Source organism: Microplitis demolitor, chromosome 9, assembly GCF_026212275.2.
Source record: "Microplitis demolitor isolate Queensland-Clemson2020A chromosome 9, iyMicDemo2.1a, whole genome shotgun sequence".
Taxonomy (NCBI): domain Eukaryota; kingdom Metazoa; phylum Arthropoda; class Insecta; order Hymenoptera; family Braconidae; genus Microplitis; species Microplitis demolitor.
Genome location: NC_068553.1, coordinates 19079880 through 19151968, shown reverse-complemented (window position 1 = coordinate 19151968; position 72089 = coordinate 19079880). Strand labels below are relative to the sequence as shown.

Genomic DNA, 72089 nt, shown 5'->3' with positions numbered 1-72089 from the left:
CATTTCTATATGTTGTGTAAATAAATGGATGTATAGATATATGAAGAGCAGAAATGAATTGGAGTGAAAAGAATGCTACTGCATGTAATCGTTTAAAAACTCGTGTTACGAGCTTGTGGAAATTGGATTTCGCGAAAACCAATTGGATTTCTCGCCTATTACCCTCACGGACAGTATAATAGCATTCGATTTTACTATAAATTGTCTGTAGACTATTGAAATAAATGATCTGTTGCATTATATTATTATTAACTTTTCTTTATTGGATCTGTCGGGTTCATAGGATTAAATGAAACAAGTGCGTTCACTGTAATTCCACTATCTTCCAACTGTAACTTTATAAATCCAACCCTGTTCATTTTGCCCTTTTCTTTAATTTACAATCATTTTTTATCCTCATAAATTGAGCGATTGCGGTCGCCAGTTCCACGGTTCGATTCCACCTCTCGGTACTAATCACAAAAAAATTAATTTTTTTTTTTAATCATCAAAAATCATTGGGACATTTATCGTTAAAAATATAAATAATATTTTTACCAATCGTAGGCAAAATGATAAATTCAAATATCATTAATAATAAATATGATACTATAAATTTTCGTGACAATACCCGAGTATATATATCAACTCAAGATAAGTTTTCATGTTAATCGATTACACTTGTATTTATTATCGGCATATATTTTAAAAATATATATTCAATAAAGCGAACGTTCAATGGGTTGATATTTATTTTATGATAAATTGATTGCTAGTTAACCCCGGAATAACAATGGGCCATTATAAATAGTTATTGTTACGATATAAATTTATATATTTACAAAATCACAAAAAAAAAAACATGAAAAAATAAAAAAATAAAAACTTACCCCTTATTGCCGCCTTAAGGCGGAAGAATTAAGTGTGGGGCCCTTTTTTAGGGCCCCGTTATTTAAACTCTCCTCTTTGACAAAATAAATAAGCGCTGGTTCAGCTGAAATATATAACGGTATTTATATATAAATATGTAAATAAATAAATAAATAAATATTTGGAGTAAAGTGGCTGAGTTTTGAGTTTAAAAGTTTATAGTGAAGAGTGTTAATATAAATTAATGAGAATGATGATGAGCAATTAAGTCAGATATTGATAGATGGAAATGTTAATTGGCGAGTGCGTCAATTATATTTATCATTCACTAATTATAGACGACGAGGTCTCGTGATATACGTCAATATAAATTTTTTTATTCCTCCAATGCCGTCAAAACTTTATTATATACATACTAAATTATTTATAAGTATTTATATTTTTTTATTTTATTTTCCTGAATACACTAGACGTCTGGAATTTTTTACGTGTCAAGGATCATTGAGACATTTTCCGCCAGTACACTGACACCGGGGAAACAAAAAAAGTAAAAAATGGATCGAGTATATATATATGTAAAAAAAAAAAATATATATATATATATATACATATATAAAAACTTGAGAAAAAGTAAAAGTTTAAGAAATAAGACGCCTACGTTTTATACTTAAGACTTTGTATTGCGATTTATTAACTGTTAGAAGACACAAATTTACTTTATGATTTTTTTTTTTTTTTTTTAAGTACAATTGAAAAGTTTATTTGCTTCGTGTTAATTTAAAATTGATAACTAAAATTTATGGACTATTTTTATAAATTAATTTTTGTAATTAATTAGTGAAGGGGAAGATGGACCACGGACATAAAGAATTTCAAAAATTTTGAAAATTTTTTAATTAGCGAGGGAGTCATGAAAATTAATTATTATTATTATTTTTAATGGGTAAAATTAGCAGAATACACTTGTGATGATACGTTGACTCATACATGAGTAACGAGTATTATTTTTGAATCTGTTTTGGTCGCTCACTTATAATTATTAAGTACTTGAACTTTTTAATTAGTAAATTTTTAAATTAAAACCAATGCAAAGTGGAAATATCAAGTCAATTTATTTACAAATGGGAAAAACATTTTCATTGGACATTAAAATTTATCAAGTGAATTTTCACGGTTTAATTTTTTACTCGGGTATAAAAAGAGTATTTTTAAATTTTATCATTGACTTGAACGAGGTGATGGTTTATTTTTGATGTCATTGAAAAAAGTTATTGAAATATAGTAAACATCATTGCGATATAATAAATTTAAAATATTTATTTTCACCTCCATTTTACATTTTAATTTTTTTCTTCCCATTTTCATCGCCGACCAAATCACTAATTTAAAAAAATCAATTTTCTGGTCTTAAAAAAAAAAAAGTTTACATTTTTTCCATGTGAATTTTCTATTTCAGCCGCCGAAACAACAGTTTTCCCATAAATATCTCAATAAAAAAGTAAATCTAAATAAAAATTTAATTAACCCGTTACGTCACTGATATATTTGATTGACCGGTCGTCACGTCATCTATCGGTAACAACCGCATGAGTCGTGTCGAGGGTCGAAGGTGTCACACACTGGCTGTGAGCGATTCGTATGCATACCAGAACACAGTAGTAGCGAATTCACCAGCGGAAAGGGCTTTCACAGTAGAGCTTTTCGCTTCGGGTGAAATATATATATAAATATATATACATATACCTATAGATAAATTCCTATTCCCTCGAGATGGTAATAACGTTCGTATAGAATCATTAAACTAGTATCAAACATTACTATACCCATCTATATTTACACATGTATATATATATATTAATAGTAGTTGATGCGTTAATTACATTGGGAATAGTAATGGGCATATGTTTAAGCATTGAACCGAAACTTTAGTCGTATGTATAGTATTTACTGGTTGAAGCAACATCAGCAAAGAGACACATAGACATCAGAACGCTAGAGAAGAGTAATAGTAATAGAATCAGTACGGAAGACAGACCACAAGTAATTGGACACCAGTGGCCATATTAGAACACACATGTCTACCGTGCTGACACAAGTTAATACCAGACTGGTATTCTAAGAGTTGAATAAAGATAGACTGTATTAATATGTTGGCAGCACTGGTTACTGTACTACATGTACGCCGCCATTTTGTCTTCGATTTAAATTTCTTTTAATTTATCATATTTTTATTGCGATTCTTAATTTGAATTATTATTTTAGGTTTTTTTTTTTTTTTTTTTTTTTTTTGGAAAGATCTAATTGACGCACTGCACAAAGTAGTAGAGAATTGAGAAACACAAATTTTTTTTTAGACGGATTATCTAACACTTATAATTAGACACGATTGCACTCGATAATTAAGAAGTAATTACACTTGCACATACATTAACGTTTAATGTGTAGAATGTCCAAGTCCAGAAATTAAATTTTTTATCACTTTTTTTTTGTCCAGGTCAGGATTTTTTTTTGTATTGTTATTTTTGTGGGAATTAGTGTCGGTCTGTGTGAATTTTGTGAGGATGTGTGCTGTTTTTTTAATGATAATTATTGTGAATAATTGATTTTAAAAACAAAACGCACCGCGATAAGTCCGGGCCGGATGGCCGTCCGTCTTCGAGTGAATGTCTTTGGTTATTTCTGGCAATCGCCTCTTTGCGTCTCGTTACCTTCTTTGCGGACGTAAGCTCGCTCATTTTATCTTTCTCCTACTCTTGCTGGTTTATAAGATTACAGATCTTTTTTAGTCTTTTCTATGAATTTTTAAATTTAAAAATTAGAAAGTTGCTGAGAAAATTTTTTTCGAAAACTATTCTTTTTCTTTTATTTTCTTTTATTTTTTTTTTTTTTTTTCTATGGGACAAAAATATATTTGAAATTTTTTTTTTGTCCTTGGGTATAATTTTTAGAAACCCGCCTACGCGTGACAGTCATATGATTTATAAATGTCTTGTAATAGATAAAAAAAGAATTTTGTGTAAAATTATGCTTAAGAATTTTTCAAAATTTCGTAAAATACAGAAATTTAATTTTTTTTTATTTTGAAGAATTAAAAATTTTTATTATTTAAATTTACGATTTTTGTATTGAATATTTTCAAAAAAAATGAATATTTTTTTTTTTTATGATAAAAGTTTCTAACACGTAATCGAAGTATTAAAGTAGTGAAGTTGTAGTTTGTATAAAAGGGTGAGGGTTGAAAATAGCGTTATTTTCTGATGACGAGCATACAGAAAAGATTAAACGGAGCCAAGAAATGCGTGGATTTATTCTTTGAACAATGTCATTGTCCGTTTATCGCAACAGCAAGCACTGAGAAGAAACAAAGCAATATATTTAACACGATAAAAGTACTAGAGATAAAACGATATAGCGAGCGATCTGCCGATTTCACGCTTGCATTCATAAATATTTATCTCACACCCTTCTCAGCTATTCTATTTTTATTATTATTATTATTATTATTTTTCCTTTCCTTACTTTACTTTTACTTAAACTTCATACCATACGTGATACAACTGTCTGATCGACAAAATCCTTTTCTACTTACACTCGATGACATTTAGAAAAACAAAATAAACTTATTTTTGTTTTTCATATCTGATATTATAGATATGAAAAACAATCTTATTTATTATTTATATCGAACATGCGGGTAATCGTAGGCCGGATGTACAGCACTGACAAGTTATTTTAACTCTCGTTCGGAGTTTATTTATAGATAACATAGACTGAATATCCGTTGGACTTATTTTGTCAAATGAATCTCGGGCTTTAAAAAATTTTCCCGCCTTTTTTTCATATTTGTCGCTATTATTTTTTTACAAAAATTATAATCGATTGGAATCGATATAACTTGGAAATTATTGAGCGCACAAAAAAATTCAAAAAATACTTTTTTGTAGCAAATTTAATTCTCTATAAATTTGTTTTTTTACATTTTTGTCGTATCTTCATAAAATAACTCAGAAATTCAATTTTAAAGATCGCGTATCCAAAAATGATTCCCCAATATTTTTTTAGTCTTCAAATTAAAATTTTGGCTAAACTATCAAAAATATGACAAATATATATCAATACTTTTTTATAGGAAATTAAATTTTCTACAAAAAAGTATTCTTTGACTTTATCCATAAATGCAATAGTTGAATCACAATTTTAATTTTAAGTAAAAGTATAAAAAATTAAATTATTTGAATAAAAATTTTTGAAATTTATTTAAAAAAAAAAAGTTATTTATTTTAGTAAAATGTTTCCTTGGGTGTTGGAGTGTAATAAAAGTACATTAAAGTTATTTCGTTTGTACAGGGACCAGAGACAAATAATAATAGTAGAGCTAGTATTCACAAAGACTCAGAAAATGAGATGCCAGTGGATTTTGTCCCAAGTTCACCATTGGAACAGCTCGGGATAGACCCCAGGATGCAACCAAAACCGTAAGCATAATATATATACATATATACACACATGTTATATATAAATATACGCATGGCGACACAAGTTAACACCCATTGTAAACAATCTAAACAATACTGTCGCGTAAGAACAAGAATTTTTAAAAATATAAATAATTTATTCACCGAAATTAATTTAATTTATTAAAATATATAATCTAATTCTAGAACAAAAAATGATTATTTTAGTCCAAGGTGTTGAGGTGACGTAAATTAAAAGTCGACTTTGTAAAACAGGAAATTATAAATTTCAATTGAGAAATAAATTTTTTTATAGAAAGTATTATCATATCAACATAAATATGACATATGATGAATTTTATATATTAATCTAGATGTCAAAGTGATTTATAACCGAATTTTATTAGACGATTTTTTTTTTTATTATGAAAAAAAAAAAAAAAAAAAAAAAAATTAATATTATTTTTTGACTTTTTTACTTCTGTCATTTTTAATAGAAATAAAAATGGAATTTGTAAATATTTTGAATAATTAATGGCACTTATTAAATTTTTCTATTATTAGATAAAAAAAAAAAATGTTATTTGAAATTAGTTTAGTATGCGAGGAAAATAAAAATTATTTTTTCTCTTTCAAACTGAGTTACACTTTACGCATATATTTATATCACGTCCTCATAACTAGATTAGCTATATATGTACATATATATGTATGTATCGTAGGGATTTATTGAAAAAACGTGAGGATGATTCTATAGCAATCAAATATGCTGTGAAATGTTGAATCAAATACAGAAATTTCTACACAAACTTTTTTATATATTTATATGTATATGATTGATGTACTATATTTATTTTCATCGTCTTTCATACATCAATTTTTAATGCCAAGAGAATATTATCAAGAGACCTGAATCTTGAATTATGTATAATTATTTAGATAATTCAAAAATTATATTTTTCAAATTTTTTTTTGATAAATTTGATAATTGATATAAACAGTGAAATGACATTGAGGATGAGACGACTATTTGGAATTCCTTCAAACAAAATAACTGAGTGGATAAATTGGTTAATAAAAATAATGGACAAAGCTAAACAATATCAACAAATTTTGCAACAAGGTCTTCAAGCAGTAAAGACAATAATTGATGCAGTACAGTACTTGAAGAAACAAAAAGAATTAGATCATGCATTTGTTCAAGGAAATCAAATTTTGTTTCCAGTATGTAGAATTTGAATTGAAGGCTGCTTGGTAGAGTTTTTTTGTTAATGAACAATTAATTTTTTTTAAAAGGGTAAAAAACCTTTCGCAGAATTGGCAATGGAAAAAGATAAAAAAAAGAGAGGTAAATTAAAATAAAATTTGAATTCTAACGTTATTGATTCAAAAAGCCCATCTCTATTGTCAAAGTCACGTAATAGATACCTTGAATGGTCTTGATATTGTCTGAACCTTTATCCCACTTGAATGAACCTTTGAGCAGCTTCAACATTACTCGAACAAGGGGATGAAGGATCGTGTTAATGACACTAGAGAAATTGGGAAGAGAAAATTCGAGAGAGAGACAAAAATTATTATTTATTTTTTTTTCTTTAATATATATATATATATATATTTTTTTTTCTAGTTTCATGTTATCAGAAATTAATAAAAATTTTTTCTTGGGTTAAATTAAAGAACAAATTTATTTTATAAAAACTTTTCCACTAGTCTTTGGCTGCAGACACGCTGCAAATACGATATTGTGACTCAGAATTATTTGTTATTCAGAGCATATGCCGTCTTGTCGCGAATCATTTTTTTTTACCCCAAGTTATTTGTGTCATAAAACATTTTCTGAACCCCAACTTGCTACTTATTTCAGTTATTTTTTTTTTATTAAATATATGAGATATGAATTTTTTTTGAATTTATCAAAATGGAATTTTTTTGAAAGGGAACATGGTCATGTGGGTACTCATTTGATAAGATTTTTTACTGGAAATATTAATAGGCTAGAGTCAAAAAAAAAAAAATTTGATTATTTTTTAAAAAATTGAAAAACAATAATTTGAAATTTCAGAGAGACCGAAGGGAAAGTATGAGATCAATAAACCATTAAAGGTACGAAAGCCATATAAAATGAAAAGTGATAACAAAATATCAATGAGGCCTTTACAAAGAGGAGAGTCAGTGTTAAATGAGAGCCAAAAGAAGATAATCGATAGACCACAATGGCGTCACTTAACAAATGATACGACAGAAGAAAAAGATTCAAGTCAAGTGAAAGATGTTATGGAAACATCAAAGAAAATTTCTTGCCCGATTGGAGTAACTTGGACGCCGAAAGAATTCAAAAAGAAGGAAAAAACAGAGATAGAGGACTGGGAGAACTGGGAGGAGGAGGGTGGCGAAGAAAAGTTTCCAGAAGTCCAAGTAATTTTTTTATAATAATTTTATTTTCTTATAAATTTTATTTTATTCTTTGGAATTGAACTTTTATCTCAACGAAAAATTTTCTGCGCTTGTCTGTCGATAAAATAATTTAACTCAATTAAAAGTAACAAGTGCTTCTTGTCGTTATTCAGTGAATTTAAAAAAGATAAAAATCTAATGGAAGACGAATTATTCAAATTTTTTAAACTATTGAGCAAATTAATTTGTCCCATTAATTATTATTGACTCTCGCTATTAATATTGATTGACATATTTTTATAGACTTGCTCATTGCCGATTAAAAGCAAAGAAGAATTTGAGGAATTATTAAAAAGACTCAAAAATGAGACTGCTATTTATCATTCGCTTTGTGGACGTTGGAAAAAAATTAACGAACAGGTTTGTTAATTATTTTTCGAGGAAAAGTGGGGTAAATAATTTTGATTCTGGAGTTTTTTTAAAAGTTAAATTTAAAAAATTATTTTCCCGCGATTTTGGAGGAAACAAAAAAATCAGCTTACAAAAATTTTTTAATAAATTTAAAAAAAAATATTTCCCGCCTTTTTACGAGACTTGTAAAAAAATAAAATTTAAATTTTTTTAGATGGTCAAGCAAATAGTTGACCGAACGGTTTTCCCCTCAGACGAGCTGTACGAAGACACAGAAGTATTTCACTACAGATCTTTTAACGTAAATTCAATGCTAACTGACGGCTTGAGTCTCGATTCGAGTGATAATGAGCCCTCATTACAAGATCAGACACACCGAGAGCTATTGATTCACGACAATAAGAGCAAATTATACTTCAACTTACAGTAAAATCACTCGATAAAGGAACTCGAGCATTCGCAATGTAGGACAGAGCTGTAATAGGAAGTAATAATAATTATCATAATTACCAGATAAATTATGCATGATAAATTTTTTTATTTTTCTACGTCTTTTTCTAGTTTATTTTTAGGGCGCACTTTTTTTAATGTCAGACCCGATAGCATTGAGATCGAAGCGACATCGAAGTCGTTTGATCCACGTGGGAATAAACTTTCCGTTGTACAGGAACTCGTACTTAAAGTTATGTTCTATACCCTCTAGCCTCTTAAATCCAAAAGAATGAGTCTATTTTATTTAGTTTTTACTTAAATTTTTTTATCAACATTATTTATTTATTTAACTTCTATCGGTAGTACTTGGCTTCAATAAACCGTTGGCATGAAACTCTAACTCTGAAAACCCTGGAAACGTAATTGTTGAGAACGCTTTTGATCGATCCACTTAATTTTATTCCTTCTAATTAACTCTTTCGAATAAGAAAGAAATAAATATATATATATATATACATATTGAGTAGATATATATAGTTTGCTTGCTCTAGGTCTCGCTTTATTCCGATTACTTTTTTTTTTTTTTAATAAAATTTTTCTCTTTAAATTATTCGAAAATTTTCGCGTCATATTTTCATGTTTTATATATTTGTCAAATTTTGAAGCGATACGAAATATCTAGGGCGAGCCAAAAAAAAAATTAATAAATTCTGGCTTAGGGGGATAAAGCTGAAGGTAGCGGCCACGCAAAAAAATTGCGAGCTGCTACTTATTACAGCCGCTAGCTTCAGCTTCATCTTAGAGGGGAGTTTCATTAATTTAAAAAAAAACTGAAAATATTAAAATTAATCTAGAGAAATTCATAGAGATCTGAATACAAATGAATAAATTTCCTGGGAATTTGACTTGAGCTGCTGATAAAAAGTTGTTTATTGTTTTTTATCTTTATATCGCACTATATATTGAGTAGATATATATAGTTTGCTCGCTCTAGGTCTCGCTTTATTCCGATTACTTTTTTTTTTTTTAATAAAATTTTTCTCTTTAAATTATTCGAAAATTTTCTCGTCATATTTTCATGTTTTATATATTTTTCAAATTTTCAAGCGATACAAAATTTCTAGGGCGAGCCAAAAAAAAAATAAATAAATTCTGGCTTAGGGGGATAAAGCTGAAGGTAGCGGCCACGCAAAAAAATTGCGAGCTGCTACTTATTACAGCCGCTAGCTTCAGCTTCATCTTAGGGGGGAGTTTCATTAATTTAAAAAAAAACTGAAAATATTAAAATTAATCTAGAGAAATTCATAGAGATCTGAATACAAATGAATAAATTCCCTGGGAATTTGACTTGAGCTGCTGATAAAAAGTTGTTTATTGTTTTTTATCTTTATATCGCACTATATATTAAGTAGCTTTTCTATTCTTCCGTTGTATCTTATTTTTTTGACTAAGAAAATATAAGTTGAGTCATTTGATATTTTTGTATGGAGATTTGTAGTCGTTTTGTGGTTTCCGATAGTTGCGATAAATTTTCTAGTCTTTCGTATTTATAAGCTTGTAGGTGTGTCTGTGTGTGTGTACTGGAAACTTTGTTCCCTTGTCCCATTTCAGTCAGCCAGAGCTTTTGTGTATGTCTAATGCTGCGCATCTGCTTTGTTTGAAGCTCATAAACATACGGGTAAAACTTTTCACGCTTTATAAACAAATTTTATATATATTTTATTTGTTTCCCCAATATTTTTCTTACATTCTGTTTTAAACAACTCTATTTTGTAAGCTATTGTTCTAAAAATTTTTTAGCTTTTTTCAAAATTACTTCGATACAAAAGAACACAATAGCGGAAAAATTTAAATAAAAATACATGACAGTTTTTTATTTTAAGTCAAAATATTGTTTCGAAAATTTAAAAAAAAAAAAAAACAATTAACTGTAATGTGTACAATGAAACTGAAATTTAAACCGTAAACGTTAACCAAATTTCGAAAATGTGTCAAAAAGATAAATATAATGGTAAACAAACTCTTTGAAAATTAAACCCAACTATTAAATTAAATTTATAAAATAATTAAGTTAATTACATACGACAGTTAGCTCGGGTTTCAAAAGCAAAGCAACAAAAACCCATTAAACTTTATGGTGAAAAAAATAAAAAAAAGGATATTTAAATTTAACAGGAAAATAAGTAAATAAATAAATAAATACATAAATAAACATCGATGAAGTACGTTATCAAAAAGTAAGTGAGGAGTGAAATACACGGAAATGGAAAAGCCAACACCCCCATGAAACGCATGCGTAGACGTGGAACCACGCGTTGGTTTATCTCCTCGTAATATATACCATGAAAATTTATCTATCTCCCTCGATCTATTCTCTCGCGTCTCTACTATTCCCTCTCATCGAACTTTATCTCTCTCTTTCTACTCAACTCTACTCTACTCTGCACCCTCAGCACGAAGCGCCACACACATTCTTCCTCTTCTTCCTCATCTTCTCTTCTCTTCGGTTCTCTTCTTACTCTCAAACTCTGTACACATCTACCGTATTCTCACCCTCGTTGCGCGTTATTCTCATCTTGCTTACACTCACGCGCAATACAAATCTCTCGTCAACTGACTAGAGCTGCCACCACTCTAACTGTACTACCTCGTCAAATTTTGGCTCCAGTACTCGCACGATTCTCCGGTCTCGCGGTACTTCTCTCTACTATACAAGAGAGTCATTGTCACATTTTCATTTACACACATTTTTATTTATCAACATTTTTACTCTTATCAGTATTTTTAAATATTCAAAAAGCAAAAAAAAAAATTTCCCGTTCTTCTCACAAATTTTCATTAATTTTCAAAAATATTTGGAAAAGTCGGAGTGAATTTTCTTTAAATAAATTTTTTTTTGTGTTCAAAATAAACTTTTTGATTTTTTATTTTTTTGTAATTAATTTTTTTGAATTTTTTTGAATGTGAGTGATAGTGCGATTTTTTAAAAGTAATTAAAAAAAAAAAATAATAACAATGATAATGTGAGATTTAATTATAAAAATATGATAAATGATGACTTTTGACGGACATGTTAATTTTTTATACCACGTGTCAACGAGTGTCTGGTTAATGCACGTTTCCTTGATGATTATTACATGACATTTGAAATTTATCGATAAAATTTATTCAGGTATTATTCAAATTTAAATTTCGCTATGATTAAAAAATTAATTATTCATTTCTTAATTGATTGATTTTTTTTTGGAATTTAATAATTTATTTTTATTTAAAATTTATTGTAATTTTTGATAGAAATTTCACTATTGTACGTTGCGAATAATCTGTAAAAAAAATCTTTATCACAATGGGTCTTTGTGAGCTTTCAAAAATGCTGGTTCAAAAATTTATTTATGGGACATAAAATGCCTTAGGATAAATCCTGTAATTCTGGACGGATTGAATAGAAATTTTATGTATAGGGCAGGATGGAAAATTTCTTTATACATTATATAATGATAATAATAATAATAATAATAATGATAATAATAATCTTAATAATGATGATAAAAATTTGGTAGAAAAAAAAATTGAGCTTCATATATAAAGACTTTGAATTCAATTTACGACTAAACTATTGCATTTATGAAAAAAGTTATTGAATACTTTTTTGTAGGAAATTTAATTTCCTATCAAATTGTATAGGAACATATTTGCCGTCATTTCAATACTTTAGTCAGAATATTAATTTGAAGAGATTACAAAATTTATGGACTCAATTTTTCACAATTATTAAACATGAGATCGTTCAAATTAAAATTCTGAGTTATTGATCGAAGAAACGAGAAAAATGAATAGAAACAAATTTATAGGAAATTGAATTTTCTAAAAAAAATGTCTCTTTAGATTTTTCCATAAACTCAATAATTTATAAGTTATATCAAATTTAATGTAATTCAAAATTTTTGATAACTAAAAATTTATTAAATTTATTTTTTCCCGCCATTAAACAGTAGATTGAAAAAAAATATATACCGAATAATATAATAAATTTGATAAGAATATTTAAATATTCATGAGTCGTAAAAAAAAAAAATTATTTGATTTAAAAAAATAGTTAACGATACGGGAGCGTAAAATAAAAAGTTAAAAAAGTTTGAAGGCTAATAGAAATAAATAATGAGCTTGTAAAGTAAAAATGACGTTAATAAATGTAAATTTTAACGAGATAAAAAGTAAATGATTACTTATTGGTAGACTGAAATGAATGGAATGTACGTGCGGTAGCAATTAAAAATTTTTGTTCACCTTTTCTCTTATGAATGCAAGTAGTGAGCAGAAATTATGGATGATAGCAATAATTGCTCGTTAGTTAATAAAAAATTTTAATTACACTAGATAAAAATTTGTTATCATATGAGACTATTTTAATTTTTTTTTAAAAATAATAATTAAATTAATTACAACAAATAAACAAGTGAAATTTGAATGGAATAATTTTAATTGGCTAATTACATTCTACATTCAATTCATACTCGATTTAATTCCGATTGTATTAATAGCCAATTACATTTAATGACGATATTGTTAATTAAATATATTTGTGCTTGTGATATAAAATAATGACGGAAAAAAATGTAAAATGAATGAGGGAATTTTTAGAATTTCGATGTGGGACAAGTTGATAATGATCATTAAAAATTAACTTTATTATTATTATTTTCATCGTTGTCTTCTTTAAGTAACCAAGTAGGCAATAATCTCTTTTATGTCCCGATATTGCAGAGGAACTGCAATAAAGTACAGCTGGCACTTTGCTATTGGCCGAGCTGATAGTGAATTTCACAATTTTCTTTTTTTTTTTTTTTTTTTACTTAATTCGTACTCCCATTACTGGCCATGCAGAAATTTCATTTCGAGCAACTGATAATACGGTTGAATCAACGGGTTCAAAGTAACAAAAGAGAATTAAAGATCATATGGAAGTATATATACATATATAAAAATTTCAATCAATCGTTAAAATAATTTGTTAATTTTTTGCTTATTTTAAAAATTCAACTTTCAATTAAAATAACTCAGGTAATATTGAGTTTATAAAAAAATCATATAATACTTTTTTGTAGCAAATTTAATTTTCTACAAATATGTTTTCATACATTTTTATCGTATCTTCATAAAATAACTCAGAAATTCAATTTTTCCGATTCCATTTCCAAAAATAATCAACCCCTTACTCCCTAAATATTTTTCAGCCTTCAAATTAAAATTCTGACTAAACTACCAAAAATATGACAAAAATATATCAATACTTTTTTGTAGCAAATTTAATTTTCTACAAATATGTTCTTATACATTTTTATCGTATCTTCATAAAATAACTCAGAAATTCAATTTTTCCGATTCCATTTCCAAAAATAATCAACCCCTTACTCCCTAAATATTTTTCAGCCTTCAAATTAAAATTCTGACTAAACTATCAAAAATATGACAAAAATATATCAATAATTTTTTGTAGCAAATTAAATTTTCTAAAAAAAGTATTCAATGATTTTTTTTCCAAGTTCAATAGTTTAGTCACAAATTTGATTTAAAGTCTTGTCAAAAATTTGTTATCAGATCGTAAATAATTCATTGAGTACAAATAAATAATAAACGATAACTTATTTAGTTGTAACAGAGTATCATTCATCATCATATATATATAGATGACGAAACCACAAGAGTGAGAAAGCAAGTAGTCATATCAGGGCGTAGAAAGTGCCAATATCAGAATAGCATTGCAAGTAGATACGGTCAATTCAAGACAGACTAAACTAAACAGGACCGAGTAGATAGATACAGACATGCTCAGACATCATTCTCCTTCACACTACACCCACCCACACACACACACACACACACACACACATATACAGATGTGTATCTGGCATTGATTATATGTAAACAGCTAATATGATTAATAGTATAGGGTAAAATCAAGCTTATTGGATGGGTCAGTTAATTGGATCCTCTACCGTAAAATAATTAACTCCAACAATATATTTTCTGATAGTTCAATTCCCAGATGTAATAAAAAAAAAAAATATCTAAATTCAATGATCCATATTATAACGAACAGTGAAATTATTAAAGCGATTATACAAGTTTCAATTGATTAAATAATCTGAATCAATCGTTATTTTATTTTATGTCCAACAGGATATTTTTTATTGTAAATATTTATTCGGGCGTTAAAATAAAGTTATAAATTTACACAACAATAAAGCTTACAATGTTCAATAACAAAACAAATTAAATGCGACGCTATAAAATATAACTTGTCAATTTATTATATATATATATATATATATATATATATATATATATATATATATATATTTTTTTTTTTTTTTTATAAAAATATTTCATTTGGACATCTTTCATTATATCACTGTCCATCGAGTTTTTATTGAGAATGAGACACGCCTCGTGTGAGTGGATGGCTTTCGTCTGTCGATAATCATTTTTTTTCACGACTATTGAGTGTCTGGCTTATCTTAAGTCCTTTATTATTTTTATTATATAGACACGATTAAATTTATTTTTATTATTAACCAGACATTTTGCTAACCATTAATTTTTATATCAGTCTCCAATTATTTTATTCGAAATGTTTATGTTCAAAAATTTATTTATTGGAAAATTAATAGTTTTCTTTATTTATATATATATGTGTATATATTCTATATATTTGCCTACAGCTTAAATCAAACAAAAATATTTCGAGTGGTTTAATAAATATACTGTTCAATCAATATCAATATTTTAGTGCTCGGTTGACAAAAAAATATATAAAAAAAAATAATAATTTTAAAATTCCCGCCTTTATTTAAAAAAAAAAATTGCTATTTATAATTCAAAAATAAACAATATCTTTTGAAAAATTGGGTTTACATAAAAAAGTCAAAGGGAAATTTTGTAGAGAATTCAATGGTCTACAAAAAAGGTCTGATTAAAAAAATCGATATCTTTGAAATTTATTAAGTTATAGTAATTTTAAACTAATTAATAAAACAAATATATGAAGAAGTATGTAAAATATATAAAAAAATTTAAAGTGAATTTGTAATTAAGGGTCAGATGAGAAATTTCGAATTTTTTTTTTAGTAAAATATGTTAAATATATATAAGGTAAATGTGTTTGATATATATTTGTTGAGTACATATTTCACTGCATCTTGACTTAACTTCCCGCAGTACCCACTCACTGCATTTGTGATTCCACATGCTGGATTATACATAAATGCATCAGACCACTTTAAAGTAAATATTTATTCTGTACAAGTTGATGTTTTTTGTTCGACATTTAAAATACCCGGTTATAAAATCCACTACAAGAAACAAAACACTCGACTATTTACATAAACAAACGTTTCGTTGTGTTCTATTATATTTAATATAATATATCGAGGCAGGGTTATTTTCGGTGGGTGCCAAGTAGACGGTTATATAATACGCCGAAATTACTATCGACCTAAGCCAAGTAAAATAGATTTGTTTTTGAATTTAATTACAAGTCTAATTGCTGCTCCACAATATACGAGTCTACCTGGTTATTATTTAATTATTATGTTTTAATTAAGAGAAGTATGTATAGAGCACGTCCAGTATTTTCAGAAGCGAATGAGAAAAATTATTAATTCTATAAAAAATTCAAGTATGTGCGATAATTAATAGAACTTGAGTTATTCACTACAGTTATTATGAAAATTAATTAATTATGTTAATAATTAATATAAAGTTTTTTTTTATACTTAACTTCGCTGGAAGAATGAAAAATTTTTTACAAACATCTCAGGTATAGAAATTTCAAGTCAAGAAAATAATCAAGTTTTTTCTCGGCTGAAAAGAGAACACAAGACCGAAATTTACCCGACGACGGCCGAAAAGTTGAAAATTTTCTATTCCATGTTGAATTGAATATATGAAAATTTATGATTATAAAGTTAACAGACAACTAATAATTTTCGGATTTTTTTTTTCATCAAATCTATTGTAAAAAAATAAAAAATAAAAAAATGCACGTATAGAAAATTTATCATACTGTAGGTGCATTTTTTTCAAATATTTTTTTTTTTACTTTATTATTTAAAAAAAACATCCATAAATTATTAGACAGTATCATGAAAATTTTGGTCTGTTTTCAGTGTCGGTAATTTTAAAAAAAAATTTAACGGCGTAATTTCGGCCAAATACTTTTACCCGGGAAAACAAATTTTTTTTTACTTGATTTAAATTTAATAAAAAAAAAATTTCCATAAAGGACTTGGAAAATTTCAAATTTATTGAAAAAAAAATTTTTCAATATATTTTATATATAGAAATTTATGTATGAATAAAATAAAATTTGCAATCCAATTTGAGGACAAAAATAATAATATTTTTGAATACTCCAATTAGCCCTGTTGTTGATTAATTAAACTAATTATAAAAAAAAAATTTATCCCCAAGTTGAATAAAAGAAAAATAAAAATATTTCAAAGTACAATAAAAATTGTCAGAATTGGTTCGATCTTAGTTTAGTTTTCTGGTCGCGAAATCGAGCCAGACGTCGCCAGCTGCCCGATTGTCATCAGCAGCACAGGAGACCAAAGTTTACGTAAACTTGGGTATCTCCTCGGGTCGAGAGGATTTAGCAGTCTTATCGTTCAAGCTTCAAGTTCATTAGGAGATATCCTTGTCTCGCGTTAAACATAAAATAACTTTAACAAAAGTTTATCTTTCTCACTCTCGCACTCTTATCTCTTTGACTCTCTCGGTTGTTCTCTTGTCAAGTACTCGAGGCGTCGACAAGAGTCGTCAGACAACGAAAAATACTCAAATTTCCATCTCTTTCATTTTATTATCATTTTTCTCACTCGACTTTAACTCCCATTATACTTTAAATGAACATAAAAATCCAATAATAATAAAGATATGTATCTTTACTCAATCATTATTATAAATATAAATTATTAAACTAATCTCGAGGCGGTTAATTTTTAAATCTTTTGCTGATAAGACAAAATTACCTATAGCAGATTGAAGTAACTGAGCAGTTAGTTATTTAAGAGTCAATTCTGCATAAATTAACATCACACATATATATATATATATATAACGTGTCATAGTGAGCTAATAGTTTGCTCCCAAGTGTACCAGTGGCTTCATTAGTAAACCGCTCTGATGCACTTTACCTCAGAGGCTCTTGCGAAATATTACATATCATATATTACACACCACATATAAGCTATAACTTTAAACCCTTCATTAGTTTATCGATTTTACAACGAAATTTATGTTCTAGTAGTCAGATATCACAGAACATTACTCTAGAGTAGGCAATATTAGAAATTTTGTTTTTTGACCTGTCCCGGCTGAAAATATTTGATCGAAAAGGCTAAATCTGGTCGAAATCATAGAATTTCATTGAAAAAGCCTGAAATTTGACCGAAAATGCAAAATTTAATAAGAATAGGCCGAAAAAGCAAAATCTGGTCGAAATCATAGAATTTCATTGAAAGAGCCCGAAATTTGGCTGAAAATGCAAAATTTAATAGAAATAGACTGAAAAAGCTAAATCTCGTCGAAATCATAGAGTTTCATTGAAAGAGCCCGAAATTTGGCCGAAAGTGCAAAATTTAATAGGAATAGGCCGAAAAAGCTAAATCTGGTCGAAATCATAGAATTTCATTGAAAGTGCCCGAAATTTGGCCGAAAATGCAAAATTTAATAGGAATAGGCCGAAAAAGCTAAATCTCATCGAAATCATAGAATTTCATTGAAAGAGCCCGAAATTTGGCCGAAAATGCAAAATTTACTAGGAATATGCCGAAAAAGCTAAATCTGGTCGAAATCATAGAATTTCATTGAAAGAGCCCGAAAGTTGACCGAAAATGCTAAATTTAATAGGAATAGACTGAAAAAGCTAAATCTGGTCGAAATCCTAGAATTTCATTCTGAGGGTCCGACATTTGACCGTAGTCAAAATTTGATACAAGGAATAAACCGATATTTGGCTGAAAACATGCCGAAATTTGATTATTTTTATTAGGCACGCCGAAAATTGGTCAATAAATTTTAGCTGCCCCATTTTCGGCCATTGCATTTTTTTTTCATAAAACTATAGATGATTTTCAAGTTTTCAGCCATCGTCGGTAAATTTTATCCATTTTTCCGCTTTGTTTACTACATGGACCTTTTTCGGCCACTTTTCAGCCGAGAAAAAATTTTATTGGATAACTTTATTATTTTTAATTTACTCAAGTAAGATTAGGTGGCTAGAAACTTTAAGAAAATATAAGCTACTGTTTTAAAAAGTTTACCAAAATAACTTCAGCGAATTTAATTTAAAAAAAAAAAATTAATTCATCAAAAACTGGCAGTATGATATTTTAAAATGAAATGTAAAAAAATGCAAAGTGAATGGGGAAAAAAAAAAAAAAATAAATAAATAATTTAGAAAAATCAAGATGATTAAAACCACGAAATCGTTGCCGTGGGAAATATATATGTAAATTTATGTACTCAGTATTACATATATATTTATATTTAGATTTTGATATTTACATGTATTTATATATTAATATATGTGTACATGTGTGGTGACTATTTTTTTTTCTTTTTTTTTATAAAATACAATATATGCTAATAATTAAACGTCAACTGGTGAACTCTATTACTTTTGCATAATAGTATTACGGGTTACGGTTTATCTTGGGTAATTTTTTAAAAATAATTTACAAGAGTGAGGTAGTTTAAGTGTTTATAAAGGAAACAAGATTTTTATTTTATATATATTTTTTTTTAGTTTCTTCTTCTTTTCTATTTAATCTTCTCCGATCCCTCTTTTCATCCAGATGCTTTCCGTGTACATTTAATCTACATAAAGTCAACTGATGTTTTTAAACAAGCGGTTTATTGTTACTAAGAAATAGGTTAGAAATTTAATCCTCAAACAGAGGGCGTTTAGGGTTTTTATTTTTTCCCCGATTCCCGAGTGCCAAAAAATGACAATTTAATTATTTTTTTTATGAAGGCTATCAAAAAAATAATTACTATATTTTAGGGAGCTTTCCTGTTAAAGTTTATGTGTATCGTCATTTTTTATCAATGCGGCGATTTACATGCAATTTATTACGGCATTTATTTTATGATAATCGTCAGTTTAGTATGAAAATTACGAAAATCAAGGCCGTATTTATGAAACTTGATACATTTAATTAAAGTTTTAATTATTTTTACTTTAAGTTATAGTCAATTATTTGCCAGTAATTTATTCTGACAAAATGAAGTAACGAAAAATTTTGTAGAAAAGTTGTCCCACTTTGCCCACCATCCCATTTATTTGGTACTTAAATTCAAATTGCTCGAATGTGTTACTGAGACACTGAAATAAACCTTTTCATAAATATGAATATATATATAACATTGGATCGCATTGTCGAATGACAACTGCAGCCCGCGAATTCAAATTTCCAGAATATTTATAAATCAACTCTTTCGCTGAATGATTTATTAAGTCAAAAATAAAAAGAGAGGAAGTTTAAAGTACTGACATTTACGCTTGACAATAAAATGACGATAAATAATGAAAATAAAAATAACTGTCATGCGTCTTGGAAACCTAGATCATCAATTAATAAAATGCGAAGCATAAAATATTAAATCTTAGATGGCAGTACTTACATTTAAATGTTAGATCCGGATCGAATGAATTCCCTTCAGAGCATATTGACTTGGGGTTTCAAACACAGGCTTCCATTTACATCTGTTAATATTTTATCCGGTTTTTCCTCAGCCATTTTTGCAATGCAAGCACTGAGCGCCGAACAAGTACCATTGTACATTTAAATTTCAAATCTGAAAAAAAAATATCTGGTCATCTTTTTTTCACCATAGTATAAGTTTTAAATTACTTGTGTTTAATTTTCGAATAACTATTTAAATACAGATTACTTTTCAGTAACAACGAATGGTACAAAAGAAAATTAATAAAAAAAAAAATGTCCGGTTATTTTATCGGATATTCCAACTACTCGTTCCTATGCTATTCATTCTTATGAATTTTTAATAGAAAAAGTGCAAATATTTTATTATAAGTCTCGTCAGAATGAGGTCAAGGCTTTAATGAATCTCCGATTCACTGTATTCACTAAAAAATCTTTTGTTATTATTTTTTTTTTCGCTGCAATATTTTAATGTTTCAATAAACAATGAAACCATATATTTTTAAAAAATCAATTTTTTTCAATTTATTGTCGTACATTAAAAAATTTCAAGTGAACTCTGTGATTACGAATTTTTTAAAAATCCACATTCACCCCAAATTTTTTTATCGCATATTTTTCGGTGTCATTTATTTGATAAAAAAAAAAATATAATATTTATCGTTAGATTTAACATGATAAATTTTGCGGCTCGCAGAAAAAAGTTTGGTAAAATATATGAAGTAATTGTGTATTGAATAGCGCAATTTTTTAACTTTATTTGAGGTTATTTCATATATGTCACATATTATTTTCTTTCTTTTTTTATATAAATTGATATTTTCTGTGATTTTTGGGCAATGGAACTTTCGGTCCATTTGATAAGTCGTTTATTAAAGTTGAGGATATTAAATGACACGAAAAAAATATATATAAATATGACATTAAATGACTCAGAATTTGAATCGAAATTTAATTTCATATTTATTGAATCTATAACTGATTTAAAATTACGAAACTTTTTATTAAATCTCAAGAACAAGATCCAAAAATTATAAATAAATTTATATGTATATATGTATATATTTAATATAAAAATCAGTACAAAAAAGTTTATGAAACTCATATTTCCACTTTCACACAAATGCTTAATATATTATGTATATATATTTTTTTGGGCTCTACAAATGTCGAAAAAGGGAAAAGGACATGAGAGAGTTAACAAACAGCTGTGACAGATATTTTTCTTCAACTTTATTATTTATTTTGGTAATTTTTTAACCTTTCTTATCAATATTTTTTATTTAACTTTTTATACACAACACTATATATTACATATCTTTTTAAAGGTACCCGAGATTTTGTTTTCTCAAATATCTCCTTTTCCAGTGACGTGGGGTAACAAGTATATATATAGTGAGACATAATCCCTTTGGTTCATTTCAGTTGATAAATATCATCATACCATTTATAGAAACGTGATGAGAAAACAAAAACATATTATTAACTGACTAATATTTGTCTTAATATATATAAACCATAACTTTATTTTATATCCAATTATTTCATTTAATTACAAGACTATGTCTTCATAGATCACGTATCAATTATTTATATATATATATATATATATTTTTTTTTTCATATATTTAATGCCCCCAATAGATAATAACAAGAATTGATCACAAAAAAAATTAATTAAAAGAAAAAGGGACAAGATGGTTTATCATATTTCGGCAATTTAAAGAGAAGACAACGGATTTTCTCAAATATTTGCCAAAAACAGTCACTTTATAATCAATAGTGCGGCATTTTGGTCTCTGAAGGGCAATTTTGTATAATAGTTTAAGTTTTCCAAATAATGGGGGAGCAATGTCTCAGAAGTTGGACGAAATTGGGTCCGTGGCAATTATCACGGTCCCAATTTCCACATATTTCCGCGACATGACTTTTTAATTACTGTTCAAAACTTCAATTACCATAATTGAAGAAATTCAACTTTTGTCAATAAAGTCAGCGGACGTCTAATAATTTTTGAAATTTTTTATCAGCGATAAATTATGAAAAAAAAAATTTTCAAAAAATTGCACTTATAGCTTGTTAAATTTTCTACATGTGCATATTTTTAGTTTTCTTTTTTTTTGTAGTCAATTTGTTAAAGAAAAATCCGAAAATTTACAAATGTCTGCCAATTTCAGGATCATATTTGAAAATTAAAATTTGACACCGAAAAGCTTAAAAAAATAGTTTGAGACTTAGGGGACTGTCCTACCCCATAACATAAATTATATAATGTCTTAATTATAGTGTCAACAATGGGATTTATTAGCCACAGAATAAAAAAAAAAAAAAATATTAATGTCTTTGTGAACCGTAAATTCAAGTTTAACTTTCGATTTAACGGTTGTCTTAAAACTTTTTTTATTCATCTCCCAAGTGAACTTTTTAGTTTTATTCAACTCGAGTGGTATAAACAAGCACTTAAATAAACGCATCTATGAAATGTATGTTCCCCACGCCCAAATGTTTTATATTTTTTATCAGGCTTACAACTTTTTTCACCTCCCCAGAGTATCCAAGGGTGGAAAAAAAATAAATTTCGATCTTAGATGCCTATTAAAATTTTTCCACCAAAGCGGGAAATTTTATCGTTCAGAAAATTCATACTCATTAAATTAAAAAATAAAATAATTTGGATCTAGTTCACGGCTATAATCACGGCTCACAGTAAATTAAGTTATTGAATAATTAAATTAATTAATTTAGAAGCATACTCGCTAACTATTGTTAGTTGTCAAGTTTTGTTACACTGATGAGTGATGAGAGAAAATTCAATCAAGTGTACGATAATGAGGTCACTGGAGTTTACGATGTAATTTATAAATACGACTTCCTTTCTCGTGTTCCAAGACTTTATCTTATGAATCTTATGAATACCAATTCAGTGATAAAATAAAATATGTTCATGTTTATTTCCAATGGAATAAAAATTTTATATTTCATTACTTTGAATTTTTATTTTTTTTTTAATTACCCATTAAATTTAATTATGCATAAGTGTGAAATTTTTTTGTCTTAACTGCGATAAAAAAATTTTTTATTCCAGAGAAATAAAGCAAAGAAACTGACAATTACTTTTAAGAATCGATTAGAAATTAAAAATATATATCGATCAGAGTTTTGATATTTTGCAGGTGATATAGATTGTGAGTAATAATAAAAATTTTTTTAAGACGAGTAAAAATAAATACTTTTGACGTATCAGTAAAATTTACAAGCTGTCTAACGTCAGTTTAAAAAAAAAAAAAACTATATTGAACTGTCAATACTTTTGATTTGTGTAAACTAGGTATCGTTAAACAAACAGTTAAATGTCAATTTACGATATAAATAAATTAAAGTGTGAGTTCTTGTCTCTGTAACAATAAAACTCGTAAATTTATATTATATCCCAAGTATAAATTTGATCCTTTCAATTTTTAAGTAACCGATTAATGATTTTAGTGATTGACAATTCAATCACTAGTTAGATGCCCATTCTCCTTTATATATTTATAGAGTAACCTTTACTCCTTTTTAATTATTATCCAGAAGAAAAAGTCAAAATCAACTTTTATTTATTTATTTTTTTTTTTTTTTGATCAAATAAAAAAAATTTTGAAATTATTTTCCATTAACCGAAATGTAAATGAATGATTTCCATATATAATATATACATATCTTGGTAACTGCAGTTAAGAAAGTTTGTATCTGTGGATCCTTAGGGATCTTTAACACAATTATATTCTATATATAGATATTATATATACATATTTATAGAACAATAGTGAATGTTACGTGCATCTATTATACAAGTTACAAACCCTTTACTTGCAATTATTTCAAAATTATTCATAACTCTTGAGTGATCGTCGAGTACCTTCAGTTGTTCACTTAAACTATATATATATGTACATACATATGACGGCTGACAGCTCAGTAAAGTTACTATTAAGTTTACATGAGATGAGATGAGACTCTGATACTAATTTATATTGACTTGCTATCACACTATTGGTATATTCAAAAATATATATTGACAAGATTAAAAGATCAAAATATATATCAATTGAGAAAATAAAAATTTTTTGGAACTCGACAATTTTTCAACATTCAGTAGATTGCGGCCTACTGATATATTTCTGATAAAAAATTTTAGATGACAATCAAAATAAATTTTTGAAGTCGGTTTTGTCCACCCGCCCTCGGTATATATTTTATGTATGATCAAAAAAATTTTGAAGACTTAGTTAACAAAAGTTTAAATAAAAAAGTAAATTTTGTGAGGTTGTAACATTTTATTTTCATTTCTGATGTCTACTGAGGTGAAATAACGTCAAGTAGATGAAAGTATAGCCCGATTGAACATTCTCGTTGTCAGCAAGTAGCTGCGCATGTGAGACCAATACTTTGTGAAAATCTATTCTGGCATGTTGCCAAAAGCCAACAAGTGTGTATAACCTTTACCGTTATTTTTTCACTTTTTTTTTTATCTATTTTTATATTTTTTTCAGTTGGTATTTTTTCATTTATGAGCTAACGTTTAACTTTGAATTTGAGTTCAAGAATATATATCTAAATATTTTTTTATACAAATTGAGTTGGACTGGGGGGTTTTAATTTATGCGAGTTAATTTAAAAGTTGAATTAATTATTTCATTTAAATTGATAATTTGTTTTTTAACTAGACTAAAAAATTTTTTTGCTAATTTTTTATTCTTAAGCGGCCTCGATGTAGCCTTGAAAATAAAGGTGACCTCAGTGTCTACATTAATTTTTTTTTTTCGACGGATCTAAATAATTCATACGAATTGTTAATGTTACAGTCTATCGGCCGGGATTTATATCAACTCAAGGTACGCATAGAATAAAAATTTTTACCTGAAGTTGCTTTAGATAAATATTTCAATTTTTTATTTTTCTAAAAAATTCCGTTACCGAGATCCATTTTTTAAAATTTAAATTTCCCGCCAATAATTATTTTTATTTATATTTAAATGAAGCCGGGTAAAATGGACTCTTTTAAAAAATTTCTTTTGTAAAATTCGAGACTCAAAAGAAAATTTTAAATTAAAAAAAAAAAAGGGACTTAAAATCTTAAATCAAAATTTTGATGATGACATAAATGAATAAAAAATCAAAGCTAGATTAATATGTAAATGACAATTTTTATAATGATAAACAGGCGTAAACTCGTCGCATTAAGTGTCAGGGTCCACGTCAAAAATAATTGATGTACTCAGTTAAAGTGCCTTGACGTTGATAAAGTGAGTATTTTATCTGGCATAAGTAGAAGATGATAATATTCCTTATTATTTTTATTTTCACTTGTTTATTTATAGTTGATAACTTTCACTTAAAAAAAATTATTTCTTCAAATTCTGATATATTTTTTTTATATATATAAAATATATGAAATAAAGTTTTCGTGATCATTATAAGAAACATTAAATGTTAGCGACTAATCGAACAGCCGTTATGAGCTCAATATATATAGAGAAAAGTTTTTTCAACTAATACAAGATTTTCAAACCATTAAGCTGCTGACGGTCCACATTGATGGTAAATTAAATTCGCATTGACATAGAAAATAATAAAAAAATAAATTTTTATCATTGAAAAAAATGATGGTTTTATTTAGTGACGACGAAGCAAAAAAAATGATAAATAAAATACGAGTTGCTGGAGAATAAAAAAAAAATAGATATAAGATGTAAGAAAAAGGAATAAAAGAGATAAAAAATAAGAAACAAAAGAAAGGGAAGGGAAGGGATGAAAAAAGCTTGAGATCCTTTGCGGTTTCATCGTAGCTTGATAAATGATGTTGAAACAGTCGCTGGTTCTCTTTCTCTCAATTACTCTTCGTGTCGAGTGATTCCAGTTGGTTCGGCTTTAAATCCCATCTGCGGGTCTCGCACTCCGCTACTCGTAAAAGACTAAATAAATTGCTGACACATTATTATTGTTCAAGCTTGTTTAGAGAAATTGAACTTTGAGTTAAAAACTTATTAATCATTCCGCGTTTATCTCTATAGATCTATATAAACAGTCATTGTTTTTTATGCTCGAGGTTTGTAGATATATAAGTACATAAATACTGGGGATATAAAATGGGTTATTCTATTGGGGTAAGGGTTTTATTAGTTCGAAGTATAGAAATTCAGTAGATTGGAAAAGAGTAAAATATGAGATCGATTAATTTTTTTACTATTTTTCACCATTTAAAATAAAAAATTATACATGAAAAATTTAAAATCAAGTATATATCATGTAGCAGGTGCCATAAGGGCGTCCACCTGTACGCAGAGATAACTATGTCCTTTATAATTTACTGTTTTAATGCCATAAATTCAACTTTTATCACTGCATTGACAAAAAGTGACGATACATCACTTTTACTAAAAAAGACCTCAAAAATATGAAATTTATGATTTTTTACCCCCACTATTGTAACTATTATACAAATATCTTGTCATTCAATCTAAAAAACAAAATCTAATGATTATTTTTCTCGTTCCAGATTCTACTGGGGTAAGGGTTTTATTAGTTCGAAGTATAGAAATTCAGTAGATTGGAAAAGAGTAAAATATGAGATCGATTAATTTTTTTACTATTTTTCACCATTTAAAATAAAAAATTATACATGAAAAATTTAAAATCAAGTATATATCATGTAGCAGGTGCCATAAGGGCGTCCATCTGTACGCAGAGATAACTATGTCCTTTATAATTTACTGTTTTAATGCCATAAATTCAACTTTTATCACTGCATTGACAAAAAGTGACGATACATCACTTTTTACTAAAAAAGACCTCAAAAATATGAAATTTATGATTTTTTACCCCCACTATTGTAACTATTATACAAATATCTTGTCATTCAATCTAAAAAACAAAATCTAATGATTATTTATCTCGTTCCAGATTCTACTGGGGTAAGGGTTTTATTAGTTCGAAGTATAGAAATTCAGTAGATTGGAAAAGAGTAAAATATGAGATCGATTAATTTTTTTACTATTTTTCACCATTTAAAATAAAAAATTATACATGAAAAATTTAAAATCAAGTATATATCATGTAGCAGGTGCCATAAGGGCGTCCATCTGTACGCAGAGATAACTATGTCCTTTATAATTTACTGTTTTAATGCCATAAATTCAACTTTTATCACTGCATTGACAAAAAGTGACGATACATCACTTTTTACTAAAAAAGACCTCAAAAATATGAAATTTATGATTTTTTACCCCCACTATTGTAACTATTATACAAATATCTTGTCATTCAATCTAAAAAACAAAATCTAATGATTATTTTTCTCGTTCCAGATTCTACTGGGGTAAGGGTTTTATTAGTTCGAAGTATAGAAATTCAGTAGATTGGAAAAGAGTAAAATATGAGATCGATTAATTTTTTTACTATTTTTCACCATTTAAAATAAAAAATTATACATGAAAAATTTAAAATCAAGTATATATCATGTAGCAGGTGCCATAAGGGCGTCCATCTGTACGCAGAGATAACTATGTCCTTTATAATTTACTGTTTTAATGCCATAAATTCAACTTTTATCACTGCATTGACAAAAAGTGACGATACATCACTTTTTACTAAAAAAGACCTCAAAAATATGAAATTTATGATTTTTTACCCCCACTATTGTAACTATTATACAAATATCTTGTCATTCAATCTAAAAAACAAAATCTAATGATTATTTTTCTCGTTCCAGATTCTACTGGGGTAAGGGTTTTATTAGTTCGAAGTATAGAAATTCAGTAGATTGGAAAAGAGTAAAATATGAGATCGATTAATTTTTTTACTATTTTTCACCATTTAAAATAAAAAATTATACATGAAAAATTTAAAATCAAGTATATATCATGTAGCAGGTGCCATAAGGGCGTCCATCTGTACGCAGAGATAACTATGTCCTTTATAATTTACTGTTTTAATGCCATAAATTCAACTTTTATCACTGCATTGACAAAAAGTGACGATACATCACTTTTTACTAAAAAAGACCTCAAAAATATGAAATTTATGATTTTTTACCCCCACTATTGTAACTATTATACAAATATCTTGTCATTCAATCTAAAAAACAAAATCTAATGATTATTTTTCTCGTTCCAGATTCTACAACTCGAAAACAATGACATCGATACATTCATTGGCCCACAAACTTCACCTAAATCTTCTCTATCTCATCTCTTAATCAGTTTTAAAATGTCCTCACTATCACGAGCTTTATCACTGCTACCACAACTTCAACTACTCCTACTACCTCTACTACTACTATGCTCCTCACGAATTTTTTAAGTCCTTCCATTTCGCCACTGCGTCTGCAGCTGCTTAACGTACACCAGCCCCATCAGATAAAAGCTCACGAACAAAAAGCACCATTAGGCAGCAGTAACAAGTAAAAAGTTAAGCATCACGACCGCCAACACCACCAACTCACAAAGATAACTTTAAAAAATGCAACCAACATACCATTTAACAAACCGTTAATCACTACCAGCAAAACTTTGTAAACTATTACCATTTATAATGACAATGACACTTGAATTAACGACAAACAGATGATACAGCTTATTTTCAATTATATATATATATAAATAATCGATCCAAAAATTACCTTTGATTACCCCGCCAGCAAGATTATTTATATTTTTAAATAAATAAAACAATAAAATGGATATGACGATAAATAACACGGGAAACATTTCATCTATCGAAGGACCGTCACCATTTGATGATGTTACCGCAATACTTACTGCTGTTGTGCTCGGTCTTCTCATACTTATTACTGTTATTGGTAAGTAATATTTATAACTTATTATTATTATTGCTAAGAAAAAAAATCTAGACATCGGGCCCAAAAACTTCCAGCTGTTTACAAACTTCGTTTTCTCGATTTCTGTGCGCTAACATTATTACGAAGACTTCTCTGAAAACCCTAGAGAAATTTTCGAAAAAAATTTTTTTAGTCAACTGATGAAAACTAGATTGTCTAAAATTGGACCGAAACCACAAACTTCCCTTTTTTTTAAATTTGAAATTTTTATGGCGGGAAGTTTAAAAAAATATTTAAAAAAAGTCGACCAAGCCGGACTTTATAAAGTAGTATTAAATATTTGTCAGCATTGAAAGTAAATTAGCCTGTTTATAAATAAAACTTTCTATGGAATTAATTTAATAAGATTTAAATTTTCAAAACTAGTATAAGATTGCTGTTGAAAAATTATTCTTAAATAAAATTTTTTAATGATAATATTACTACAGTTTACGTCACGATTCAAAATAATTAGGACTTTAGTTTCCTTCGAAGATTTACGTCAGATTATAAAATACAATAGAATTTGCTACAATCCGATATGTCTTAAGTGTACAGGCCAGTAATTGGTTGACACTAAGTACAGTAAAATTTTCCATGTAGCCTAGAAGATATAGCTCGCGCTGTCAGATAAAAATTGGGAACCCAAGCCAGGATTTGAACCCTGATCTGCGGAGCGTCACGCTGGCACTGAGCCCACTCCGTCACAGGGTCGGTTCAGTCGAGTAACGATTACTCCGCAATTTTCTACGTGCAAATTATTGTTCACTTTTTTTTTTTTTAATAATTTTTACATGATCCTGTTTAATTTCATTAATCTTCACTTAACTTATCCTGCTTACCGCAGTGTTTACTCAATGCAAATCCATTGAGGTGGAAGATCAATAGACCAATCACGAAAGAGAACTCTAAGGGGTGAAAGAAGGTCATAGCTCTTTGAAAGTTTAGTTTCAAAGTAACCTTGTTGCGTCATGTTGAGCTGACAGTTACCGCCGTTAAAGTATCCCGAAATTATATTTACAAATAATCGATCACGTGCATGCGTTTCCCAATTTTTCATTTAAATATTTCCAGTAGTTTTTAATTTCCCAACCCCCACTCCTCGATAAAAAGGGTCTTTTGACAATTTTTTCAGTTCACTGGATAATTAACTACTGTCCATCTTACCTCATTTAAATAATTGGAATAATTAAATCCTGAGTAGTATTAAAAATAATGCAAACATCAAAGATAATAAAAGTAATTATAAAACTGTCGCTAAAATTTAAAGCGCGATATTATAAATAATAGAATTTGTCTATTTGAAGTTTCTGTAAAAAATAATTTATGTAATTACTTATATACAATAAAGCTTATTTGTTGTTGTTTCTGCTTTAATTCTGAAGTCTTTTTAAAAAGATCGGGTCGTCCAAAGCTGTCGTAATTAATACATCAAGAAACTTGGTTTATAAAGCCTCAAGTTTATTATTTTTTTTTCTTTCATTTACTTTTTAAACTCTTTTACTTACTGAGGATCCGAGATTATATTTTAATTCAGTTACTTTTACTGGAATATAATTACAGTTTTATTTATTATTTTACGTTGGATCAAACTTATATATTTGGCCCCGTGCCTGACTTGTTGATGAAAAAAAAAAATATAAATAATTTATATTAAATTTTTTATTTTAATTTCAATATTAAATGCGACTATGGGATAAAATTGACACCCTGATTACTACTTTTTTTTACCCTTCAAAAGCTGCTGGAGTCAATGAATTTTCAAAAATATATTTTTGAGTAATAGATAAACATATTTATAATTGAAAGGACAAAGTTAAAAAAATAATAATTTTTTTTTTCTATAATTAAATAAAATAAATAAATTTATTTGAAATAGATTGCTCTGGCATTGACAGAGAAATAAATTACAACAAATGTTATCTCTTTACATTGCCCCGACTTTTTATTACTTTTTGTCTGTTCCTCTTTACCTCAACGAAAATTGATTCTCTACAAGTGTTTTTATCCTGTTAAATAGAAAAACATTGGCAAAGTTTTACAATCTATACTTTTATTGAACAATTTCCCCGACAATTACTCAATAAATATCACTAATTTATTTGTAATTGAGTTAATTTTTAATCTCAAAATTGTAATAAAAAAAAATTTCTTTGTCAATAAAAAAATAAATTTAATTTAAATCGAAAAAAAAATTTTTAAATTTCAATAAAAGTTTTAAGTTTTACCCCTCGAGTAAATATACCAGCTAATTGTTTCCAAATCCTCCTGGGATAAAAGTAATAAGAGGGATTCCACTTTTTATTTTATCCTACTTCGCGATTGTTAATTCAATTTTACTTTTTGTTCTTTACAATAAATTTAAAAATTTAATTTTCCCTCCAAAAAACTCCAAAAAAAAAATAATAATCAATTTTTTTTATGTTACAGGAAATGTGTTCGTAATTGCCGCAATTTTGCTAGAAAAAAATTTACAATCTGTAGCGAATTATTTAATTGTCAGTCTCGCCGTTGCCGATCTAATGGTCGCATGTCTCGTCATGCCACTTGGTGCCGTGTATGAGGTAAAAATCACATGATTAATTAATATATAAATAATATAAATGCTCTGACTTTAAAATAAATTTTAAATTTAGTACAAAAGATAACGTAATTAATGTCAATATGAATAATTACCTCCGTTTGCCTAAACGTTATCATTTTAAACTGGTACTGGGCAGTATAAATACACCAGCAAGCTATGAGCTGTTATTTATTATATTTTTCTTTAAAGTAAGTGGGATATTCATATGAATATTCAATAATTCTATTGTGTATTTTTAAAAAACAGTTGCGTTATTTATCATTTAATAATTGTTATTCATTGTTTTATTATTCATACGTTTATTTTATTCTATTTATTTACTTTTTTTTTTTTTTTATCATTTATACATTACAAACTTTATTAAAATAATTTAAATAACAAATTATGTATATGTATATAAAGGGGTTAGGCGGGAAAACGAGACCATTAAGAAAATAATGAATTGTTGCGCATGGGAATACGGGATTTTTTTTTGCTACACCAAGTAATTAAGCCAAATTTCAAGCCGTAGAAAAAAATTTGAACCTTCACTTCTATGCCCGCAGTCTAATATAATATAGAAATTTTTTTTTCAAGTTTAAATTTTTTTAGAAGAAAAAGCAACAGGAAGCAATGCTCAGAAATACAATTTGGTTCATAAGCCGCAAGGTGGCGTTTATATATCGCGATGGTAGATTGGTGGATGTGAGCACGCAATATCGAAAATCGATTTCCCACGGGTGACTTTATAAATAAAAAGAGAAAAAAAAGATGAAAAAAATGCAAATTGAATAATACCGCGGGAGTGTGTGAGAAGCAGGAGGAATAGTACTCGGAACGATGGAACCATGCGAGCCATCGATATTCGTTTTCGTTATCGGGACTGAGTGCCAGGATCTCTGGTAATCCGGACTAAAAAAATAAAAATATAAAAAATAACTAAAAAGAAGATATCGTTGATAGGCGTCCACAGTTTTCAGAATATCTTCAATCATTATTTAAAAGTTATAATAAATCGAATCGTTGGATCTATAAAGATAATCGGTCTCATACAAATCGACCTTTTTTCAGCTTAAATTTTTTTTTTTTTTTATTATTATTGTTATTTTATTTGTTCGCGACAAGGGTCAATTGCTAAACTTTTGTTTCGGGTTTTCATCTTTTCGGAAGTGATATTACGGTTATAATAGAAAATACTCATACATTTTTTTTTTATTCTTTTATTTCAGAAAGAAATAAAATAATTACCCCATGGTAAAACGAGACAATTTTTTATATAAAAATATTCCATATGAAAAAAAAAATAGACTAGAAATTTTTTAAGAAAAGCTGAAGGAAATTGATATTTTCATAAAATTTGAATCTTGTTTGAAATGTATCAAAAGTTATAACAAGCTCTTGAAAGTCTGGATCATTGCCATTTTACACATGTCAACACTTACAATATGTAAAGTAATACATGTCCTAGATAGTAGAAACGAGGATTAAAAATATGAGTAGAAAAAAAAAAGAAATAAATTAAAGTGATAGTTAAAAATTTTTTTCCTGCCTTTACATAAATTTAGCTACTCGTAAATATCGATCCGCCGGATAAAACTTTAACATCGGTAAATGTGACGACTGCGCGAATATTGAGGATACTTTTTCACAAACTAACGAGTTTAAACTAAAAACGTGCCTTATGCTTTTTCTCAGTTATAACATAGAATGAATTTAGTAAATATTATATAAAAAAAAAAAAAAAAAAAAAAAGTTTTTTAAATAGTTTCAAACATTTCTCTTCTTTACTTAAGCATTACACATCCTGTAGAATGCATAAAACATTTAGAATTCACCCTACCCTATATCCACAGCATCCTAAATACCACTCCCCCATTTCGAAATTATAATACTGGGTCAGAAGACATAATACCGTATTATCGCCAATGATAACTAAGCTATCCGATAAAAGTTTTGTAGATAATCATTTTTTTTGGGATCAAATAACCATTTCACAGGATTTATCTAATCTAATTTTGAAAAAAAATGTCATAAAAGTAATTACTTTAATTAAATGCTATATAAAGTATAAATTTTTTATTGGCCGTATATTTTTCAGACGGCCAATTGACCTAATTATTTTTTTTCAATCGCTTTTTACTATTTCACTCTAGAACTTTACTAAATATCATAACTCAAATCCTATTTATTTAATTATAATAAATATATAAATCTTAAAACCGAAAGTATTACAATCTGAGCCGCCATTTGTATTTTTCATTACTTCAGCGCTCTGCCGCAGCGGCGCTGTAGCAAAAGTTGCAAAATCGCGAGGAAAAAAAAGGCGGGTAATTTAAAAAATTCAAAATTTTTATACAAAAATAAATTATTGCGGCATGAGGTTTTGTACAGTGATGAAGATAAAACTTTTTTTTTACTGTGAAAAAAATAAAAAATCAATTGAATGAAACCCATCGAAGTGAAAAATAAAAAAAGTGTATTTTTACTGTTGGTAAAAATAAAAGAAATGATAGACAATAATTTAGCTCGACATATCAAAAAGAAATATCTTTTTTCTATAACTCATATATGAAAAGAGTGACTTCTCGGTAACATATAAATATAAACCCAGGAGAAATTCCCGGATCATAGACTTTCAGGTCGGAGGTGTCCGTGGATGTCAGCAATACTTTTGTTTATTCCGATAAAAGGGGATGAAGAGTATATAAAAGTTAGCAGTGAAACTGGGGTAGAGAAAATCTCTAACTAGACCAAGTCTTCTGATCAATGTGTTAAGGATTGCGCATAGATTTACGCAAGTCTGTGCGTTCATCTGTGACTAGTGACGCTACCGTAGGGTTTGTCTTGAAAATGGGGGACAGATGAAAGAGGATGAGTGAGATAAAAAAAAATGGACAAAGAATAGAGAACAAAGTGATGGAAAAAAAAAGAGAGAAAAAATAAATAAATAAATAAAATTCAATGGGGGTTGAAAGAACGAGCCAGTGGCGAGAAAAATAACACGGTTAAACTGAGAACCGGGTGATAAGCGAGAAGATTAGATACCGGGTTTCAAGACAACGGGAGGTTGCCGAGCTTGATGTATGCCTGCTTGAAAGTCCATTCTTGGTATTAGAAATACTTTATTTTTTTTCTCACATTTTTTCTTACTGCAACTTTTCAGTCTGACTACTTTTTTTAAAACTTTAAATTTATTTTATTCTTTTTTAAAAAATTCTAACACTCAATTTAATAATTTATCAATTTTTTCATATTTTGAATTTACAATAAATTAGACTGCAATTATTTAGTGACGTATACGAATATGCAGGCAGAAAATAAGAACGAAAAGCCTGATTTAGTTTATATTTATCGTTATTAGTATAACTATCCACATTTTTTACTACTGATCGTTTAATGCTGAGGTACGACCATAAACAAGGATTTTCCCTGGTGCCATAAAATTCAATACAAAGTCTATATATATATATATTAGTAAACGAGAAAATGTTAAGCCTTGACTTTATGTAATTTAATAGATCAGCCATATTTTTAGCTTCAACTTAAAATTTAAAATTCAATCTCAGAAAAAATTAACCATCATTCCAATTTATGAAAATCTTTTTAAAAAAATTTTTTGTAAAAAACAAGTCTGATGGCATTGCAAAAAAATTCGATCAGCTTTACGTCCCAAGTTACTTTTTACAGTAAATTTTTTTTCCTAACGCTATCTTTTAGACTCGATCGGTTCGAATGAAGCTCAGACTATCGAGAGTTCATCAAGATTACGTTTAGTGTCCAGACATATTGAGTCTGTTTTAAAAAATAATTATTTTAAAAATTTAAAAAAAATTTTCTATCAAAAGTTTTTTAAAAATTAGGTCTTAGGTATGTGAAAAATTTAATAGGACGAAGGTTATGGAGAGAATTTGTTAGGCAGAATTATGTTATCAAATTATTGTTAATCTCGGCAAATTCTCCATCGACCACTTGATTACAAGCGGATATTGGTAGATTCTCTGATGCAACTTCTCTACCTTAATATTATCATCCTCATCCATCTCATCCTTCTTACCGCGATGATCAACGACTGATTTATCTACCCCATATTTGACTCGATCTAACTCTGCCCACCCCATCTACACATACATTAACATATATACATCATCAATAGTTATATCTACATCGGCACTCGTCCATTACAAATGTGTATTAGTTTCTTGCCGCACTACCAACTAGTTCCGTCATTAATAGGTATCTAAAGATTATTAAGAGTACTACAAAGCTTATCGTTATCGCGTATCTAAAACCATGTGAACTCTGATCCCCCCCCCTCTCTAATTTTATTTTCTGTCTCTGTCTCATCTACAGCCAGACTCAACTACTATAGATTAATCCACTCGAATTACTAGAGTAAGTGGATTATAGAAAATCGTTCGAGCAATTTCAACTAGTAATGTATTTTTAGTTGGCAAATAAGTTTTAATGGCCATTAGAAAAAAAAATTATTTTTTAGTTTTTTTATATCAAGGCTATTGAGGTCTATAAAAAAATTACCTCAGGTAAAAAATTTTAATTAGAGTTTTTATTGAGAAAAGTTAGACATTACCCATATGAAAATAACATATATGGTCAAAATATATGATAAATATCAGAAAATATATGTGGCAAATTTAGCTAAATTTTCTGATATATTTTTCTTTTTTATTAAAAAATATAATATTCGTCATATATTATTTCATACAGAAGTTCTCCGTTCATTTTTCCGAAATTTTGTACAGATCAGAAATGTCATAATTTTTTTTTTTTATCTAAAATTTGTTACTTACTAATAATAATTTGAAATTAACTGTCGCATATAATATTTCGCGCTATTATTTAAAAATGAATGTACTGAAAATATTGTAAAATTTTTTGCCATAAGGAAGTAAATTTTCGCTGAGTTATTCATAAAATATTTAAGTTGAGTAAAATGAAGGGTAAAAGTACGAAGATAAGATATGAGTAAAGTGAAAGGAGTATGAAAAATCTAAATGGAAATGTATGTGTAATTTTGAAACAGATTTATTCAAACATACATTACAGCACACATTACTTGGCTTTGATATTATTATTATTATTTTGTGGTTGTCCTAGCATGTAGCTGCCAGTACGTATAATACAGAGTAGTGTAATAGTATCAACTCAAACTCAATTTCCAGTCGGTTGGCTGCTGAAATCCACACCTGTGGTCCGCCAAATTACTTTTCTCACAGTTTCCTTGTTTTGGACTCCAAGAATATCGTTCGCCAAACAATTTCACCGTTATGACAACCTGCGCCAGATGCAGCTGCATATATTCTGAGGGACTTGTACTGGAGAAATATTTTTAGTTTTTTTCTTGTTAATGTAAGAAGAAGATATGACAAGTAAAATAATACGAGATATGTCGTTTCCATATATTTCTAGTTTTATTATAACATATATGTATAAGCATATTCTGCAACGATTTATAATATTTACTGTTTTTATTACGAGACATAAAATTTTATCTCGACGATATTTTATTTTCATTCTTTCGAGTTCGAGACTTGTTATTAATATTAAAAATATTATTTTATTGGCATTTATTATTTAGTTTTATTATGTTTACTTTGTTTCTGTGACAAGTACCATTATATGTTGAAAAATATGCATTAAAAATAAAAATTTAATGTAAGCAACTTGAAGGGTAGGATAAAAATGATATGCGTAGTTGAGCTAAATAACCAGAATTGTAATTTAAATCTCAACATCCCTCTACTGTAAAAAACTCCTGCTCTATTTACTCCATTTCCGGGTAATACTGAATTTTTTCAACAAATAAATTATAAAAAAAAATTTTCAAAAAATTGCACCTGTAGATTTTTCAATTCTCTACAAGTGCATTTTTTTATTTTTTTTTTTTTTGCAATTCCTTTGTTGAAAAAATTCAGAAAATTGTTAACAGTCACCTAATTTTATGATCATAATTTTGCAAGGGATTTTTTTAAAAAACTCTGATTTCGCATTTAAAATTTTGTAAATTGCGATAATTATCGCGTAACAAAATAGGATAATGTATCATCAGAGACTACAATTTGACATCCCATTTAATTGAAGTATACTCTGGCTGAGAAAACTCAATCAAGCTCTCTATTGATGAGACTTATTGTCTTCTGTGTGACGGACTGAGTACGCTAAGTATAATAATGGGCAGAACTACAGCCCCAAAGCTCCCTTAATGTATTTATCATTAATATATATATATATATATTATATAGATGTAGATCGGCATATATATACGTCGAACATAGAGGGTCTGATAAAAGGGATCTCGCTCTACAGGTAATCGCGTGGCAACATCGATCGGCGTTTACCTCTTCTCCACTCGCTCTAATCTCATCCAAATGTAATTAAATTTTCACGCCACCGATGAGCATTACGAAAATTCCGCCAAGAATTTAACTTGAGGTTTCGCTAAATATATATCTACATATATTTTATCAATTTACTTTCAGCTCACACTATTTAATAAATACGTAACTCTGTTTAATTAAACAATTACGCGCCTAAATTTTCAAAATAAAATTCAAATCTGTCTTCGTTTCAATAACAATAAAGTTAATTTATTTTTATTCTATTGTGTATAGAAAGTTCTGGTTGAATGATTCAGCATTTTGAAAAGCTTAAAATCTCAAGAACTATATCGATTTTAGAACACGAGCTTCTATTCTATTCTATTTTTTTTTTTTTTATTATTATTATTATTATCATTTTTTTTTTTTTTTTTTTTTTTTTTCATTTTCTTTTGCGTCATTTGCAAGCCTGTCCTCTTGTCTTCTTCGCATTAACTCGACGAATTTACGATATACTACAGATGCCATTGTTCGACGTCGTCATCGTCGTTGTCCTAGAGCTTGGAAATTCGTTATGTTGGCAGAATTTCTTGATAAAAACCAACTCAACTGATATATTGTCAAGTGGAAAAATGAGAAAATAAAATCCTACATATCCATGTAAAAACAAAATTTTTAAAAATACAGATCATTAGAGTTAACGATCTACAAGTGCCTTTTGTCATTTTTTTTTTTTGAAATTCTATTGTCAAAATTTTTCAACTGATGAAATTTTAAAAAAATAAAAAAAACCTACAAGTGAAATTTGTTTTGTGATCGTTTTTTAAAAAATTCAAAAGTCAGTTTAATTTACAAAAAAATATAAAATTTTTTTTCTTATGTTTAGATATATTCAGGATGGTCACTAGGCCCAGCACTTTGTGATATGTGGACAGTTAGTGACGTACTATGTTGCACGGCATCAATTCTTCATCTAGTAGCCATCGCAATTGACAGATTTTGGGCCGTGACAGACATAAATTATATCCAGGTAAATATCACTTCCATAATTTTTAATAAATTTTCTTACCCTGCCCATAAATAAATTAAACAATCCCTTAGTTCGTAAATAAAAAAAAAAAAAACATCACTAATTAATTTATTAAGGAAATATTTTAAAAAAAATAATTTCAGTAGTCCAGCGCTGACACCAAAGCAACGTTGGCTTGAATTATTACCTTGCTCTTGCCAAATTTATAGCACCTATAGCGTGTAAAGGATCTATACATTTTATCTTAAAGAATTGTAATAATTTAAGTCAGCGCTAGTTGTCTTGACTAGACCTTCTCGGAAATTATTATCAGAAAATTCTCTCAGACAAAAATCTACCCTGCCTTTATTTTATTTTTTTTTTTTTTTCCCGATTCCCTTATACACTTTTTATTGATCATCAAACAAAGTAAGTAAAAGTAATAATAATAACAATAAAGTCCGCCCGTAAAACATAAAAAAACCTGACACTTTTGTCTCCACTAAACGTATCATTTTTGAGACCACTAAGGGTATGACTAGATCACTAGTGATGTTATTATGTTCTGATGGAGTCATCATACATCAAACATAGATATCAAAGTATAAAGAATAACAATTATAATGGTTTCAGGCACGAAACCCAAAAAGAATTGGGATCTTAGTTATTATTGTGTGGGTCGTCTCGTTGGGAATTTCCTTGGCCCCACAATTGGGATGGAAGGATCCTGGTTTTATGAGACGTATTGCCGAGGGAAAATGTCTTGTGTCACAGGATCCATCATATCAGGTAGAATATAACTTTCAAATAAACCTACATACATATTTATATATATTTTATAGTGCATTATATGTCTTTGTCTATAGAGTAAATATAGAATAAGTAAGTTTATGAAAAGTAAAATAAATGGCAGCTTCATTCGCTTTTTTACGACGGTATCAAGTAAAGAATTGTATTGTGAAAATTGTTGGTAGAATTTAACTGTGGATAAAAGTAAGAAAGTACTTAAAAAAATCATTAAATTTTATTAATAATTTTTTACAACAAAAAAAAAATTATTTCCTCTGAATTAGTATCTCATTTTACCCTAGTTTTCTAGAATCGACGTTAAATATGAAACAACCCCAATCTCTAGTTAATAAATTTAAAAAAAAAAAAAAAGTCTATAAATCTAAAATACATGTGTCTTATTTTTTACCCTATAATCCCTCTATATTGACTCTTGAGAATCTCATAAAATCATCATCTCCTATTCACATCTATATTCAATATAAATCATACATATATCCCCATCCAGTCATATATATGTCATTCTACTCTCATATACACATTAATTCACTTCAGTTCATTGAGTCTCTTCCAATTCCAATCAATAAACTTAAATATAAATTCTCCCTATAAAAAAAAAATCTAATGCCGTCAAATACACTATTTATTATAATCATTTATATTTTTAATGATAAATTTTAAAAACTCTTTAAAAAAAAATTTATTAAATGTTCTTTTTCAACATTTAGATATTTGCGACGTGCGCGACATTTTACGTCCCTCTATTGTTAATTTTAATCCTGTATTGGAGGATATTCCAAGCTGCTCGAAGACGAATACGAAAGCGTCCAGGAGCGGCATACCAACCGTCTCACGAGAGAAGAGGGATCCTGAGGCTCATAAAGACAGGGTTAATATTTAAAATATTTAAAATAAAATAAATATTTATCAACCTCGATATCAATTAAATAACATACTTTAAATACTTATTATTCAGGCCAAGAGAGGAGTCAACAGCGTTCACAATAACACGTTCGACTCCTGATCATTCATCAGTTTCACCAGAAAAGACCTCATCCAATGGGGCAAATGTAAGTCAAACATTAACCAGCACCTCGGTGACAACAACGACGGCGACAATGGCCGTCGTTACGACACCAGGTACACAGCCACCGCAAATAACAACGACTAAGAAAAACCGGGAAACAATAGAAGCTAAGCGGGAAAGAAAAGCCGCTAAAACATTGGCAATAATAACGGGCGCTTTTGTTGCATGCTGGTTGCCGTTTTTTGTTGTCACCCTCCTACAAGCATTGTGTTCATCCTGTGCGCCGCCAGATATTCTTGCAAGTTTCTTTCTTTGGCTAGGTTACTTCAACAGCACTCTTAATCCCGTTATTTATACTGTTTTCTCACCGGAATTTCGACAAGCTTTCAAGCGAATACTCGGCGGCGCCACGCGTCGTTGACGATTTATTTAATTAGCTTTCTAGACTTATAGACACATATATACCATGTATACAATCTAGTTAAGTAGTGCATTTTTATAAATACGATAAAAAACTTTATTCACATTTTATGAAAATTTGTTACGTCTAAAGATCTAAGAAAAGGGGAGGAGCGAAATTTTATTTTTTCCACTGACCCATTTTACAAAAATGCAAAAACATTAACCCGTAAATGACACTTGTCATTTTTTTTTAAACTTTTAAAAATTTAAAAAAGACCGCGTAATTTTAAATTCAAATTCAAAATCCCAATGATAAAGTTTGAAGGTTCTTTGTACAGGTAAGAAATATGTTCCACCCTCGGGTAAAAATATGTCACTATGGTAATTTAAGGGTCAATATTAGTTGGTCCACGTTACCCAATTTATAAACAACTCGATTAAAAGTTAAGCTCCGGATATCAGAGGCAATATATTTACTAAATCCCTCCTTAACTTATTCATTAACCCGTCAATCGTATTTTATTATTTTCTTTTCAATAAAAAATCCAACGGATTTGAATCTGACACAGTATCGAGATAAATTCATTTAAATTAAATGTTAACTTTACTACAACTCGTTGCCAAAGATTTATTCCAGCTCAAGAATCGGCTCTTTTTCTACAAACTTTATTGGATAAACCACGAGACCCGAAAGAACGCTACAAGGACACGATTTACGGTCTTTCCGGATCGCGAATCACGATACCAGTTAAACGCACTACCCGACAAACCTATATCTTTCGTTATACTTTTTATCTATATATATATTTATATATCTTTTTTACAATTTTCTCATTTGTCCCCATCTGTTACTTTCATTATAAAATTTCCTGTCCATACATTTTTTTTTATTCCGCGAATTGCAGGGACAAAGCGTCCGATATAAATCCTCGGATAAAAAAAATTCAAATGTTCATTCGGTTGCTTATAACATAACTATAAATTATTTAGCATCAGATCTACATTTATCATTTTTTTAATGCATTTTACTAAAAATTTATTATTGTAAAAAATAAAATTCAAATGTCATTAAAATTTTTTTGGTTTTATGCATCCGCTAATCTTCTTAAATATGCATTTTAAAATATATATGTATATATATTTTTTTGCAGGCTGTTTTAATGCACATTATTTATATAGATTAAGTAAAAACAATTGAAAAAAAAATATATATATATAAAGTTGTAAAATCTCCATTTAAAGTAAAAAAAAATGTTTCACATACTCGACATTTACATTAAGTATTTTATCAAAGTTAAAAACACTTAGAATTTTAGCAACCCGAGTTAGAGTACATTAATATGATACATTTATATTTTACGCTTTAGATATTTTATAAAAAGCTAAAAATTGCTGGTTGTTTAATAGGCTGGAGTTAATTTTTAATTTTCCATGTCTGTATAAATTTAAAATCATTTTTTTTATTAAAAATTTTTTAAATTTCAAAAAAAAAATTCAAGTCCGCTCGAAAATTCACTGGTTTAAATTTGCTCTAAAAAAAATGTTTTTTATTTAAAATTTTCCGGTCTGTGATCTGGAAATTTTTTTTTTAAAATTACTAGACCAAAAAAAAAAAATCTTACTAAAAAAATTAAACTCCATTCTATTAAATTTAAAAAAAATTAGTATTAAAATTTGTATAATAGTTAAAATGCCTAATGATTTGTTTTTGTACTCATTACCATAACCGGATTTTAAAATAAATAATTGTTACAATGTTTAGAACTAGAAATTAAAAAAAAAAATGTTAATAAAAAAAAATGATTTGACATTAAAATAAAAATAAAAAAAAAAAAACTAATGTATTTTTATATTGTAATTAGTAATTAATTTCTAGCTCATTTACTTTTACGTCCGCTTGTTAGATTGAGCCCTTAACAAGCGGCCCGTAAAAGTTATTTATTAAATTTAAATTTAAAATAAATAATTATTTGGTCGTTGAATAAAAGATTTTTTTAAAATCACTATGTAAATTATATGTAATTGTTAATTAAAATGTTAATGACACTAGTAATTAACTGTAAAAATATATAATTAATGAAAAATAAAAAGAAAGTGTAGTAAATAAATTTATAAATTTTAGTTAATTAATTACAAGTAATGTGACACATACTCGGGATATACGGGATGGCAATTTGATTTAAGTTGTTTTATAAATAATAATTAATTAATTAATCAATTAATTAATTGGTAATTGTAATTGCTTGTAATTAAATACTAAAGCAAATGCCATTTTATAGATATAAATTTATAAAATATATCAATAATCAGACTAAGTGTATTTACTATCAATTATAATTGTAATGGAAATAAATCTTGTTACTGTTAAGAATTTAAAATAATTTAGAACAAATTAATTTAAAATTTTAAGTTAATTTTTGTAATGTTTTTGTTATGAAAAGTTATAATTATGTAAAGATAATTAATAAAGTGATTAAAATAAATGAAATATTTTTTTTTCTCAAGGGCAAGGACAGAATGAAAGATTTAAGATTAAAGATGAAGGATAAAGGGGTAGAGGGATGTAAAACAAGTTGTCGTGGTCGTAATGTCGCAGTCTTGATTTTACTTAACTTGACTTGTGATGAGAATCGGGTAAAGTACAAACTTGAGGTTGTCCTAGTCGTTTGCAGATGGGCTCGGCTTATAGACGACTTGAACTTTGGTTTTAGTGGCAGCAAAATGAAAGGCTAGACTCGAGTGGCTGGAGAATAAGTAAAGTGAATTTATTCTGTAGCTATAGCTATAGATATAAATATATGTGTGTGTACGTGAGTGTGTGTCTTAGGTTGAGCGAACGCTCGATTAAGTCTTAAGCTGGGGTCGATCGATAAATATATATCACAATCAGAAAATAGTTTTCCTCATAAGAATTTTCATTTATATATATATACTTTTATAATTATAAATTGTTGGCAAAGAAATTTATTTTAAATAATTTTAAATTCGCGGGAAAATTTTTTTTAAAATTTATTTTATAATTTTATTGCTAATTATATTTCTGACTTCAAAGGGATGAATTTTAAAATATGGAAAAATTTTTTAAAAATAATTCATGGGTGAAAAAATAAAAAACCGTAATGGTAATTCAAATTTTTTTTAATACAAATAGGAAATTTGTGGGAAAAAGAAAAACTCTATTTTACTCTGCCTATCTGATATTTATTACAGCTTGTAAAAAAAAGACTATTTAATTTTGAAATCTATAAAAAGTAAATAAATTGAATATTTGACGTAAAGGCCATTAAAAAATAAGTGGTTTTAAATGAAAATAAAAAAGCTCGTTTATTTAGCCATTAAAATTTTTTTAGTTACTGAAAGCAGAGTTGATATGAATGCTTTCATTAAAACATTTTAATTGTACGACTTCGAGAGCGTATGAAAAAATAGAGAATCCAAGTATAGATTTAACAGTCGCCCGGACAAATAAAAAAAAAGCTTAGGATACTGGATTTCTGACACATGTAGACTAAGTTTTTACATAAACTTTCTAAAACTTTTGTTGAAAAATTGCCAATTTTTAGAGAGCACAAAATACTCGTCATTTTTTAAATTTTTATTTCAGACAATTCTGTTTTTCTGGCGCCTGTCACAACGAAATTCTTCCGTCTAATGTCTACATCTCATTTAAATAATAATGATCCAACCCATTATACTTAAACAGATGCACAAAAAATTTTTTTGTCATAAAAAAAAATCCAGCATGGGATTTTTTTTAAAAAAACTAGTCAAGTAAAATAATAATATATATGAAGATATATGAGTAGATTGAATCGCAGCTTTTTCAGTGGCCTAATGTATAAATACAAGTGAAGTATAAAACTTGCGGCAACGTCGACAGGTATAACCAACAGCTGTTGAGAAAGACTATTCCTCATCTGGTTGCAACAGGCTAAGTATCTCTTTGAAGAGACATGGCTCGTTTATCGTTCCCATTACCTTTCTCTCTTTTCACATTTATATACCTCTTATTATTTTTATTTTTCTTCCTTGTTCCTTCTTCTCATCACCCCACCCATCCTCAACTCCCTTATTTTTACATTTTCCTGTCATTTTATTTTCTTTTCTTTTCCGGTACTTAAGCCGACCCAACTAAACACGTACACAAATTTGTCGTATGAATATCTTTAGCATTTAAATTACCTTTTGTTTAATTTTTCCCTTTTTTCTCTAAACAAAATTACTCCATTATTTATTTTCTGTAATAAACGACTCTTTTTTTTTTCATTTCATTATCACTATGTAAGTAGAAAAATAAATTGTTGATTAGAGGGTAATTTTATAATATATTTTATTATTTTTTTTTTTTATTGCAACATTCTGACCTAAATAAAATCAGGGCGTGACTGGCACCTTTTTATCGATCTTAAAACAAAAGACTACTCAATCTCAAGATGAATCCAATGACTTGTATATATATATATAGTATAAATTTATATACCTTTCAAAGTTTTTCTTTCATGCACTACGTCGAATAAATTGCATTTTCTCTTCATATTTCAACCATCTAAATTTTTTCATTTTTACATTATTATTATTATTAATATTTTTTTTTTTTTTTTTTTTTTTATATTAATGTTCCTGGTCACAAGCAATAACCAAGCGATTTTCTATAAAATCCCCACGGTAATGTTTTAATATCACTAAGAATATTTGATAATTTTTTTTTATTTTTTATATTATTATTATTTTAATATCTTGGGTAAATAAGAGCTTAAATGAGTCTTTAAAGTTTTTTATTTTTAAAAAATTATGCATTAATAATAACGATTTTTTTTTTAATTTTAAATCTACCGTAGGGGAAGCGGGTTACTATACTGAGATTTACACTGCTGTAAGTTTACATTATGCTGTGTAAATTTACACTACTATTGTAATTTCATACGTCAAGTGTAATGTGATGGCGAGAATCTCTATAGAAAGTAGGGCAAAATGGCCCCTATAAAAAAATTAATTTCTTTTTTTTTTCAAATCGGACATCAGCTAAAAAAATTAAAAAATTCAAAATTTTGCTGACCAACATGCCCCAGTTTATTACCCCCAGTTAAAAAAAAATTTTAGCTGAAAATAAAAATTAAAAAAAACTATAGAGTCCATTTTACCCCAACGAATTTTTTCTAGTCTACTAATTTAAAAAAAATATTTAATTTAAAAAATGTATATTTAATATAATTAAAATATGACGGCGCAGCATTGAACCGTAAATACATCCGCTTTACTGTCTATTCTGTTTTATATATAATATATAATATATATGTACTCGCGTGGTTTAACAAAACACAAAGGAGAAATATGAATGAATGCTTATATGCTCAGAGTTACTTAATGAATCAGATCCATTCTTCCACTTGAATAACAAAAGAAAATACTAACGGCATTATTATTATTATAACTAACTATAATACCAGTGAAAATAATTCTAATTAAATTTAACCCTATTTAAATTTATCTTTTAAAACCCGTGAAAATGACTTAATTTATTCTCAACAATCGTCCCATAAACAATCGCCATTTATACCCTGCACTTTATTCCATAGATGTTATTATCACTCGCAGAACGCTGGCGGTAAGTCAACCGTTCGCGTATAAAAACAACTCTATTGTTTTATTTTATTTAACACCCGTCTAATAATTATTTTTTAATTTTTTTTTTTTCAAATATATAACACTGTCGCGAAAATAATTGACATTTTTATTTCCACAAATTGATATTTTGTTATTTTTAATGAAAAATTTGAAAAATAAAATTGAATCTAGGTTTGACATTTTAATTTCGAAAAAGCTTACACGATTGATAACCTCATATATATTTTCATGACCACGTAGACATCAGGGTAAAACATATATATATTCCGACAGGATCGCGTCATCAATATATATTCTTGTCGGGTTTCAAAAAAGGTCTTACTATACCCCGGTTAAAGTAACGAACGATCGAAATTAGAGACTTTTTGTTTTCTTAATTAATTATATTTAATGACAACGAAACACCAAAAATTTAACTTTATTATTATAATATATTTTCATTAATTATATTACCTCATTACATAAGTAATTAAAATATATGAACGCGGTACGTGATGATTTGAATTAATGATACATCATCAGGCTTCAAATGAAAAAATATTTAATCTCGATTTCCTCAACAAATCAATTGTGACCTATACAAGGAATTTTATATAACAAATATATTTATATATCTATATATACCAAGTTAGGTACTTGATATTCATGTCCCACATACGAGTAGTTTATCCCAACGTAATTGAATATTCGAGACTGATTAATGGTAAAACATTTTCCTAACTATTAATGAACATATATATATATACCTACACTATGATCCGTCATAAATATATATACGTATATGTATGAATGTATATCGTATAAAAGTTTTACGAAACTCTACACATTCCCACTGTGGTTATTGATATATTAATATATAAACATATTTAACCACTCATTTAAAAGTTATAACTTTATTAGTTTCTATGAGATTTAATGTAATGAAAAATAATATAAAACTTTTTTTAAAAAATTTATATTTAATTTTTTAAATGGAAACTAAAAAATTTTGAACTCAAGAAAAATTGATTTTTGACTTTTAATTAATTAACTAAATAAAAATTCATCAGTTGCACATGTGATCGGCGATTACTGGGCAAATTGGTGAAAATTGAAGTCTTGAAGGGTATAAATATTAAGTGATGATGAATTGCCAGTTGAGTGAATTCTCAAACAAGTACAAAGCATTTTAATTGGACAACTAACAAGTTACTTTGGCATTTAATTTTTGAGTGGCAAGTTTAAATTAAAGATAACAGGGGTATTGATTGGCGGGCGGTAGTATAATTGCCCTTTTGTAACGTACAGTAGAAAACCTAAGATTATAGGCTACGGAGTTGTCGTTCGAGAACCTTGTGATAGCATTTTTTGATCATGATGACTCAGCCCTTGTCCCGGTAAAACTCCACGATCAAAAAAGCCCGCATTTATTTGAATTCTACAAATCCAAGTTTTTTTTTTATACCAAATCTATAAACTTGTGATCAATTTTTGAAAATATATCGACATAGTCATGTACGATTTTGAGTTTTGAAAAAAAAAAAAAATATAATCTTTATTTTATCAAAATTTTCATATTTTTTTTTGCATGATAATTTTTTTTCATTAATATTGAAGAAAAAAAAATGTCATTTTTGGTGTCCCCTTATTACTCATCTTCGTAACTAATAATATATATTTTAATATAGCATTTATTTATAAATTGCACTTGAATTTATTAAAAAGCATAAATTTAAAAAGTTTATATTAAAAATATTTTTTTTTTAATTTTCTTAACTTTGATGAGTAGCCACAGTAAAGCAGGGGTGAGCTTTGACAAGTATGAGATATAGTAAAAATATTCATAAATATATTTTTAATATACTCCATTGGAAATTTAAAAAATTTCAATAATTTTTTTTTATTAATCCAACTAAATAAAATAAATGAGACGTAATGAAATTAATAATTTTTCTCAGAGTAGAGTTGAATTTTTATTATCAGCTCTCTAAATAAAAGTTTTATCTCAGTCGATAAAATTTAAAAGTTATCGACTTATGTCTCGCAAAAACCAATTTCCCGCAATGTCTTATCCATTGAGCTGAAATGCCGCTGTAAAAGAATTCTACTAAATAAAATTCCCACAGTCGCACCAACCGTGATAATACTTAATCAATAATACAGAAAAAAATACATATATATATATATATATATATTATATATAAATTTTTTTTCCTTCAAATTTAAACTAGAAATTTTTTTTGATTCTTACAATAAATATATAAATTAATCATTTTTCTTAAACAAAATTTCATAAATTTTCTCTACATATTTTTGAAGAGACAAATTTTTGGAAATTCCCGTAAAATTTCTCTGTCTATGACTTTTTGATAGATTTTCTATATAATTTTTTTGCTGATGAATTATCTATAAATTTACAAATTTTTCAAAATTTTAAAAATAATTTTTAGAAATCATATTTCCAAGCCAAAAAAAAAAAACTTTTTTACATCAAAAATAAAAAATAAATTGATTAAAGTTTTGATTGCACGTAGTAAGTAATAAAAATAAATAAACTCTAATAACTAAACAGATTGAAATAATTATCTAAGAAATGTTATACATAGTTTAGCAAGATATTAAGTATATATTAAGGTAATAAATGTTATAATAAGATAAATAATAAAGTTTTGTGCATTTAAATTTGGACAGAAACATAAGAGTGATGAGAAAAGTAGTTTAACAGTTTGAATGCACCGACAAGAAACTCGACTCCACATGTTTATAAATATATATACGTCGTTATAAGCAAGCGTAAAACCGGGCTTAGCAAAGGAACTCATCGGGAAAACTCGTTAGTCATGCTAAGAGCTCAGTTAACGTTTAATTAATGAGGCCAACCCGTAAGGTGATACGTGATCTACAATCTGATGTCATTATTTAACAGATTCCGATATATATCTACTAAATGCAACGTCAGCTCTCAACAGTTGTTAGCGTTAAAGAGCCTCTATATGTACAGAAAAAACAGCATATACTTTTTTGAGAAATCAAAATTTTTTTCTTGCATCTCATTTTGAACGACCCTTGGATTTATTTATATGCGACACTAATAAATATAACGCAGTTCAAAATAACGGGAGATTATTGTTACGAGGGTATTTGGGCTCCTATTGAACGATATGATGTACAACTTTAATGAGTACAGTACAAACTTAGATGATATAATCACTAGATCACTTTCAAACCGCATAGGGGCCTGGAGCTGAGTATATCCGATACCAACGAGATTACATTACCCAAAATATATGTTATATCATGATGCTTACATTGTTGTTAATCTCGTGTTATATATATATATATATAAATATGGAGTTGATTTCGTTAATAAATCCTGTTACCAATGGTTTCATTTAAATATTTAATTAAGATGGCTATCAATGATCGCGTTATGATAACACACAATTATATTACTAGTGTTGATTAAATTTAAAATAAATTTATTCGGTATTTATGACTCTGCCGGCTACAATTGCTTGTTTGACTAGATTTTCATTAGTGATAAATTTAAAAAATGATCAACTTAGTTTACGCCGCGTACTGATAAATTTGAATGCCAATATTCGCGCTCGTTAATAAATTGAATACTAACTATCGGGACTATTTAAAACTACATCGGGAACATTAAATGAATATTTAATTCTATTTAAAGTTAGCATCCATGGAATTTATAACGGATCACTATTTATCGGTATTTCTCTATTTATTGTCACAACATTAAAGCTAATGGCCCCTAATTAAAAACTCTGATTGAGTTCTGTTGGTAACAAAGACGCGATTGATTTATATTCAATTTATAATTTATCAGACTTGGATTGTTTTCGGAGAGACTCAATAAAACTTTTAAATCAGACTAAATTAATTATCACGATATTTTATTACTATCCGATAAATAAATAAATAAATTATTTAATTTTTCATTGACTTTTTATATATAAAATGTATGATTGAAATTTTGGTATTAAATGGATCTGATAAAAGTCAAAATAAATAGGTAGTGAAAAATTACCGTGAGGTGGATTCGAACCCTCGACCTTCGGTCCCTAGACAGCTGTTGTGACCACTGAGCTATTGGTGATATTTCTCTGGGAAGTTGAGTAACTCGAGCAAGATAAAATTTTATTAAGATTGTTGAGCAAGTTTCTGACTATGAAAGCAACTCATATTTTATAAATAAAGTTTTAATAATAATAAATATATTTTGTCTTTGAGTAATTTAATATTTTATAAATTTTTTTTGTTTATTGTCCTGACTCACCTCAACACATTTTTCGTATCAATAGAATTCAATGGCTCTTTCAGCTTATATTGCTTGGCTATAGATATACGTGTAACATATTCTTTTATATATGGTGCATTCAAGAGCCAAGAGAAGAAAATTCACTTTTAAGAATTACGTGAGGTGGTTTACTAAACTCAATATGGAACCAATGTCTTGGGGGCATTTTGTGGCCAAGGGACCGTGCTATCGAGTTTACGTAAGTCATCCAATTCTTACCTTCACTATATATCGAATAAATACATCTATATATATATAGATATATATATAAGTTATTAGTTTAATGTTTGCCAAATAAAAGAACGGAAGTAAAATCAAACAACTGGTGATATTATTTGAATCAATTTTCCAACAACTTGTCACCATTTTTTAAAAAATTAAACAAAGATTATATATAATTTTTTATAGAGCTTTGAAAGGTTTATTGTGAATTTCATAAGCGTTAACCATGAGAAGATATTGAAAGAATACACTGGATATTGAAAATAAATATAAACATGGAGTAAAATGGACTAGATACTGGACATTTTCATTTCTCTTTTAGTTCCATAGACAAAAAATATTTTAAACAAATAAAAAATCAGTTTTATCTGTTTTCGATAGGCAGCGAAATGGCAACAGCGATAAAAATGGCAACGGAAAAAAAGCCGGGTAATTTTTAAAATTTGAATTGCGAAAATGCAGTATCTGATATTTTTATAAATTGATAATTAGATTTAATATTATTGATAGAAATCTTTTACTAATTAACATGTTTGTAATGATAAGTATTTATCTTGTAATACGAGTCTTTAACTCTCATTCGTGTTTACAAAATACGATAATTTAATTACTTAGTATTATTAAGTAGCAAAGTTATTTTACTTTTAAATGTATCACTGTCCGAACTAAAACTTTAATCTAGTACATTATTTTATACTAATTAATTATTATCATAACTAACATGCTCTAAATTTAAACTTTTGTAACTTGACGTCAACATGCATCGCTACTTAACATCATATGGACAGAAATTTGAACTGTAAAAAATATAAGAAATTAAAAGCGCAATTAAATAGTCAAGAAATGGAGAAATAAAAAATTATGAATCATTGATGATTATTAGATACACCCGTCATATTTTTTAAAATAAAATAAATGTATGATGTATTTTTTTTATCTTTTGTATTGAAATAAAAAGATTTGATTTTTCCTTTTTAACGGATTATATAAACGAATTAGAGCGGAAATGCATCTTACGTCGTTGAGTTTGAGTGTACTTGACATCTCATGTTGAAGAACCTCTCTCGTCTCATCTAAAGATACGAGAAAAATTTAACCCTTTCACAAACTTTGTTCCATTTATAGTTAAAGGCTTCTCTATTTAAATTATTTATAATAATATATATTCAAGAATTAATTAATTAATTACTTAACAAACAAGTAAGTTAAGAAAATTTGCATACATGTGACGTAAGTGACACATTCATCGTATTTTTAATTTTTTAGAATACCGAATAAATTCTTGAGAAAAATTGCGCTAAATAAATTTTAAACTTTTGAATTAAAAAGTTTCTATTTTTTTTTATTTTTGGATTACGAATGATATAGGAAAGAGAGAGACGAAAGGGGGTAGGGTAGGCAAAATGGAGGTTTTCTTCTTAGACTTTTGAGGGTTCACGGCCCATAAGGAAACTGATACAAAATTTACAAGTGTCCCATAGTAAACGTATGCGCATAGGTCCCAATTGTGTCATCTGCGCATGCCATTTACTATAGGTAAATTTTGTACCAGTTTTCTTATGGTCCGGTGTTACAATGCGCCCATAGTAAAATTTGTTGGAAATTTTTCACAGTGTAGCCCATTCTTACACTGACAGAAGAATTTATTTGAATCAAATAAATATTTATTAATAGTTAATAAATGGCTTATTTGAATAGAAAACGACACATGAACTTAAATAAGTAGGGTTATGACAAATAGTTTATAGTCCTATTTAAGTTTATTTTTTTAAAGAAAATAATACGCAAAGTAATTAATTTAAAAAATATTCAGCATATTTTTAATTTATAAAACAATATTTAGTTGATTATATTTTGAATTTGTTACACTAGACAGTATATACTGAAAAATATTGTAAACAAAAAGTGGCGCTGTAGTAAAAAATCACAGTGATCTATAAATAAATCTATATTTGAGCCAAATAAATGTTTATTTCAGTTAAATAAGGCTGAAAAACTGTTTCAAATAAATGCATTTATTAATATCAAATAAATACTTCTATCAGTGTAGTTACTTTAGTTAACATCCTAGTAAAATGTTTAAATTTCATAAATAAAAAAATAAAAATTTACTTTAAACCGTTTAATTGATAATTCAAACTTTATTTATATCATGCGATAATTTATTTTATAACTTTTTTTATAGACATTATGTTATTATATACCGCGATAAAAAAGTTGCATGCACCGATAAAAAATCTGCAAAGATTATAATTATATTTTTATTTTTAAATTGTTTGTTTATTTATTACTTGAACATTTTTTTTCTCATTCCTAGATTTTTTTTGACTCATAACTAAGTGTTGAGTTTAATTTGTCAAGTTAAATGTGTATTTGAATTAGCAGAGATTTTCGTCTTAATCTTTAAGCCGTGAGAAAAATATAAAGCAACGACCGGGATAAGTAATTTTATTATCATTCCACGTCAACGAATCCCCCGTAGGTTGAAAGCACCCAATTTTATACCGGCAAAAACATGGTTCGTTGCGTGACTTGATCTAATTAGATAATACACTGAGAGAAAAGTGCTTAGTAACCTGAACTATGCAGCGACAGATATAAAAATATAGTCTACCTAACCAATTTTTATTGTTACTAGAACTATGTACTAGTGTGAATCAGCACGGAAAAATAGTTACATTAACTAAATTTAAGAAACCATTTTTGCCTTATTATGGTCACTACAAAACTTTAATCATTCTAAAACAAGGCTTAGTAGTGAACACAATATAATCTTTATCGTTGGCTCAATTAACATAAAATAGATACAGTAACTACGTTAGCTTAGTGACTGTGTGATAGTTGGTAGAAATAATTTAAATAGTTGACACAACTAAGAATTTAGTTGTCGTCTCATAGAATATCATTTATTTAGTTCCTTTTACTACTGACAAAAGTATCAACCGTACTATTTCATGTTAGTTCTCTAAACAGTCGATTTATAGTTAATTTAATAATTATAGAATATTTCTGCTGACTAGTAACCAAATTTAAAAAAAAATTCAAAAGAGAATATTGTTATAAATACCATTAATATTTAGTTTCCGTGCCTCTAAATTGCATTCCTAATGCCAAAAGTGCGTATTGCAAAACATAAGCCAAAGAAGCATATCAAAAAAATTTTTTTTTTGCCTATCAATTCCGAATCGTTAAACATGTGGAGGTCGATTAAAAAAGTGAAAAAAATAATTTTTTTTATACCAAAAGAGCGTGTGAAAATTTTTTGTTGCTTAGATAATTCCCTCCAAATACATTAGCACATGAAAATGAACGAAAATAATTTTTTTTACTGTTTTACCTGTTTTACTGTTTTCTTACTGTTTTACCTCTCTACAATGTACTCTCTGAAGAGCTGAATAAAAATAACCCAATACCAAATTAATTTTTTCTTTTTAATTATAAATATTATTTTACTATACATTATATTTATAATTCAAAATAATGGCGATAAAAAATTTCAATTTGAAAACTTTAATGGCCGATGAATTTTTTTTTTTTTTTAACGCTGCTGCAATTATTTAGAAAAATAAGGAAGAAGCATATAAATTTAATTGAATAGAATTTTTTTTTAATGAAAACTGATCTGCAGTAAATTAAAAAAAAAGAAACAACTATAATTGCAAAATAATTATATTCAATTTTTGAAAATTTGTTCATTTTTTTTTTTTTGGAGAAAATTAAATAATTAAAACCGAGTAATGAGGAAAAAATAATATAAGCTTACCCAAACTACGGGGTGGAGATAAAGATTATTTATTTGCTTGTGCAGAAACGCAAATTGTAAGTTAAAATTAAAAATATAAAAAAAGCAGACATAAATAATAAATAAATAAGAGAGATAAATTTTGGGATACTAAAGTAAGCAAATTAATAATCTTAAGGTATTTACTGAAGCAATATAGCTGAGTGTCTGATCTCGTGGGTCTTGTGGCTAAACGCACAGGGATGCCATCCGGCCGCAAATTAATTAGGTCGAGTGGAAGCAAGCTGCTAATACGTGTGTCTTAAGACGGTAATGAATAAAAAAAAAAATTGGTTTTTTTATAATCGGCATTCCTTGATTTGTGAATTTTGTTCAAGCCAATGTAGCTGGTCGGTTTTCATTGATATTTATTTATATAATATTCAAAATGAATATCATAGTCGTACTGAAGGGCAGAATAATATTCTAGCAAATAAGAATTACGGTTTATGACTGCTTATTCTACACGAATTGCATCACTAGCAAAAGGTTAATTTATTTGATCGTAATTTTATTTCGTGCCGATATATAATGAAGATCTTGGAGGCTTTATAAGGTGAGCGTTAAATAATTTGTAGGTATTCTATTGACTATGACAGTGCGTCTGTAAACTAAAATGAACGAAGATTGTGTAAAGTAATATATAGAAAGATAAGGGAAACTGTCTATCAAAACACATATACAGAGGCATCCTCAATCGCATCGATTAGTCATAAGACGGAAAATGAATTATTCCTAGGGCTTTCTATGGCTTTTCCTACTAGAGGGCATCATAATGAACAAAAAACGGTTTTATTGTGATGGGTTATTTCCAACAGGAGCAAAGTTACAGGCTGTTTTTCATAAAATTGCTTAGACAGTGTCATCTGCCTGCATCTGCCCGATGTCGATTACTCAAAAAATAAATTTTTTTCTGGAGGTTTCGAATTGTTTTTTACTAAAGGACATCATAATGAACAAAAAACGTTTATGTTGTGATGGGTTATTTCCAACAGGAGCAAAGTTACAGGCTGTTTGTCATAAAAATGCATAGACAGTGTCATTTGCCTGCATCTGCCCATATCTGCCCGATGTCGATTACTCAAAAAATAAATTTTTTTCTGGAGGTTTCGAATTGTTTTCTACTAAAGGACATCATAATGAACAAAAAACGTTTATATTGTGATGGGTTATTTCCAACAGGAGTAAAGTTACGGGCTACTCTTCATAGAAAATTTTATCCTAATTTATCTTCATTCATCCTTATTTATTCTAAGATGGGTCTGAACCTAAAAATTAAATTCTTCTCAGGACCTTCTCGGGTTTCTTCTACTGGAGGAATATGGAATAAACAACTTTATTATATGGACCTTTTAAAAAAAACTTCTAGTTTCGTTAGCCTATTAATCGGTTTCTTTGTAGAACATTTAATTATAAGTAGTCGACAATTATAAAAATAATTGCTCACAATTCAAGCTACGGCGGAAGAAAAAATTATCAAAGGCCTTTAAATTCATACAAGTAAAGTAACTAAATGATAAAGTAGATAAAACTCAAAGAAACGGAAGGCAAAAAATAAAAATAGCACTGAGGTTGAAATTACTCTTGCGACATTAAAAGTAAAAATAATACAAAAGGTTTACTATCGGGATTGTGAGTAGAACTAACTGCTGTTAAAGCTGAAGCTAAACCTGGAACCTAAAACCCAGAACCCAGAACTCAAACTTATCTATCTATATGTACATATGTGTATATATACTCATATATATATATGAAGTAGGTAGTATGAACTAGAAGCTATTATTTCAGTTCGCGTGTAGCGATTCTAGGCTGCGGGCAAGTGCTTGTCAAAAGAGATAAACAGCCTCGTATATTTTTCACATGCCCAACTTAACTGTTTGTGGAAAAGAGAGAAAGCACGAATATAAACATTACAGTGAAGTTTATTGGCCGAAGAGAGCTAGTAGATAGAAAAGCTGTAAAGTCACCAACAAAGAGGCTAACGATCGACCCAACCCTATTGTTAATGCTCATAATTTACAATCTTTCGTCTCTCCTTCCGTGAAAATAACTCCCGATTTTGTTTAAAAACCGCTAAATAAATTACGCTGCCAATATCGACATAAATTGATCGACAATTTTGAACGAAACTTGCGGAATGAGCAATTGAGATCCAGGTTTTGTTATCACTTGGCAATTGTTTGAGGTATAGAGTGTCTCAATCGATACTGTTTAAGAAGTTAAAACGGTGAACTCGGAGGTATTTAACGGCGTGTTGTTTGTCGGATTGCCGAAGTGTAGGGCTAGAATTGGAATTGGGATTGGGATTGGGATATAGACGGAGTTTAAAGTTTTGAAATGGTCAAGAATGTGGTTCAAGTGGGCAGACAGAGTAAGGGCAGTTGGTATCTCGTTACTTGGACTAGAGTTATCTAGTAGGTGGTTGGTTGGTTGGTAGGTCGGTTGGTCGGTTTGAAATTACATTATTCGAGAGAGAAAATAGACTCGATTTACTACAGTCAATTGATAGCCTTCGACAGATATTGTGTCTTTGATTACGGAGGATGAATTTGCATTCGAGCTGATATCACCAATGGAATGTTTTAATACCCGGACACTACTGTTGAGGATGCTTCGAGCCAAGAAATTTTTTTATTAAAACTTTTATCGGCTATTCTATTATTTATATCTTTTTTAGGGGATTAGATTATTGGACAATATGTGGATCGGAAATGACTGAGGTCAGGCTAAGTAGGTCACTCTCGAAAGTTTCAACATTTTTTTTTCCGAATAAATAAATACATACTGATGATTGTAAATTTTTTGAATTCATCTAAGAAGTCTACAAACTGGTTAATAATTAATTTAAGTGAATTAAAGTACTCGTTGATAAATAAATACATTAGACGGTACGAAAAAACAGTAAATTTTGTTATTTGGCTCACGTCCGAGGCTGGTCAGTTGCCAAAAATAACTTTATTAATCACTTGTTCAAAACTTTTTTGTTAACTTTGTTAGCGCTAGTTAATTTGAAGCCAATTTACCCCAAGGTAATAATCAAATTTATTTTAAAGTTTCGAAATTTTTCAAAGATCTGCACTGATAGAAGGATTTGTTTAGGAGTAATAAATTGATTTATTAAATTTTTCTCAACTGACTTTTTTGGATTTAACAAATATTTAGTAATTATTAACAATATTTATTATAATGAAATAAGTAACTTCTTTATTATTAAGAAATATTTTTAATGCTAACAAAGCCTTATTAACATGAAAGAAATATTTGTTAGCACCAAACAAGGCTTGTTAATATTTAATAAATATTTCTTAGACGAATTTGTCGGTAGAGGGCTACACACGAGCATGTAGTGGTGTACAAGTATTAAAAAAGCTATATGTGTGTGTCGTTGCGACGTCATATTGTTTACTCCGTTCTAGCTTGCATTGTTGGTTAAACGTAACCTACAACTGAAGCTCTCATATACTTAAATAATATTTATATCAGAAGTGTTTTGTAAATTGTCATCCATATTATAACTATGAAAATATGGAAGCCTTGTTAATTTTATTCAGTTCAATTTTAATCAAATATAAAACCATTAAAAACACATGTACTATCAAACGGATTTTATGTTATTTCTCAGCGTAGTTTAATATAAGAAATTTTAATTTGTTTATTCTAGTTATAGTGTTAATTACTATGAAATTGTATTTTGAAATTATAAGAACAGAAAATTTTATACGATGGTTGTTTTAGTTATTTTTGTTTATAAATACAAATATTAATGAATGTGTGTAGCTGCATGCAAAAACATATATAGATATATATTCTTGAACTGTGTGATTTTATGAATTAAATTTTAATAAATAAGTTAATAGATAATTTCTTAAATATAAAAAAAAAATTTGTTCAAATAATAAAAAATATATTAAATATAAAATATTCATTTATTAATTATTAAAAAGTGATTCATTAAATGTTAAAAAGTGATTTATTAAATACTAATAAATCATTTTTTAAATGGAAAGAAATCGTTTATTAAATATTAACAAATCGTTTATTAGATGCTAAGAAATATTTATTAAATACAAAAAAATGATGTTTAAGAAATGATTTGTTAAATATTAATAAATATTTCTTAAATAAAGCTCCGTTAAGAAATAATTTGTTAAATATTAACAAATCTTTTTTAATACTAAGAAATCCTTCTATCAGTGTGCGCTTAGAAAAAATTCCAAGTAATATTTTTTTTTTCTCTCCGAAATATTTTTATCAAAAATTACAAAAATAGAAATTTAACTAATTTTGAATTTTTTCATATGCCTTACGGTTTCCAAAAACCAGAAAACGCAAACAAAATACAAAATAAGTTAAATTTGTATTTTTATATTTTCAAATTAACAATGCATAGATTGGTAAAATATTAAATTATAAGGATACTAGTAAATATGACTAATTAATTGATTAATTAATGAATGAAGTTATTTATCTAATTGATTGTTATGATAGTAGTAAATAAAGTTCGATTGAATAATTATAGTTTGGGACTGATGATGTGGTGGGCGCTAAGTCTTGATTGGAGATATATCAGATGCACGAATTTATGTACAGTATTCTCAAATGTTAATGATCCTTGGAACGTGATGGTTAGGTTATATAACTGTATTGCTATTTACCGAGAGTATGCATACTATGAAGTTAGTTACATCATACCCACAAGTATACGGTCTTTGTTGTTGGGAAACCGTCGGTTGAGGGGGAGGGAAAGAGAACAAGAGATAAAGACGGACAGAGGTAAGAGAGAGTATACAAGAATTGTAATTCCTTGGAATAGAACAAAGGAATTTCCAGTAGCTTCGAAAATTAGTTTTGAATTGTATAAAAGGGTGGCTAAGAGATGCAGTATATTTTAAATGTAATTTTAAATTTAAATTGCTCAAGTTGAATTAATAAAAAGTTTTACCGTAGGCGGAATTATAAAAGTTATATAAAATTATCTTTAATGGCCGATTAACTAATTTTATCGATATTATAAACAGTTTATATTTTACTAATTTATTAATTTTAAAAAATAAATATTTTTCGCGGAAAATTTGAAAATTTCTTTTTATTCGAAAAATAAAACAAATGAGGTAATAAATTTTTTTTAGCGATACCGTAATGTGGGGAGTAGAAATATATTGCGATACTCGATTATTTTTCTGTGTCTAAGTTTTTTTTTATTGCTACTGTTAAAATTACAGTGATTATTGTTATTATTACGAAAGTTTTAATCAATGTTTGAATTGAAATAACTTATAAATTATTGAGTCTACGAAAAAATTGAAGTGATTATTTTTTGTAGGGAATTTAATTTTCTATAAAAAAGTACTGAATAACTTTGGCCGTTAATTCAATAGTTGAGTCGCAATTCCAATTCAAAGTAAAATACAAAAGTAATTACAATTGTAATTTTAAATCAATCGCTATTTATTTATTTTTTTAATTTCTTTCATCGGCGTTACCGGATATCCAGCGGGGAAATTCAAGCTGCCATTAACGCATCCGTTGGTAAACAATACACATACAATATATATACAAATATATACAGCAGATTGCGCAGTCGCCTAGAAATTCATTTTAAATTAAATGAACCATCAATTTACAAAATTCATTTTCTCAACCGACATCATCTCCCGCCAAAAAATATCAACCCCCAAATGAGAATTAATTTAAAAAAAAAAACCTAGAAAACTCTTTTTTTAAATTCGCCCGCCCAAAATAATTTTACTCTCCTTAAGATCTCAAGATTCCATTCAAAGCCTCCATCAAAAAAAAATAAAAAAGAATCAATTGCCATCAGTCTTTTCAATAATTCCATAAATAAAAAATGACTACCATCTAATTAGACCCGTGGAATAATTTATCAGTAAATTTTAATTATTCCATCTCCGAAGCTTAAAAATTAACGAATCAATTTTCTCCAATCCAGTAAGTGATTAAAAAAAAAAAAAAACGTATCGATAATTTAACAGGAGGCAAAAAGGTCACAGCATAGACTATGAAAACGGAAGTATCAATTCGGTTTTTATTGGCGACAGCGAAGACGGAAAGAAGACAAGTGCGGTGACACAACGGATTTCATCCCAGAGAATGACGTAGAGAATAATGATGACGTCGCTGGCAGGGTAGATGAACGTGAATACAGGGGAAATATACAGCCTATATCCACATATACATATACATCTACATCTACATATATATATATATATATATATATATGTATACAATAGAATAAAAAACATTTAGTAGGAGAGCTGGTACGTCATAAAGGGGTTGATATACATATATATATTCGTCTCTCCTAGTATTCAACAACCTCTCCTCTGTCCTGTCGTCATCCCCTACAGTGTACCGGTTCGTTGTGATACGAGTAAAATTCACGGCACATTTGAGGATCCTCTTGCGCAAGCGTCACCAACAGATTACTAAGTCTCACCTTCAGTTCTTCACGATACACCGTGAAATGCGTGCCGTATCTGTGCTCCTTTATTTATATATATGTATATAGATACAGATATATGGATGTAGTTCTTGTATATATGTACATATAAATAAACATATATCTGTAAATATATATATATGCACACATAGACATTAAAGCCCACGGCTGATTAAGCGATCATGCACGAGTGCAGATCGTAAATAAAAAAATCCGATGCACAAACATTTAAATTCTTAACGCACACTCCCTGAATGTGTGACGCTGAATCCTGAAAAGTCTATTTGTCCTTGTCTTAAAAAATATTTGTTTACTTGGAATTCAAATCTCTTCGGATTGTCATGTTCATGTTCGCTGTTACGTTTGGCGGCACAAGTGTACAACCCATTAATTTATAAAATAACAATTACTCACGACTGTTTTTACTGAGGGTTCGGATTTTTTGATAAGTCAAGTTCAAGGTGATGAGAAAGTTGATATGGAGTTGAGGCAGGAGATGAAAAGTTGTCAAGTGTGATGATGCTTCGACTTTAGGTTGGTATTTTTTTTCTTATTATGTATTTAAATTATTTAAAGGCATTTGATATGAGAATTTTTCTTTTTATTTATAAATTATTTAATTTTTAAAAAAAGTCAGAGTGGAATCAAACCGCTGACTAGTCAATTACCGAATTACCGAATGGAAAAAAATTTAAATGCTCGTGAAATTGACGGTAAAATTTTAAAATACAAACTCTGAATTCACTAAAACAATTAAAGTTGCTAATAATTTTTTAAAAAATGTAAACAGAATTTCATAAATTCTCCAGCTGGAACATCCTGACCTATATTTTACATATGTACACATGTCATATTATTGAAAATAAATAAAATTTTTAAATAAAAATTTTCCTGTTCAATTTAAAATAAAAATAAAATAATACTTTGCGGTCTCGAAATTCTGATATTTCAAATTTAAAAAAACCAATCAAGATTTTAGCGCACCTCTAAATTGAACAATTAATCTAAATAAAAATCATATCAACAATCTACACGAAATGTTATTTGCTTACGAGTAAACACCTCGTTAGTCGAGGATTATTAAACAATAATTATCGGTATTATTATACTTGAACCCTCTATCATTTCGGATAGTATTATATTAATCTTATATAAATGTTTGACCCGAGTCAACAGACTGTATACAGAAAATAAGAGACCAGCATTCGTTCTTTAACCCAGCGCCCACACACCCTCTATATATATCTATATATCTGAGTATGTGTACTCTTAGTTTGAAAAGCCATCGTGAAATCGTTGATCCGCGTGTAACCTACCAGTATGATACTGCTATTGATATGTGGACTTACACTTGTGTCTATACTACTTGTCTGGTTATAAAAAATATAAAGAAAGTACAAGAACAAAAAAAAAAGTCTCAACTAAAAAAAATCGCAAACTTTGCGACATTGTGTCTATATAAATATATATATATATATATAAATGTGTATAAATGAAGGTATATGCATTGTATATAGTTATAAAATCCATGGAATCGCGCCAACATTTAAATCTCGGAAGGTATTTAAACTCGAGAATATATGACGATACAAAACTCAGTACATCCATTTGTGAGTAAATTTTAACTCTCAGCTATGAGACCAAGGACAAATGTATACAGTACTTATACTCAATGTATACCCCTTCAGTATATATGGACTGTGAGATAATATAAAATATTTTTCGTTACTTCTTTGTTGGAAAAAATTTTTTTTCTTCTCGTTGCGTTGTTATTTTTTTTCGTGCGATGCTTTTTTGTCAAGTGACATATTTTCTTTACAAATGTCATAAGACAATAACTAAGTCACTAGATGGAACTCAAGGTTTTTTTTTATCATTTTTTATAAATATATATGCATATATTTTATATAAGACTCTTGACATTTATGAACTATAAAAATTTTTTTGTTTTCTTTTAATTGTTGTTTTTTTTTTACTTTACATTTATTGATTTTCATGAGAGGAGTCTTTATTAGTCCTTTTTTTTTTTTTTTAATAAAAAAATTCTTTTGTTGCTATTTTAATTATAAAAAATTTCTAGATCAAAATTTTAAATTAGAGCAAAAAAAATTTAATTTCAAAATTTATGACGAGATTTCAGGTCGGGCAGAAATTTAAATCGAATTTTTACTAAAAAATTTTTACACCGACACTACGCCGTGTTCGAAAAATTTGTAACAAATTTTTGACAAATTATTGATATTTATGTTTATAATAAAATTAAAAAATAAAATTCTGTTATGTAAATTAAATGCAATACTTGAAGTAACAACAGCAATAATAACTGAACTATATAATAAGTATATTAATTCATTGTAATGTAAAATGTAATATTTAAATACGTAAGAATGTTGCACGTTAACCACTAAAACGAACAATGAAAATGAAATGAACACATTAAAAAAAAAAAAAAAAAAAATACGGAAAAAGTAAACCGAGCACCTTCAGTGTACGTAAATACGGTCTAGTGTGCAGTTATTTTAGCGGTTAAACACATTCCGACAATTTTATATAACAACACACACAACTTGGACATGTTACTTTTGTCGCATTTAAATAAACTGCACGCAAACTATTTAAATTCCCGTCAGTTTAAAAAAAAAAAAAATAAATAAACAACAATCGAAATTATCGACACTATAAATAAATTTAATATCAGAATTTCTTTTTTTTGTTTTAATATTTATTATTTGTTATTTATTTTTTTAAAATTGATAAAGCTGCGGTAATTTATTTAATTATACAAAAAAAATTTAACACGAGGCTCATATAATTGTGAAAGAATTCTTTTATATGTAAATTATTATTATTATTATTTATTTTTATTTCATTCTATTTAAATAAAAAGTGAAAACAGTACGCGTGCAGTCAGCCCAGAGTCTCAACTATGGTTTTAAAAATAAATTGTGTAAAATTTATTCGAGGTATGGAAATGACCACGTAAATTAAATTTTCATCCGTTGACGTAATTTAATTTTTTTTTTTCTTGTTATAATTTTCCGTGTGCAGTAAATTGTGTAAAATAAATACAATTTATATTTAAATATTTTTATGAGATTTATAATTTATTTTTGCCCGATTACTAATTATTGAGAAAAAAAAAAATTCCTCATAAGAAATCGTCATGCTTTTAATACTGGGTGTTAATTTATAATAAAATAATTTAAAAACTAAATGGAATGTTTTAATATATTGCATTGAGACGGCTCAAAGCAAATCTTTATTAAAGTCTTGGATTTAAATTCTTACTTTGTAGCATATACTCCTTTTACAAAACTCGAGGGCGCCAAGCTTGCTCTACTTTTCCCGGTGAATTTTTCGATACGTTAAATCTTATCTACGAGACAGGGGTGAGTGGGGTAATTGCTAACGGGGGGTAAATATCAGCCGCTATATTTATATATACTCACAACTTTCACACCAAATTATTTTATTTATGAAAAGTCTCTTGTAACATACTTCAACAAGAGATTTATCTTTATTGAATTACAAATTGCCTTATTTTCACCAGGGTTAGAATATTTACCCGGAAATACCACGAGAAAAGTCTGAGAAAGCTAAATTTTGCCGAAATTACGTCAAAGTCGTAGAATTTTATTGAAAGAAGCCGAAAATTTTCTGATATTTCGCCGATAAATTTAATCAGATTATTTTCGACCATTTTTAGATAAAATTTCGACTCATACGATAGTTTTCCGCCGAAAAAAAAAAAAAATAATTAATTAGTGAAACTCTTTTCAGAGTAGTTTTTAAATCAATTAAAAAAAAATGTATCATGGACAAAAGTCGATCTTTAAAAATCAACGATTGGAAATAAATAAATTCGTCAATTATTTTTACTGGGTTTTATACGATATACATATGTATATAGATATATATGTTCTCAAGTGATTAGAAGTACCATTCTACTGATAGTTCTATTTCACTTTTATTTTATTTTTAGTCTCTTACTTTCACAGACCGCCGAGCTTAAAACTTGCACAAACTTTCACTAATTGAATAAAACTCAGATCCGACTATTTTCAACCCACTCCTCTATTTGTTTCACAACTCTATTAGTTTATCTTTTTTAACCATCAACCAAAAAAGCAATCACTGTAAGACAGATTCGTGATTTTAATTTCAGGTAAAATTAATTTTATATTTTTTTTTTTTTAATTAAATGATAAAATTTAACCATAATGTCACACAAAAGAAATTTCAACAAAAGAGATTCAAAATTAAAAAAAAAAAAAAAAAAAATTAAAGACGAGGTAACTCGACGAGATTAGATTGCCTGAGGTGATAGTTTCAAAAGATGCAACAGGCCCTTGTATAATGTCATCGTTAAAAACGAAACTTGAAGCGCATTTCTGATATCAAACTCTCAAGGGTTAAAATAAAAAACTAAAAAAAAAAGAAAAAAGAAAAAAAGGTAAAGCCCTTTTTCTATTTTACAGCCTAATGTAAAATTCTTTGAAAACTAACAAGACTTTTGATAAGTGCTCGCTAAAAGTTTATATCTACTTTAGTATATATTTTATATTTCTTTTTAAAATTTCCATAATGACAATAAGCTCGTCCGCATTTATTTTTCAAGGTAAAAAAATATTAGCATATAAATTTACATGGATTTGTTAATATTTTTTTTTTACGGATTAATTATAATCTATTTAATCGCTTGATAATTATTATAATTGACTTAATTGTGCTCTCACTTCTCGCTTCTTTATTGAATGAACGTAGAGCTGAATACAACCAATTATTGACTCATTATTGTGTCATTCATACACGACGACCTCGCTTTCACATTCAACTATAATTTTTAGAAATTTAATTAATTTAAGAGCTGTTAACAATTGACAATACCTTTTTGTCATTATTTCATTTTAAATTCAAAAAATTTAACTTTAAGTTTGAAAAAAAAAATAATAATTTAATTAACAGAAATGAATAAAAGATAATTGATATCATTGAATATTATTTATCAGCTGTGCGTATTTGAACACAACCGGTTATAAGGTTGTGTACTGTCGTATAAAGTTACCTTTGACACTGATCGGCATTATTGATTCACGTGTTAAATGTTATGGAACTAAACATTCATATATTAAAAAAAATATCTAAGATTCGCGCTTCCCTCTTTCTCTCTCCTCTTTACAACCTAAGCTAGTAATAAATATATTTTTTTAAATCAAAGTCGCGATCAATGTCGAGAAATAATTAATTGAAAAAAAAAAGTTTTGTAATTATGGTACAGTTGTCTATTGTTAATAAATCCCTTAAGAAATCAGCGACCGATATCACTACTAATACACCTGAAAAACATTTTTTAAAAAAAATCAACTGCTACAAGAAATTTCCCGCGGGAAATCTTTGATTTATTCTTTAAACAAATGGTTTGTTTCTTTTTATATTATTACTATTTTTTACTATCAAAACTGCTAATATGGACAAAATATATGAGGTTTATTTTTATAAAATCCCACAACCCATTTATATATCATTTTATTTAACTTCGATGATGTGCAATAATTTTTATTTATTTTAAAATCTCGATATGGTTTAAAGAATTTAATCGCGATTTTATTTCCACGTTTATAGTGAGGAAAAAAATGAAAAATCACGTATCAAATTGCAGTACATAAGCGAATAAAATATTGTTTTTTAGTATTTGAGATCACGTCAAGTGGAAAATACAAAAAAGTGCTGAGGTAATTGGATTGTTATTGATAAGAAATTTTTTTTCATTTTTTTTTATCTAAATATTGTTTCGGTTTTTTTTTATATGTATACATATATATATATTCAGCGCTGAATTATTTAAGTTATTTTAACTCGAGACTTTTACCCGCACAATGCATTTAGATGTATGTAAATAAGTTGATCATAAAAAAAGTTTAAAACCAACAAGTATAAAATTAAACCCAGAAGTTAACTCGGATATCCGCTTTTTACATTCGGTTAAAGTTTTAGATTTTTTTAAATATTTAACCATTTACCGATTACCGATTACCATTTTATTTAACATTGAGCGGAAATCGATATATATTTTAAGATAAACTTTAATATTTATAGAATAATATTAATCAATATTTATTAATGCAACACATGCCGAATTCAAATTTAAAAAATTTTTTTTTATTTTTGCCCAAAATGATATTTTTTAAAAATCAAATTACTGAATAGTAAAAATGAATGGATAGTCATTGAAAAATTTATCAAAAATTCAGGTGACCCATTTTGTCCGACTTTCTATTATTTTTAAAATTTAATTTATTAATTATGTGAGTGTCATAAAAAATAATTAAATTTAAAAATTTATGTAGACAGCTATATCATTACATGAGTTCTATATCCATGCCCCTCTGACCCTTCTTTACAAAACCAGATTTTAACTATTTAAAGTTTTAATTATTTTATAAACAGTAACTTTGACATTAACAAATCCTAATCAATGTTATCTCATCCAACTAACACACATTGTGCTCGCTAAGCTAACTTTTAAATTAAATCAGACACAAGTTTAAAACGTCAGCAGCATCAGTAACGGAAATAAGGCCAAAAACAATAATAATAATAATAATAATAATAATAACATATACTCGATATATATGTTCCTGTAAACGGTTCTTAACAAAAATGCATCTCGATATCTATGCAGACATGCACCATCAATATTAAATTTACATTTAAACTATATTTTATCTCAATTTTTTCATTTCCGTCACGTATTACGTTAACTTGGAAAACTTGGCGAAAAATACCATAAAATGTAAAACTCTGGTAAAAACTTTTTTTTTATGAATAAATTAATAAGTTTTAATAAAATTAATGTAAATAATCTGATACACTGATAAAATACAAGAACAGCAAATCTGGAGTTAAACTCAGAATTCTTCGATTAATAAAATGCTTGTATGTAAAATTTCTAATATCATAATTTTTTTTGAGAAAAAAAATACAATACTTCTAAAAGTTATTTTTGTCTCAGTGTAATTAAATAAGAATTTAAAATTTAATTATACTGAAAGTTTGATTTAAGTTGATTAAGATATATTTTGCAATTCAAGTTTATAAGACGGCTCAAGTATTAAGATTATATCAGTTCACTGAAACTTTATGTTTAATCTTACCGATCTGTATAAATTTATACCTCTTATATATATGTATACATATATAGAGGAATAGGTTTTGCACTTGATTGATTCGCTATGTACTCTGAAGATTAAAATTTCATATATATATATAGATATATATATATTATTTCATAATGTCACAATCTATATATATATATATATATAGATATATATATATATATATATATATTTATATGAATAAAATTTATTAATGATTTTAAATGTCAGAGGATTGAGGATTAAGGTTTTAGCATAGTTTATAGTACAAAATCTATGTCTATATATATATATAATATATGTAGTAATATTTAGTATATTGAGAGGATACAAAGGATCAAATTGCCTAGCATTAAAGCTTTTACTTATTCGTGTAGCAAGCTCAGCTAGTATTTTAATCCTCTAATTTTTAAAATTTATACTGTTCATACATTCAGTTAATTTGTAAATTTAATCCAACTTTTTTTGTTTACTTTAAAACTGGATACTACAATTCATATGATAAAAAACGCGGGTGGGGTTAAGAATTTTTATCAAAAATGATTAATGAACTATTCAGTCTGATTATAAAAACAAAGTCAAAAATTTTTAAATTTAAAAATAATTATGCACTAAATACTAGAATCCATTCGCCATTTTTTAAATATTAAATATCCTGATAAAAATACTTTTTTTTAATCCTTTTAAAATAAAAAAGCATTTACTGTAAAAAGTTTATTTTTTTTTTACCGCTCGATCGTTAAATTTAAATGCAATAAAAATAAAATTTTCAATCACTCACTAGACCGTAATTGAATTTTTTTTTTGAAACAATGAAACTAAAGTTTGATAATAGCTGTGTATTGTAGTAACGTTAAAAATGTAAAAAATTTAAAAAAAAAATTAAATTTTGATGACAAGTCTTCGGAGATTACTTGTTGGTGCTTTTACCCAAACTCGGCAATATATATTTAAGTATGTGTAGGTTTATTAATAAATTCTGTCCGACCTAGATTTATGCTGATGTACATAGATTGGTAAAGTAGAAAGGTAAGTACACACTCGTGTGACGTAGAGTACAGTGTACTCGGCTGTGTTCAGTAGTGTTGTTTTTTCCGATAAGACTCACGACGACCGAGCGTACGATATATAAGTAAGAAGGGGTGGAGAAGCTTTTAAAGTTGCGGTGATCGTTCAATGTCTGCCCTACATAATCACAACGAATCCAATTACACGGGCGATACCGATAGTCGAGACAAATATTTATTTATTTATTTTTTTTTTTTTTTAATCATTTGCATTAATGAAAATATTTTCGCTAATTTTTGCGGTTCGATAAATAAATTACTTTTTTTACGGGGGCTTGGGTATGAATGAGCCTCAGAATTTAAGGAGCGTAAATTTAATTTGGGCAGACAAATTAAAAAAAAAAAGATTTCTAGGTTTTTTTTTAAATTAATTATATTGGGGGGTGAATTTCAAAACTTAAAGATTTTTTTTAATTTTTTGGCGGCAACTACAAAAAAAAAGTTTGAAACTTATTTATTTTCTGCTAGATATATATATATAAGGATTTGGATATACATTGAGAGATTTATGAATATACAAAAGTCTTAGTTACACTTTGAGAAGTTACGGATGCATAAAATTCCCATACAAGTTGAAGATACTTTCAATTCGCTTTTCCAAATGCACTCCAATGGATTTCCATTCGCATAAGAGTCAACGTCACCGGAAAAATACAATCGACTGAACTCGTTGAAATACTTGGCGAGAATTCAGACCTTTTCGCCTTTCATTTTCCTCTGGGTAATAAGATGAAAAATGATATAAAATATACATATAAATATACAGACAAGCTCTTGAAGCTGTTGTTTCAGCTATCGAACCGTTAATATAAGCACCAGCTACGACACAAACCACTTTTTTTGTCATTAATAAAAACCCGTAAATTATAACATTTTTCTCTTTGTATTCATTGAAAAATTTCGCGTCGAGGGTGAATATACCCTAGGGTAAATATATTGTTTTTTTTTTTTTTTTCATTATTATAATTATATTCTTTTTTTTTATTACTATTGCAGAAGGTTTGGGTTTAATTTACATTTCCGTTGAGTTTAAAAAATTAATTACAATTTTTGTAAGTTTTAAACAAAACTATAAATCAGATCCGCGGCAAATTAATTTGAAAATTTTTGGACATTTCCAAAATTATGGCCAAAAATTTTTTATCGCGAGTCGATAATTGGGATATTTAGCTTAATAAAAAAAATGTTTTTTTATTTAAGCGCTATAGCTTTTTGTAATCTCGCCTCAAATATTACGTGTTAGTTCCACTTTATTGGACTTCATTGTTGTCACACCTCAGTTGCCTGTAGGCCATCTTTCTCTTCGGTTCGGTGACTTTATCTCTGATAACTCTTGTTCCTCATTTTTGTCCCGTCATTCACGTTTTTCAATTTTTCGATTTTACGTTTTTCATATTCTCAATGTAATAACAAACCACCCGCTAATACATATATACATATATATACTATTAATTCTTTTGTTTACCCTCAGTGTTATTTCAAAGAGCAGAGTAATGAAAAATTTAATTTTCTTTGTCAATTAAAAAAATATTTAATTTTGTAAAAATATTATCTTAATAACAAAAGTCGTTATTATTATTATTTATTTTTTTTTTTTTTGAAAAAAAAAAAAAAAAAATTTTTTCTTCCTTTTTTTATTATTTTTTTTTGTTTCGTCCTTACACGTGTTCACTCTCGTGTACGACGAGTTATTCATTTTATCGAGTGTCAGTTTTATATTCTCACCCGCTCTTAGCAGCTGATATAACTTGATTTTAGAAAAAAGCGTGACAGTCTTTAAAAATTCAATTTCCTCAAAAGTCGTCAGTGGCATTTTTTTTATTCACCCTTTTTATCAATATTGTTATTATTTTGTCACAAGAACTAAATTATAAATTTGATTATTTTTTTTAAATTTTTCTCTAAAAATAAAATCAAATTTGTCACCATTTCTAAACTTTAAACCTCATTTAAAAAAAAAATCCCATTTATTTGAATTTTGATATATTTGACCGAGTAAATGCATCAAATTTTTTATTGATACATTTGTTATAATTGATTTTATTATAAGAATCACTTGATATACTTGAGACGATCATTTAACTTGACTTAGTGAGTTTAGTGCTCCAGTCACGTCGTAATGTCCCGCAAAGCTTTTACAAACTGAGAAATTGCCAGGGTCTTATTCGAAAACCGATAAAGGTTATTGACTATATATAATATGAAATCTATAATCTAAAAGCTTTGAGG

General features: G+C 27.7%; 2 protein-coding genes across 8 annotated transcripts in view; one reads left to right on the top strand and one right to left on the bottom strand.

The window, feature by feature from the left end:
• LOC103580438 (RING finger protein nhl-1) overlaps nucleotides 1-3532 on the bottom strand; it is an 18814-nt gene extending 15282 nt beyond the window's left edge. For 4 of the 7 annotated variants that reach the window (XM_053741902.1, XM_008562182.2, XM_008562177.2 and 1 more), the window contains exon 1: nucleotides 870-1152. The gene's annotated coding sequence lies outside the window, so the exon portion shown is untranslated. The other 3 variants (XM_008562178.2, XM_008562179.2, XM_008562183.2) reach the window with 3 other exon arrangements.
• Nucleotides 3533-11614: 8082 nt separating this feature from the next.
• LOC103580437 (5-hydroxytryptamine receptor) lies at nucleotides 11615-41296 on the top strand. Its single transcript, XM_053741905.1, has 7 exons — nucleotides 11615-11715; nucleotides 28427-29111; nucleotides 31560-31693; nucleotides 38914-39057; nucleotides 39670-39825; nucleotides 40554-40714; nucleotides 40802-41296. The coding sequence occupies exons 2-7, from the start codon at nucleotides 28988-28990 to the stop codon at nucleotides 41271-41273; spliced, it is 1191 nt and encodes a 396-aa protein (XP_053597880.1). The 5' UTR covers nucleotides 11615-11715; nucleotides 28427-28987; the 3' UTR covers nucleotides 41274-41296.
• Nucleotides 41297-72089: the final 30793 nt, after the last annotated feature.

What these genes read in the sequence shown, in the direction of transcription:
- LOC103580437 (XM_053741905.1), top strand. Translation starts at nt 28,988, where the DNA reads ATGGATATGACGATAAATAACACGGGAAACATTTCATCTATCGAAGGA. An exon ending in CATACTTATTACTGTTATTG is followed by an intron (nt 29,112 to 31,559) that starts GTAAGTAATATT and finishes TTTATGTTACAG; the next exon opens with GAAATGTGTTCGTAATTGCC. An exon ending in CTGAGGCTCATAAAGACAGG is followed by an intron (nt 40,715 to 40,801) that starts GTTAATATTTAA and finishes CTTATTATTCAG; the next exon opens with GCCAAGAGAGGAGTCAACAG.